The 72,089-nt window shown below is 36.8% G+C and overlaps 2 protein-coding genes across 34 annotated transcripts in view; one reads left to right on the forward strand and one right to left on the reverse strand.

The window, feature by feature from the left end:
* Positions 1-14,924: 14,924 nt before the first annotated feature.
* LOC106869891 (ribosomal protein S6 kinase alpha-5) lies at positions 14,925-59,039 on the forward strand. Its single transcript, XM_014915813.3, has 16 exons — positions 14,925-15,066; positions 27,627-27,695; positions 31,836-32,054; positions 34,196-34,311; positions 35,829-35,939; positions 37,748-37,831; positions 39,271-39,374; positions 39,649-39,793; positions 42,780-42,941; positions 43,897-44,019; positions 44,364-44,440; positions 46,270-46,414; positions 50,902-51,072; positions 56,049-56,258; positions 56,557-56,707; positions 57,896-59,039. The coding sequence occupies exons 1-16, from the start codon at positions 14,946-14,948 to the stop codon at positions 58,774-58,776; spliced, it is 2,889 nt and encodes a 962-aa protein (XP_014771299.1). The 5' UTR covers positions 14,925-14,945; the 3' UTR covers positions 58,777-59,039.
* Positions 59,040-61,269: 2,230 nt separating this feature from the next.
* Positions 61,270-72,089, reverse strand: part of LOC106869890 (echinoderm microtubule-associated protein-like 2) — a 220,070-nt gene continuing 209,250 nt past the window's right edge. For all 33 annotated transcript variants that reach the window (XM_089359993.1, XM_089360000.1, XM_089359995.1 and 30 more), the window contains 3 exons: positions 68,935-69,030; positions 68,039-68,172; positions 61,270-65,241 (listed from right to left, as the gene is read on the reverse strand). In XM_089359993.1, coding sequence (XP_089216119.1) covers positions 65,116-65,241; positions 68,039-68,172; positions 68,935-69,030 — 356 coding nt within the window. In that variant the 3' untranslated portion in view covers positions 61,270-65,115. The remainder of the gene's footprint in view (positions 65,242-68,038; positions 68,173-68,934; positions 69,031-72,089) is intronic.

Here is a 72,089-nt window from a genome sequence, read left to right on the forward strand (position 1 = left end):
GTTTATTGTCAATTAAAAGATTTCGATTAAAAAACATATATAAAATCAAATTGCCCATAAAAAGTATTTGCTGTCCACGGACCCCCTGTCTTGTCCTTGCGGACCACAGTTTGAAAACCCCTGCATTAATCCATGCATCCATTCATCTATCCATCCCTCCAAGCAGCAATCTGTTATGCATGCACTCACACTCCCATTCACCTATCTATCAATCCTTTGACACATCTATGCATCCATTCAAGCATCTATCTATCTTTGCATCCTTTCGAGCATCTATCTATCCTTGCATCCAATCATCCCACCAACCACCTATGCATCCAAACTTCAGTTCTTGCATCCATGCAGCTAGCCATCAACCAATCCATCCATGTTTCCATTCATGCAACCATGCATTTATCTATAAAAACATGCATGCATCATTCCATGCTTCCTCCATCCATCAACGTATGCACCCATCCATGCATTCAAGTATTTTTGCACCCCAGCATCCAAACGGCAAACCATGCATTCATCCATCCCCCCCAACCATTGATCTACACATCAATCGATCCATTCCTTGATACCTTCGTCTATCCATATACCAATTCAACCATCCATTCATGCATGCACCAATTCATTCATCCAGCCAACGATGCAGCTATCCATCCATCAAAGCATCCATTCATCTATACAACCCTCCATCCATGCACCGACCTATGCATCCATGCAACCACCCATCCATACATGCATCAATCCACCTATGATTCATTCATATTTCCATAAATTTACCCATCCGTCCAAGCAACCATCCACCCAGGCAACCATCGATCCAGTCGAAGATCCATTCAACCATGCATGCATCCATTCATTCATACCACTATTCATCCACTCTTCCATACATCCATCAATTCATCTATACAAGCATCTATCCAGACATCCATTTAACCATCCTTTCATCCATGTGACCATACATACCATACATCCATGCATCTTTCAATCCCTGCATTCATCGATGCATACAACAGTGCATCCGTGCATCTCAGCATGAATACATCCAAGCATCCATGCATACATCCGTTAATGCATACATGCATAAATTAACCCCCAAAATACATCCATCTGTCTATGCATCAATACATTCATGCATTTATAAAGGGGTGACCCCCCCCCCCCTTTGGTCATGAATGACCATGGGATTACACCGAGAAAGTTACCCTCTGAGGCACATGTTCAGGCAAGGTTGTTTTATGGAAGACCAGCAATTGTCCATGCATACCAGCCTTCCCTCTCCGCACCACCGATGTTATCCAAGGGAAAGGCAAAGGGGCCAATACAGCTTGGCACCTGTGACGTCGCAACTCATTTCTACAGCAGAGTAAACTGGAGTAATATGAAATAAAGTGTTTTGCTCAAGAACACAACACAGCCTGGTCCGGGAATCAAACTCACAACCTCATGACCGTAAGCTAATGCTTTAACCACTAAGCCATGCGTCTTCACCATGCATCTATATATATCCAATTATCCATCAATGCAAACAATTCTTCATATATACATCTGTTCATTTATCAATGGATCTGTTCATTTTAGGAATCCATCCATACATCTCTTCCTCTAACCATTTCAGCATGCTTCCATCTTTACATGCATTCATTTCTATTTACAACCATTGCTTCATGAATCCATTCATGCAGTCATGCATTTAACAATCCAAATACGCATCATTCTATCCAATGTGAAGGTGCGTGGCTTAGTGGTTAGGGGTATTCAGTCCACGATCATAAGGTTGTGAGTTCGATTCCTGGTAGCACATTGTGTCCTTGAGCAAGACACTTTATTTCATGTTGCTCCAGTACACTCAGCTGATTTAAATGAATAGCACCTGTATTTCAAGGGTCACCTGTATTTCAAAGGTCGCCTGTATTTCAAGTATCGTCACATTCTGGGTCATGCTGAGTCTCCCTCGGAATTACTTTAAGGGTACACATGCCTGTGGAGTGCTCAGCCACTTGCATGTTAATTCCACGAACAGGCTGTTCAGCTGATCGGATCAACTGGAACACTCGCCGCCATAACCGACAGAGTGCCAGTTATTCCATTCAAGCATGCAACCATCCACACATTCATGTATGAACCATCCACCCATTGAACCATCCATGAATCCATCCATTTATGAATTCATTCATACAACCATGCTTTTTATCCCTCCAACCATGCTTCCATCAATACATGCTAACTGCTATCCATCGAACGAAGGATATATCCACCCATGCATTCATACATCCCTCAATCCCAAAATTCATCTAGCCATCCATCCATGTATCCTTATAGTCATCTATGCATCCCACCCCCATTCAAACTTCCCTCCATCCATCTCTGAAATCATCCATGCATCCAGCAATTCATCCTTCCTTCTACCCATGCATACAAGAAAATACCCTTTAATCCATCCATCCATCCACACTTCTATGAATTTATGAATGCATCCATCAATTAATCCCAACCATCTAACCATGCATCCATCCATATATTGATCTCTCCAACCATTCATTCGATCATCTGTGTAAGCCTGGATCCATCCATTCAAACATTTAATCAGCCATCAATTCATCCACCAAACAATATATCTATGCAGTCAATTCCGCCAAGGTCGACTTTGCCTTTCATCCTTTCGGGGTTGATAAATTAAGTACCAGTTGCATACTGGGGTCGATCTAATCAACTGGCCCCCCCTCCCCCAAAATTTCAGGCCTTGTACCTAAAGTAGAAAAGAATGTATCTGTGCAACCATCTAACAATCCACACATGCATCAATCATTCAATCCATCCATTCATCCATCCATTCAATTGATTATCCATGCCTACATCCATGCATCAATCCAGGCATCCATGTATTCATTCAACCCTGCATCCATCTAACCATCCATTCCTCTATCTAACAATGTGTACATTCATTTGTATGCCTTTCCATGCATCTATCCATCCATCAATCTACACATCCTTCGAAAAATCCATCCATGCACTTATCCACACAATTAACCATCCATCAATCCATTCATCCATAAATCTATCCGTGCATTCATCCATGAAACCATCTATCTACGAATGCATCCAGACATCCAACCATACTCATCCATTCGTTCATACATACATCTAAATCATCCCTGCAACAACCATCATTCCATCCATAGATGCCTTCATACATCAATCTATTGAAATATCGGCCGATCCATGTCTGTATCAATTCATCCAATTGTTCATTCATCCATCCATCCATCCATCCATCTATCCACGCATCCCTTCAACCAAGAAACACTTCATCCAAGAAGTAGTCAGCCACTCATCCAAACAAACAATCATTCAAACCTGCATCCATCCAATAGCACATCAATTCTTCCATGTTTCCATTCATCCACCCAGCTATGCATCCATCCATCCATAAATCCATCCATCCATCCATCCATCAATTCATCTATCCATGTAACTGTCCATCGATGTAATCATCCAGGCATGCATCCATGCATCTCTCAACCTCATCTTGAAGGATGCAGAGGGGCTGGCACAGGACCGCTAGTGATGGAGAACACTGGTGGATCCAGTTGGCTCTACGCATGATGATGCCTCTGGCACCACTAACCTGGGGTGAACCCAGACCCATCAGGCAAGAGCATGAAGCAAGCAAGCAAGCAACAAACATCCATACATCCACCAAATGCAACCAGCCATGCATCCAACTATGCAACCATCCCTCTATGCATTTATTCATGTATCAGTTCATATATATATGTGCATTCATACATCCGTGTGTCTCTCAGCCTGTAGATCCAACGATCCATACATCAACTATCATTTCATATATACCTGCTTCACACACACACACACACACACACACCCACCCACCCACACACACACACACACACACACACACACACACACAAATACATACATACAACTGACTATCTATCCATCCAACCATCCATGCATCAAACTCGCATTCATCTATGCATCGAGTCACCCGTCTAACAAGCCATCTATAATCCAACTACCCAATTATCTATTCAACCATGCATCCAATAATCTATGCATGCATGCATCCGTCAATTCATGCAATCATCCATATGTCTATCTATAAATCCATATATTCATCTATTCTTCAGCCATCAATCCATCCATTAAAATATCCAGCATACATGCATTCATACATGCATCCATACATGCATGCATGCATGTGTCCATCCATCTATCGGCCAATCCAGCTGTCCTTTCATCCAACCATTCATCCATTCAGTCATCCATGGTTCCAACATTTCATGCATTAAAACATTCATATATCCATGTTTCACAGTCTTTCCAACCATCGATACATCCATCAATTTATCCTTGTATTGATACATCCATCCATCAATCCAACCATCTATAAATCAAAATGCACTTACTTTTCATCCATCAAAATATTCAGCGTCCATCCATCCATCCATCTCTTTAATGACACTTCCCTGCACCCATACATCTTTTGTCCATACATCTATCCCTCTATGCTGGCAGCCTTCAATGTACGAGTCCCTACATCCATTCATACATCTACCTGTCTATCCATCCATCCATACATACATGCATACATATATCCGTCCATGCATCCATCCACGCAGCCATACTTCCATCTGTGCCTCATTTTATCTGTCCATTTATCTAATTATTCTTGAATGTAGTTTCCCATCCCTGTATTAATCTATGTATCCAACAATCATTGTATCCATTGAACCGTACGCTATTACACACATGCATCCATCTATCCAGACATGCAACCGTCCAGTCATCCATCCATTTATCCATACATGCATATATTTATCTATACAAGCACCTAGTCATGAATATAATTATGCATTCATCCATCTGTCCATCCATCCATTCATCCAAGTGTTCAACTTTCCATGTACAATCCGTCCACCATCCATCCATCTACCCTGCCATCCATCCATTTCTCTATCCCCCCCATCCTTCCATCTGTCCATCCAAACATCAATCCAGCCAACCATCTTTTGTTCATTCAACTACCCATCCTTCCATCCATCCAACCACCCACCAATCCAACCATCAATCCATCTATCCAGTAGGTCCATCCAATGATGTGAGTCTCCAACTGCCCATCCTTCCATCCCGCCATCAGACTGTCCTGCCTCCATCTGTCTGTCCTTCCATCCCTCTCTCCATCTGTCCTGCCATTCCACCATCCATCCATTTATTCATTCATCAATCCTTCTATCCAACTGCCCAGCTATCCATCCATCCATACTTCAAGCCAGCCATTCATTCATCCATCTGTCCATCCGTCTGTCAGTTCTTCCATCCATCCGACCTTCCATATGTCCATTCTTTCACGCAGCCATCCATCCATTTCTCTATCTGATCGTCCATCCATCTAGACGATATAAATATAAGTGCTTTTATATATCATGCATCCATATGAGAGTTCACCTCAAGGCGAAAACCGCAATACTCAGCGTTCTAACAAAACATCCACATTAAATTGGATATAAAGATTACCATTTGGTATTAATACTGCTTCCATCAATAGCAATTATTTTTTTAATAAGCCTGCAAGCTATTTGCAACATTAGTTCATGAAAAGTCACTCGAGTTCTATGTCATTGGCAGTGAGGTTTTGTTTATTTGCAGCAAATGGACAGCTATCTCTGAAAAGTTGCAGTACATCGAAATCACGCAATCTGACAGTGCTGGCACCAATAAAAGACTATTCTCATTTCTCAACAATATAAATATGAGTTCTTTTATGCACCATGCGTCCATATGAGAAGACCTCTCACGGACAATAACCACAGTAACAAAACATCCACATTAAGTTGGATATAAAGATTGCATTTTGGTATTAATACTGGTTTTGTTGCTAATAATTGTTATATATCATTATCCTCATCATCATTTCACATCCACTTTTCCATGCTTGCATGGATTGGACAGAATTTGCTGAGGGAGATTTTTCTACAGTCAGATGCTTTCCTGTTGTCAACCCTTATCTACTTCCAAGTGAGGTAATATTTCCCCATGATAAGCAGACATACTTTGGAAGACTGTTATGAAGGGCAATATTTATGTAATGGTGACATCGGCTTGCAACAATCTTGCTATGTCAAGGCAAGGAGACAGTAAAACAAAGACACACACAAAATACATAAACATGTGTGTGTGTCTGTGTGTGTGTGTGTGTGTGTCTGTGTGTGCGCATATATATATATATTTATACTCACATGATGGGCTTTTTTCAGATTCTGTCTATTAAATCCACTCACAAGACTTTGGTTGGCCCAAGGCTATATCAGAAGACACTTGATTAAGGTATCACACAGTGGGACAAAACTCAAAACCATGCGGTTGGGAAGCAAACTTCTAACCACACAACGATATCTATACTTACATGTGAAACCGTTAATCCAGACATTTTTTTTCTCTCTCCATTTTCTTTCCTCATTCCTTTCTGTCGAACATTGTAGACTCAAAACATCAAAGATTTGTCCATCTTTCCTGAGTGTCAAACTAGTACACTTTGTTTGTTGTTCTCTCACTTATCTCTGTCTTACTTTTGGTACATTCAAACCATATAATATATATATATATATATATATATATATATATATTATTTTGTTTAAAAGAGTTCCAACACTGTCTGTTTTTTATGTTTTATTTATATTCCTGCAGAACCAATGTGGGGTATAGAATATGGAATATACAATATATAATATAATATACAATATATAATATAAAATAAAATAAAATAAAAATGGATGGCACCATGAAAGAAAGTATTGAATGTAGATGAAATATTGAGTGTTCAATATAAAGGATCAAATATATAAATATAAATATATAAAGGCGACTCGAGTTTCAGGGCTATTTCCCTTCGTCATAAAACTATATATATATATATATGGAAAAAAGACAAAGTAGAAAATGCTAAAATACTTTTATAAAGAACATTACAGAACCGGTTTCGATCCTTGAGATCTTTTCAACAGTAAATATGAATAATAGATTTTTGAAAAATTATTGAAAAATTAAATTTTGGTAAATTTCAAAGAAAAGTCTTTTTAAAGACATATTTGTATATTATTCAAGTAACAGCGGCATTTTTCTTGTTTCTGCCTGTCTCTGTTTCACTTGTTAACTCTTGTGGGATCGAAGAAGGAGTGCTATGATAGTAGCAGTGTTAATTGGTTGGGTGTCCTGACATTGACCTGTTGATGGACGTAGTGAAAGCTAGTCACCACATCAAAGTGGCTGTTGATTGTTACTACTAGTTTAACCCCAGGTAAATTCTCCACCAGCTGGTTATCAGTGCAACATTCTGCACCCTTTATATATGATATATTGTTAGCAGGGGAAGTGAATTCCTATTACCCTCAAGCAGCTAACAGGACCGCAAGAATGACTCAGTTTCGACCTATTTGGCTCATCTTCAGTCGTGAGCACCTGTGCACCAGGGTGATAGCCAGAATCTGTTACTGCTAACAATACATTGTAAACAAAATGACCAGTGGTCACTGATTTGCAACAAGCAAAGTAGCTAGTTATAAAATCTCAAGAAGAGATCAGAGTAGTAACATATACTAAACAGTAAAGCCAGTTACCACATCAAAGTGGCTGTTGAAAATGTTAACTATTTTAACCCCAGGCAGATTCTCCGCCAGCTAGTTATCGGTACAACACTTTGCACCCTTTATATACAATATATTGTTAGCAGGGAGAGCGAACCCCTACTACCCTCTAGCAGCTAACATGATCGTGAGAGTGACTCAGTTTCAAGTTATTTGGCTCATCTTCAATCGTGAGCACCTGTGTACCAGAGCGATAACCAGAATCTGCTACCACTAACAATATATTGTAAAATAATATATGCATTAGTATATATAAATACACACATACACATGCATATATGTTCATATACTTATATACATATATATATATTTGCATGTACACACATCCATTCATATTCATAAAACGCACACACACATACACATGCATGCACACATACATGTATACACACATATGCACACACTTGTATGCATATCTGTACAGTCATGTACACACATGTATGCACAGATATAGTTAGATATAACCATGTACACACAAATATACACATGTAAGGACTATACAATGTGAGGTGCAAGAATGGCTCTTTAGTACCCAATCTCACGGCCATTACAATAAGGAAGAATTGAATGGTTCAGATAAGTGCCAGAGGGAAAAAGAGACATAACTGTGTAAGAAAGATTAGGCGCAGGAGTGGCTGTGTGGTAAGTAGCTTGCTTACCAACCACATGGTCTCGGGTTCAGTCCCACTGCGTGGCATCTTGGGCAAGTGTCTTCTACTATAGCCTCGGGCCGACCTAAGCCTTGTGAGTGGATTTGGTAGACGGAAACTGAAAGAAGCCTGTCGTATATATGTATATATATATGTATGTGTGTATGTGTTTGTATGTCTGTGTTTGTCCCCCCAACATCGCTTGACAACCGATGCTGGTGTGTTTATGTCCCCGTAACTTAGCGGTTCGGCAAAAGAGACCGATAGAATAAGTACTAGGCTTCCAAAGAATAAGTCCTGGGGTCGATTTGCTTGACTAAAGGCAGTGCTCCAGCATGGCCACAGTCAAAAGACTGAAACAAGTAAAAGAGTAAAAGAGAACATTTATTGATATGTTAAAATGTGTGTCTGTGTGTGTGTCATGTATACAGAATAATAGACAGGCTGTCATGAGAACAAAATGTATGTGTGTGTAAGCATGGGTGTATGCACGTGTTAAGAACATTTAAGGATGGCGATAAGGAGACAGTAAAAGAGTCCATAGCCATTGAAGTGAGAAGTTCAAAGGCACAAGATCAATAATACCAGTTCGTAGTCAATAGTACAGGGTAGTTGAAATACTGTATCAAGAAGTTACAGTCATGATGCTGAGATGGTTACAGGTACATGTTGTATGTGAAGTTGTGGCTGTGATGCTGCTGCCTAGGTCACTTGATACAGGAGTTCATGCAGGTTGTATATTCACTGTTGATCTGTGGTGAGATAATTCACAAACAGTGAAATATTGGAACCTGGATGAATTGCTTGCTGAGCTGTGTACATAGAGAGATGATATTGATGATGTTAAGAAGGACATGATGGTGGCAACAAAGATGGAGGTTGCCATAATGCTGTTGGACGAAGTTGGTGAGTCTCAACGTAGTTGCTGTAGTGGTGGTGTTGTCATCTGGCATTGTCGCTGGAACTGGCTGTGTCTTTGTTGTCAGTGGCTAGACCTTTAAAGGTCTGGAACCAAAGACTTCAAAACTAGGAAAAGTGGAGTTTTTTATAAGGAGCTGTAGGCTCAAGCAGGGTGATAAGCAGACAGTCCCATGTGATCCTATTTAGGGCCTCCGACTGGTTATACGTGGCAGTTGGCGCAATTGAGTAAGAGACAAATTGAGTCAATACCAACCAATCGGAGTTGTGGACACAACGGGATCCAAATAGCAGCCAAAGGCTAGCTGTTCCTTGCTACATTCGAATGCACCTATATATGATAAAGGGAGAGGAATTACAACTGAGTCTACACTACACACACATATATAAAAATGTGTGTGTGCATACTTATGCATGTGTAAATGCATTTATTATGCTCATATGCATGTTTGCGTGTGTGTGTGTGTGTGTAATAAAACAAACAAAGGAAAAAGCAATTCATTCAAAGGGATGTAAAACATCCAATTCACTAGTGCAGCAGATGAATACCACAGAAAAAAGGGGTATAAGTACAAAATACAAATATTAAATGAAACAGAGAAATACAATTGACAAACTAACAATTTATTTACATTATAATATAATATGATGTACTATAAAAAATATAATATAATATAAGATAACCTAACAATTTTTTTTTTTAATCATATAAAGCCAATGATTTATTTCGACTTATATAAATTATATATATTGACATATATATCTACACATGTTTATTTATGTGTGTGTCTGTGCATCTATATCCTTTTTTACCGCTTTATTCATTATTCAACTGCTAAACAGGAAAACTATCACAAAAATATGAATTATTCACATGATCTTATAGTTGTTTTTATAGTTTATTCAAGAACAATCTTGAGAATTATATTTATATAAATGTAATCCACATAATTTGAGACCAGTTTGATAAATACGAATACACAAAACCTTCATCCCTTGAGTCTCTTGGTAATTTTTGCTGATTATTTATAAAAATATGTATGCATGTAATCAACCCTTGAATTTTATTTCAGCAGAAGAGCTAAGGCCACTCTCCGTGGAGTGGGCTTAACACTTCTGCAAGTGTCATGTGCCAGTTCCGTACAAAAAGCACTCATGCGGTGCCACATTAAAAGCACCCAACACACTGTAATGTGGTTGGAATTAGGAAGGGCATCCAGCCATAGAAACCAAACCAAATCAGACTGGAATCTGGTACAGCTCTCCTGCTTGCCAGCTCTGGTCAAACCATCCGACTGCCAGTTATCTCAAAAAGGAAGATGCAAACCCTCATCCTGGGTTGCTTAAGCATGACTTGCCTTATGATGGCCGAGGACCTGAGGAGAAGCTTGGGGTGAGGTTGGGAAGATGGAATGTGGGCAGTTTGTGTGGAAGGGGAACTGAGGTGTGCGAGGAATTGAGGAAGAGGAGGGTGGATGTCTGCAGGAGGCTAGGTGTAGGGGTCACGGTGCAAGATAAGGTATTTTTTGATGTTATTATTGTTGTTATTATTATTATCATTATTATTATTATTATTCAGGTTACTGCCTGGAATCGAACTTGGAATCTTGGGGTTAGTAGTCTGCGCTCTTAACCACTACGCCATATGCCCATGCATATGGCATAGTGGTTAAGAGCGCGAGCTACTAACCCCAAGATTCCAAGTTCGATATTAGGTAGTGACCTGAATAATAATAATAATAATAATAATAATAATAGTAATAATAATAATAATAATATTAATAATAATAATAGTAATAATAATAATAATAATAATAGTAATAATAATAATAATAATAATAATAATAATAACAACAATAATAATAATAATAATAATAATAATAATAATAATAACAACAATAATAACATCGAAAAATGCCTTAGGAATAAGAACCCAGGTTCGAAATTTCCCCAAGACACCTGATGAAGGTTGGAGGGTATATCAGCCGAAACGTTGTGTTAACAGCAAACAAGATGAGGACAAATAGCCATCAAATGTAAATAACGTAAATAATGTACATAATTCCTCATCTCTTAAATATAGAACTGAACAACAAAGTATAAATGAACAGGGAGACAAACTGGGTGTAAGGGGAATCAATTCTAGCATGTAAGAGAGGTTTCTGTGCTAGTAATAGGCATGTGATGTGAATGGAGAATGCAGCTGCATAAGCAAATGTCAAACACTCAAAGTGAATGCTACATGTGGGAGAGGGAGACCAAGGAAGACACGTGATGATGTGATATGACAGTACTGAGGAAGACCTGACTTCCTGTTGAAGCTTAGTGCAGGCACCCCTCCCTTTACCTATTCTGTACTCTCTAGGTACACATCCCTACACCTGTTGTTCTTTCCATACCCTCTCATCCCACAACTATCTACTTTTACTGCTATGTCTTTTCTCCACCCTCTCTTCTCCTCTACTTAATGTGCTTTGACACCAAGAATTGAAAAAAAAATACTTGATTTGTGCATATAGGCACAGGAGTGGCTGTGTGGTAAGTAGCTTGCTTACCAACCACATGGTCCCGGGTTCAGTCCCACTGCGTGGCATCTTGGGTAAGTGTCTTCTACTATAGCCTCGGGCCTACCAAAGCCTTGTGAGTGGATTTGGTAGACGGAAACTGAAAGAAGCCCGTCGTATATATGTATATATATATATATATATATATGTATGTGTTTGTGTGTCTGTGTTTGTCCCCCACAACATCGCTTGACAACTGATGCTGGTGTGTTTATGTCCCCGTAACTAAGCGGTTCGGCAAAAGAGACCGATAGAATAAGTACTAGGCTTCTAAAGAATAAGTCCTGGGGTCAATTTGCTCGACTAAAGGTGGTGCTCCAGCATGGCCACAGTCAAAAGACTGAAACAAGTAAAAGAGTAAAGAGTATAGAATATTTCCCTTCTCCACACCTCCACCACCTATATACTGCCAGCCTTTCTTCCAACCAAATCATGTGATGCTTCATTGGGGAGGGGTTGCATACTGACTACTTTTACCCACCTTCGCTGATGCTTCTGTCTCCATGCTTTCTTGGACATGTTACCTTGAGGATATGTCCTTCCCCATCATCATCTTATTTATCTTTGCCCTACACCACTCTACACATCTGTAGATAATGCGGGGTAGTGCTGCATCTCTTCCCACTCAACACCCTCATCTTACTTCCTCACTGCCCTTATCACTCTAACCCTCACGAATATCCTGTCGCTATCTTTCCCTTTTACCTCTCCCTCCTTCATGCAGTTCTTAATCCACCCATATATACCATTAAGCAACATTTCACATCCCCCTACTTAATCTTCTCCACAACCGAATCACTTCAACTGGTGATTGCTTCAGCTCCACAGATAATTGCTGTCTCTTTGTGCTTCTTCATTGTCAATGATATTTCTGACTTTCCATCCATGACTTTTCAGATAACTATTCAGTCTTTTGCTGCTTTTTAACTGTGTGCTTCTGCTCACATTGTCACTCTTCTATTGCCGCAGGGCTTTCAGGAGATGGAATGAAAACTGACAAATGAGGTCACCATAATGAGTCATATGTACATCAGTAGATTATTGTGATGAATGCTTGTACAATATGAGTACCACTCTCTGAGTCTCCTTGATTAGTACTGAGTAACAAGCCAAAGTGAGATGACCAGTAATCACATGAAACTGCAGGTTTTACATAAGAGTGTACTCTCCTAGAAAGATGCTGTGACAACATCTAAGGATACCTTCATTCTTGGTGGTTTTTATTAACAAACTAAATGATCCATAGCTGGGACCTTGACAAGTGTCAAAGAAAACTTGGAAACAATAGTGGTTAAGAGGTGATTCCATACTCTTCAAAACTCTGGAACTCGTTAACCAGGGCCCGGTCATTGGATTCAGTCTAAAGTCATACACAGTACATTACTTACATACATACAATTATATAGGCACAGATGCTACTTTTCACTACTTTCCTATTGACTCCTCAACATATTATCAAATCAGGGAAACAGGATAATAGTGTGTGTGTGTGTGTGTGTGTAGGGACAAGAGACTGAAAAATCCTTTCTGACAAACAGCAAATGGTAGGGTAGTTCAAAACCACCACTGCTATAAGTTTCAAGAAGGTGTCCTCATTCTCCATCCTCCAAGCAAAATTAAAGCTGAACAACAGGAGATACATTAAAGTGTTAACCTTGTTTTCCAGTACATTACCTATTTTGTCATATACCCCAGAGGAAGAGAAATGCTTTGACCATGCAGTTAAAAGGACTTGAACTTCAAGATAGAGTCAGTTGGTAGTTGGTCTTTTATATTGATGAGGGTAACAGTTATTCTGAAAAGCAGGACAACCATTTATTGATAAACAATTTTCTTTATTTTTTTGTAATTCCTTAGCTGTATTACAGAATGAGAGAGGAAAAAACGTAAGTGAAATGTATAAATTTCGAGTTAAAAACAAGTGGTCGGAGGTTAATGGGAAAGGAATAAAGTGGAAATGCATTTTGAAATGCATGCATGCACAAATGATTACGACTAACTATCTCAATCGGAGATGTTAGACAAACTACTTTGTTGTATTTAGTTACGATCCTTCATGTTCTCAGTTCAAATCTTATCGAGACCAGCTTTGCCTTTTGCTCTTCTTTAAAAGGAAAAAAATAATAATAAAGTACCAGGCAAGAACTATGGTCGATTTAATATTCTTATATAACATCCTTAATGTTAATGGAATTGTGATAGAGGACGGGTGCCTAATGAAACTAGAAATGGTGATTTTTAATGTAACCATTCATTTATTATTGTTGATGATTGTTCAGAGACAACAGTTATTAAAACAACCTTGAATTATATCATCAACAGCAGTAGTATCTTCGTCATCATCATAAGCAGCGCCAACAGTATCAACAACAACGTCACCGATGACTAAATCAGTCAAAACAGTCGCAACAATAATAATTATTATTATAGACAACAGTAATATAATGTTGCGACCTTCATGCTGTTCCAAGAGCATTTGCATTATAGCAGAAACGGCTCCAGCTGAGATATTAAAATCACATCGTTAAGTTGGTTTAGGTCGACGTAAGACCGAACGTCTACTTCTCTGTTAATTGCAAAGATTGGAATATTAGCAACTGATAATTAATGACGGTAACGACAATGATATTAATGATGATAGATCCGTAATTAGGAAACGATTTTATTGCAAAAGAGAGTAGATTCCAGTCAAGGTTGTAATAATAGCAGTTCACTTAATAATAATGCAATAACTGTTGCGGTTTAGCCCCAAGTCTGGTGCAAACTGAGGGTAGACTTTGATTATTTCTAGCAGATTGAACGATTACGAACAGGTTCCCTCGTAACTGCGGCTGTTGTTGCTGTTATTATTACTGCGATTATTATTGTTGTTATTATTGTAGCAGCTATAAATCGCAGTTATTATTATTGTTGTTGCTTATTATTATTATTATTATTATTATTATTATTATTATTATTATTATTAACATCATCATCATCATCGTCATCATAGTTTTGGTTGTTGTTATTGCTATTACAGTTATTACTGCTCCAGTTGTTGGGTTTGTTTCCCCTTGACTCTTGTTATTTCCACTTGTTCCTCCCACCACCGTACTAACGTCTCTCTCACCAACACTAAACCGCCATCATCACTTCTCTCTCTCTCCGTGCTTTAGCTCGCTTCCTTCATGGAGATTGCCAGCTCTTGCACATCTGTGGACAGTGTCGACAATGAGAGTCAGTATGGAGATGCTGCAACAACCGGGCATCAACAATGCAAAGGGACCGTTACGCACGAGTTGCGCAATGGTGAGTAATAAAATGTTTAATTAATAACGCTATGTGCTTGCACCAAGTCTTCTAACGTGTGTTTATTATTGGCTCTGAAGTTGTGTAGCGATAAATAGGAGGAAGAAATACTCGATTGTATGAAATATGAAGTCACTGAGAGAAAGATGTTTATTCTCGATCTCGTTACAGACGTATACAGGCTTATACAAAGATAGGGAACCAGAAGACAACTGTTATGCGTGTTAGTATGTCTGGGATCACCATTCATTTGTTTTTTTCTATTATAATTCCATTTACGTCTAGGATGTTTTATAAGATTATTTAATCGACTTGTACTTTATTTTATCAACCTTGGCGGGATTTGAACCCAGAACATAAAGGGCCGTAACTAAGTACTGCGAGACATTTTATTCACCGACCCTTCAGTTTGTCAACCGCTGTCTTCTACACATACGCACACACACATACTATATGTGATTATATATATAGATAGATAGACAGACGGACAGTGATAGGTAGATTGATAGATAGATAGATAGATAGATAGATAGATAGACAGATGTATATATGAGAGAGACAGAGAGAGACGGAAAGAAACAGAACGAATGCGGACGGAGCAACCCTTTATATGAGATTAGATTGATTGAGTTAGTGTGTGGTGATGACTGAGCAGAAAAGTAAATTAGTAGAGGAGCTTTTATCCCAGGAGAACTTTGCTGATTATTTGCAGTCATTAAATAACGCATTATTTTCCCATTTTTGTGTCATATCTTTAGTTTCATTGAATAATCAGTGTCGGAATGTTCTGAGACATTTCCGTGTCACACACACACGCATACACGCATACACATACACTGTTGATTAGGAACAATTGTGTCAATCTAGTCGTCATCTGTTGATTTTTTTAATTCCCATTGATCGTCTCTGCTGTAGAATAGTTTTGGTATTTTGATTAAATGCAGCATTACACAATACTTAAAAATATCTACATAGAGTTTTATAAAGATACATTTGAATGATTAAGAAATATGTTTTTCATGACAAAATAACAAATTTAAGAGATTCATTTTCGATTTAAAGTTCAAAAGTCGAAACAATTTTTTTACTATTACATTGTTATTAATTTCGTCTTAAAAAAAGAAATGTTTGACCGCTAATGAAAATTATTTTGAGTCATTCGGGATTGTAGGTTGCTTTGGTGTGAAAAAACTTGAGGACAATTCCATTGACAACCCTAACCTGAAAACCCAGATTATGTTAACTTACTATCACAACAAACAAGTTTATTTTTTCTCTCGCCGATGACGGAGATAGCTTGTGATTTTCCTCGTATCAGAATATAGTTTAAAAAAAAAGTAAAAACAATACGTACACACATGCTCTATGGTTTTCATTTAAGGCAACTCAAGTTTTTTGAAATTTTAAAAATATTTTTCTTGAGTTTACAACACAAGTAAGAAATAATGCACATTGATATCTCGTTGGTACTAATTGGCTCTCTTGTTAATAAATGATGTACCAACTAATTTTGAAACCGTCTTTCGTCCACTATTGCTTCCAACCATATCGTTTCCGTCTCTTTCTCTTTCGTGACTTCGAAATATGAAAATACGTTTCTATTGAAAAGACTAGTATTGGACAGCTTCATGAACATATACAGGGCTGTGTGTGCGCGCCCATATACACACGCATACATATATATGTGTGCGTTTAACTCCTGGTCAGTCCTAATTGACAGCAGATCTGTGATTGAAGGTGTTCAAGATGACTGTTCTGGTATTTTTATAGACATTGTGTATCGGAGACTGCATTATTCACTGTCGTCCAGTGTGATTTGAAGATGCTTTGGATGCAGTTTCTTGAAAGACGGGAGATACATATATTTTTCTTTTGTTTCAGTCATTAGATTGCGGCGATGCTGGGGCACCGCCTAGAAGAATTCTCAGTCGAACGAATCGACCCCAGTACTTATTTTTTTTTAAACCTGGTATTTTTTTTATCGGAATTCTTTTGCCGAACCGCTACTTTAAGCGGACGTAGACACACCAACACCTGTTGTCAAGCGGTGGTGGAGGAAAAACCCCAAAGGCGCGCACACACGCACATATACACAGCCGGCTTCTTTCAGTTTCCGTCTATCAAATCCACTCTTGAGGCTTTGTTTGGCTCAAGGCCATAGAGAAAGACACTTGCTCAAGGTGCTTTGCAGTGGGACTGTACTCAAAACCTTGTGGGTGAGAAGCATGCTTTTTTATTTCACTATTTTTGCCATAAAGGCATTACATAGAGGGGTCACTACAACACATGTGGGGACATATAACAATAAAAAATTTATAAAAATAAAATGATATTATGAATGACACATGAAAATGAACATGAAAAACAAATTAAAATTATGATAGCATGCGTGATAGTTGAAAATGAAAATAGGAAGAGTGTGCTACTCACCCCCACACTGAGCAACACCAGTCGCTGCCTCTGAGTCCTAATTTCCTTTTAGTCTCTGTTCCAGTTCCACTATCACTCCATGACTGCACTCTCTTGTAACCTTTTTCACCGGGGGAGGGGGTCTTCTAAATTCTGAGGTGTCTGCTCTTATTTTTCTTTTTTTCCTGTGGGGAAATGGGGTGGGTGGGTTTGGTGTCTGTATGGGGATGGTGGGTCTTGGGTTGGATAGAGTTGGACTTGGGTACCACATCACACTCAGTGTTCTTTCTTTTTTTTTCTCTTCTTCTACTCTCTGTTACTCTCCATTCTTCCTCCTTATCTCTGTCTGTCTTTTCTTCCTCTCTTTTCTCTTCCGTCTCCACAACTGTTTCCTCTGCTATTGTCCTTGGTAGAAGGCAGTATGCTCTAATGTAGCCCTTTTGGCCACATTTAAAACAATGTGGTACTCTACCCACGCTCTCGGCACAATTTCCCCCAACATCACCGTCTCTGCCAAACTCTCCAGTTGTTCCTCCTCTGCCTGTAAAATTAGTTCTAGTGTCTTCCTTTTCCACCCTACTTCCGTGTCTGTGACTTGAAGGACAGCCACCTTCTCGCTTCCAGCAAGGACAGCTGCTGCCACCCAAGTCACTTCTATATCAGGTGGGATTGCTTCTACCCTTACTTTGGAAGTTTTTCTTTTAAGGTATGTGGGCAGAAGCACTACTTCCTCTGTTTTCATTGCCACACTTGCCAGTATCCTCACCTCCTCTACTCTAAATTGGACGACCGTTGTCCCATATTTCCTTCCTTTAGTTATGTATCATATTTCCTTTGACTGCTCCCTTAGCGCCTTTTCCATTTCAGCTTCCACCTGCTCGGCCTTTTTTCCTTTTAACAAGAACACCTTATAGGTGATCGTTTTTCTCTCCACCCGCTCCATAATTCCTTGGGGGGGGGGGCGACAACCTCACGTCACCACCCACCTTCTGTACCATTTTCTCATACTCCTTCAGACCAGCCAAGTCCATCTCCCTTCGCTTCATCTCTGTGGCCTCAGCAAAACTCCTTGTCTTTTCCAACACTCTGTCCATCTTTATGACTGCCCTTACCAGCTCTTCCTCTGCTGAAGACAACTCAGACCCACTAAGGTCTGAATACATTTTCTAAACAACATGAAAAGACCGCCTGACTCTCAACAAATTCACACAACAACTACCGGACACTGCATGTATGGAAGCATGCTTCTTACCATACAGCCACACCCATGCCTATATATATAGTGTTTTGAGAGAGAAGTTAGGCTTAAGAAGAATTAGTTGCTGTGTGCAGGAGAGAAGACTGCGCTGGTTTTGTCATGTGATGTGGATGGATGCCAGCAATAAAGAAGTGCTAATCTCTCAAAGTAGATCGAACACGTAGAAGTGGGAGATTCAGAAAGACATAGGGTGAAATACTGAAGAACGACCTCAGGATGCTGAACCTTTCAAGCGAGATGACAAAGGACCAAGATGTCTGGTGCCTTGCTGTACTCGGGAAGACTCGTACTCTACAGCAGAAGTATTAAGACCAGTCCCTCTGGTGGTGTAAAGCACTCATGGTGGTGTCACGTAAAAGTGCCCATTTGGAGCCATGTAAAAGCATCTATGTGGAGCCATGTAAAAGCACCCAGCACACTCTGTGAAGTGGTTGGCGTTAGGAAGGGCATCTAGTCATAGAAACCATGTCAAATCAGACAGGTGTCTGCTGCAGCTCCCCAGCTTGCCAGCTCTGGTGAAACCATCCAACTCATGCCAGCATGGCCAATGGATGTTCAATGATCATGATGATATATTTGTGTGTGTATATATGTATGCACATACAGGCATTATATATATGTATGTACATATATATATATATATATATATATATATATATATATATATATATATATATATATATATATATATATATATATATATATATATATATATATATATATATATAGGAAGTGAAAAAGTCTTTAACGTTTCGAGCCTGCGCTCTTCCACAGAAAGGAACACAGAAAGAAACAAGGAGAGAAAAAAAGAATGTGTAGTGGCTAGCAATCTATCATGGCGACATGAGGTTGTTGCCCCCCCCCCCCCCCAAAGGAAACAACTCTACAAACACACCCACAGACAGAATTTCTCACATATGTAGTAGATACATGTGTCCGTGTGTATGTGGATATGCGTTTATGTATGTACTCATACATATGTTTGTGTGTGTGTATGTGCATGTATGTATACATGTTTGTGTTAGTGTGCATGCATGTAGACGTGAACACAGGAGGTTTATGTTTATGTATTGTGAAAATATGGTTGCATGAATTTTTTATCTTTTTTCCTTTTTATTTTTCTCCCTGTTAGAGTAATTTCCCTTTTATTCAATGGTTTTTCATAGTTTCATTGTTGCAATCTTCTTGGCATAGCATCAATGAACTGCCTGGAGTTCTGCTATTAATTTGACACTGTGGAGTAACCATTAGTTGAGAGCAGTAGTCTAGACAGGTGAGGATAAGTGTCCTCCATAGGACCAGCATAATTTTCTGGCTCCTTGTTCTGAAAGTTCTCAGAATCCACCTGGCCATTTGCCTACACAATACCACCACCTTGGTGACATGTACAAGAAACAAGGCATCATTGCTTGTATCAATCCTCAAGTCATGCACTGTGTTAGACTCAGAGATTGCCACTTCTTTTGGAGTGATAAAACTTAATCAATATAAATCAGAAAGCTAATAAAATACACCAAATAGGAAACTCTAGTTAGAATGTCTCAACAAAAATGAAGATATATCTGCATGCAGAATGTGTATTTCTGACTTCATTTGTGCACCTGTGAGGAAAAAGAATTGAGAATGACAGTGAGCAAGATAATTGTGTTTTAATTCCATTGCAGACAGGCATGGAATCCAATAGAATGTAAGATGATATCTGAAGAGAAGCCAAATTTTAGACTATAAGAAGCAATAAAACTGGCACAAAAGGTAAAGAAAAGGCTTCTAGATTATTCTACAGCTTTTGTGTGAATAAATGGAATGGCTATCAGCTTGGTCTGCATAAAACCAGGTCATCAAATTATGACACAATGTTATTGAGTGGAAATTAACATAGAACACCTGATTGGTTAGGGATTTAGCAAATGCAGATAGCTTAGTCTAAAAAGTAAACTACTGGCAAGTCAACATTTTGTTTTCACATGAGAAGTTTCGAGTTCATTTTCAGAGGAAATGACCTGCTACATTGTGTGTGTATGTGTGGATAACGTCATGAAGAAATTAACCAATAATGTCTTTGGCCAGATGGTAGATGGACTGGATGCCATCCAAATACACTTGAATGTATATGCAATTTAGTACTGCACTTCAGTATATTTACTCAATATATATACTTCAATATATTGGGTCATCCCATAAATAATTCATTTTTTTTATACTTCTTTTATTTTTCAAAATTAAGATAAGCAAAGTTCTTTTTTAATCTAAAATATACTCTCCTTCATTTTCTACAATGCTCTTCCATCTATCTGGTAGACTTGCAAGATCCCTCTTCCACAATTCACTTGTCCGTGATAAAAAATACTACTCCAATATTGTTCTGATCTAATCTACAGAATTTGTATTTTTTCTGTTCAAGTGATTTTGAAAATTGTAGAATAAATGATAATCAGATGGTGCAATGTCTGGTGAATATGGTGGGTGGGGCATCATTTCCCATTCAATCTGCTCCAGTTTTTGGAATGTCATCCTCACTGTATGTAGCCGAGCATTATCCTGATGGAAGAACACCTTTTGTCTTGAAATCAAAAATGGTAGTTTTTCTTCTAGCGCTAACTTCAGCTGCTCAAGCTGCTCGCAGTAGATTTTTGTTATCATTTGGTTTGGGTTTAAAAGTTCAAAGTGGACTGAACCTTTCATATCCCTCCTTCTTTAGCCTGGAGTACTGGTGTTTCTCCTTTCCATTTCTTGTCACCAGTCATTATTTGGTTCAAAAAAGGTTTATTCGTGAGTCATGACAGCAAAGAGTAGCACACATTCACTCTCTATGCGCAATTAGACTTGGAAAGTTTATGAGGAACCCATTGACCTAATTTGCTGACTTTTCTGTTGGCACACAGGTGTTGATGAATGGTTGAATGACCAAATACAAGCTTCTCTGCTAGTTCCTCAACAGTTACCATGGGATTTTGTTCCATCAGGGTTTGCAAGATGTCCTTGTCAAACTGTACAGATCTTCCAGGATGAGGCTTGTCTTCTAGGCTGTAGTTTCCAGCTCAGAATTTCTGGAACCACCATTGACACTGGTTTATACTTTTTGTCCAATCCCTATATACTGCATTAATATTCCTCACACTTTCTGTTGCGTTGTTGCTTTTATTGAACTCATAAAGCAAAATATGCCGAATATGCTCCTTTGTCACTTCCATTATAGCTTTGAGAAAATAACTGTTAAAATCGAACTGCACTCTTCAAAACTTGCATTTTTAAATTTTAAACTTGAATTTTGAAACTTGCATTTCACAACACAAGGTAAAATTTCTACCTGCTTTTATAGTAAGTTGATGCAGGCAGTTTATCCCATCTGCCTTCAATTTTTAGTTCATGCATTATTTATGGGATAACCCAATATATACTCACACATCTACACAATTCAGCTCCTACCATTACACATGCATTGTGCACTGTACTTTCATGTATATAGGATCTTGTATCACATCTACCTACCTATGCACTTCTTTTCATGCACACCTTAAAAACTACACGACTGATCTCATATATGATGGGGTGCTGAAAAGTTCCTGGCTTTAAGGATATCATTAAAGGCCAGGCTGGAGGCCCAACCTTCTGAGTTCTTTCACGGGGCTTAGAAAAACTGAAGGACCACTGCAAAAAGTGTGTGAATCTGAGAGAGGAATATGTTGAATAAAATCATGACTGATTTCCTGTATTTCCTTTCACCCAAACCCAGAAATTTTTCAGCATCTTGTCACATGTGGTTTCTCTGCAGAATCTGTCAGCATTAGTATCACAGCATCTTAGACTTATATCATGAGTTTGCTCATTGTTATATAACCAGCACTCTGATGGGTAAGTAATGTAGCAGTCTTTGCCTCAATTTGAACTTGAGAGTTGATTTTGTTTTCCTTTTTTTTTTTTTTTTTTTTTTTTTTGACAATTAGGAAAATTTTGTCAACAGGTGCAGACATGGCTGTATGGTAAGAAGTTTACTTCCCAACCATATGCTTTCCCCACTGCATGGGACCTTAGTTAAGTATTTTCCACTATAGCCTCAGGCCATCCAAAGCCTTGTGAGTGGATTTTGGTTGATGGAAACTGAAAGAATCCCATCATATAAGTGTGTATCTTTGTGTTTGTCTCCTCCCCCCACCATTGCTTAACAACTGTTGTTGGTGTATTTATGTCCCTGTAACTTAGCGGTTCAGCAAAAGAAACTGATATAATAAGTACTGGGGTTGATTTCTTTGACTAAAATGCTTCAAGGTAGTGCTCCAGTTTGGCCATAGTCTAACAAGTGAAACAAGTAAAAGAATGAAAGAATGACATCATGAAGAGATTTACTAGTAATGCTCTTTGGCCAGACAATAGATGTACTGATTGCTATCAGCAAAAAAGCTCACTGTTCCTAATAACAAACACAATAAATTGATGATGTCATCAAAAGACAATCCAATCATGGTTGTTGAGGGAGATCAATCAAAATCTATATAGAGTCTCCTAAAAAAATAGGCAAACACAATGAGTGGCTGACCAGCAGGAATTTGAATGCATTCAGCAGCCTTTTGGTTACAACTTGTTGCACTTCACAACTACACCTGGAAAAGTTGAACGATAATGAACTCTGCTAGTATGAAAAGAACTTTCTTTCTCTTACCTGGGTCTCTTCTAGACTATTCTGCTTGAGCTTTGTCTTGTAAAAAAATAATATATAAAGAATTGAAATTTTGACTTTGTTTTTGTATTTCCGTTTCATATCTTTCACTTGTTTCAGTCATTTGACTATGGCCATGTTGGGGCACCACCTTGAAGGGTTTTAGTCAACCAAATCAACTCCATAACTATTTTTTTAAGCCTATTACTTTTTCTATCGATCCCTTTTGCTTAACCACTAAGTTATGTTGACATAAACACATCAACACCAGTTGTCAAGACACAAAGACACACACACCCATACAATGGGCTTCTTTCAGTTTCCATCTACTAAATCCACTCTTGAGACTTTAGTTGGCTCGAGGCTATAGTAGAAGACTCTTGCCCAAGGTACCACACAGTGGGATTGAACCTGGAACCATATGGTTGGGAAGCAACCTTCTTACCACACAGCCGTATATATACAATTGTTTCATATATGTGTGTGTGTGTGTTTGTTGTGTGTGCATAGCTTGTTTGAAGCGTTGTACAGACTTTGTATATTATGGTGAATTTTTGAAGACTTTGTTAGAGGGAGAAAAAAAAGGGGGAAAAAAAAAGGACAAGAAGGAGAAAAAAAGAAAGAAACATGAAACTGCATATATTGTTATATATTTCTCTACATTTACCTATATTCATGTAAACGTACACACTCTCATGCCAAAGGGGAATATTTTGAATATGTTAATTTGTTGATCATGACAGATCATGTTGCTTTGATGAGACAATGCTTATAAATTTTCTTAAACTACTGTAATTTGTTTTCCAATAAAAGTAAATAAAAAAAAAGGAGTTAATTTTACTACACCCTGTATATATATATATATATATATATATATATATATATATATATATATCATAAGGTTTTTAAACTTTTAAATTTTCATATTCAAAAGAGACAGAGACTTCAAATTCGATATATCGATTTATTCACCACTCTATGTTAACATTTCTGTGCCAAACTTATCCAGTGACTGGTCCATTGGATTTAGACGTTTGGCACTTCTTCAGGAGTGGTTACCTTTCGAACAAAACACGAAAAAACACATACATAACTATTATTAGGTCTTTAGGACATCGTTAGCTTTCGTCTTTGTTATTATAGGGGAGATAACTCCTTAATTTTCTATTTTTATTGCTCTCCTGTGGATTTCCACTAGATTAATTAATTATTTTGTTTATTTCTCTTTACTATACTATATTACCCGTATACATATGCATACATACACTTTACCCGTATACCTATCCATATATACATACACACACATACAAATGTATACACATATACGTACACACACACACATACACATACATATATATATATATATATACATATATATACACATATATACATACACATATATACATACATACATACACACATACATACAAATACCACACACATACATATATACATACACATGCACACACACATACATATATATACATATATATATACATACATCATCATCATCATCATCATCATCATCGTTTAACGTCCGCCTTCCATGCTAGCATGGGTTGGACGATTTGACTGAGGACTGGTGAAACCGGATGGCAACACCAGGCTCCAGTCTGATTTGGCAGAGTTTCTACAGCTGGATGCCCTTCCTAACGCCAACCACTCAGAGAGTACATATACACATATATATATATACACATACATATATACACACATACATACAAATACAACACACATACATATATACATACACATGCACACACACATATACACATACACATATATATACATATATACATACACATACACACATATATACATATATATATATATATATATATACATACATACATATATATACACACACACACACACACACTCTTTTATGCACTCATCCATATATGCATAATTGCACATACATAAACATACATGAGACATCATGCTGTACTTCATCACATCTTGAGATCATTTATACCAACGAAATGTACCTCTTATGATATGCGTACATTTCAGAGCATTATTCTTTACTTTATTAATCAATTTATCCTTAGAGAAGAGTATGTGGTACAGTTCCACCGTACAGAGCGAACAATACTTTCTTCCTCTCTCATATGGCATTGATCTAGCTATTATAGACCATTCTAATGAATACTGTTTATTACTTTCCTTAAGACCCCAGATGTATTTGCTAAGACTAGTGCTAGCCATTTTCTTCCTATCTCTAAAGCATGAGAAATGGTTAGAAATTCTACGGCATACCTGTCCTGAAGTGCACCCCAAGTATGTCATGGTATCTGTTTGAGTCTTTACTTTGCATTGATATATTATATTTTTGACTTTCGCATTAGGTCCTTCAAATTTTATTCTCCTAGGGTTTACCTCTTTTACTGTGATTATGCTCTTACTCCTATTATTAATAAATGAACCTCCATTATTATTATTATTATTATTATTATTACTACTACTAACATTATCACCATTATTATTATTATTATTATTACCATCATTGTTATCATTCTCACTATTATTATTATTATTATGATTATTATTATTATTATTATTATTATTATTATTATTATTATTATTATTATTACTGCCATTTATATTATTATTCAAATTCTCATTCCTACCTGTTTCCCTAGACTCAAGTATTTTAATGTTATGTGCTGCTATTATCTGTGCTATGTTCCTAGTATTTGAAAATCCAAATCTGATTATATGTGTGTTGATAATCTTACCATAGTGTGAGCTCCTTGGGAAGTGTCTACCTATCACTTCTCTAAACTTAGCTATCAGATTACTCCTGATATTTCTCCCAAATGGGATTATGAGCCAGATTTTATTATCCTTATTATTATCCTCATGGTTATTAATATTGTTTTTAAAGAATTTTAAGTTACCTATGTTGTTTTTATGAGGGTACTTTGGTTTATTTAGTTTATTTACTTTGTGTTTATTCTTATTATTATTATTATTATTATTATTATTATTATTATTATTGTTGTTGTTGTTGTTGTTGTCAGTTGTTTCAATTCCTTTGCTACCATTTTCAATATAGGAGACCCTTTCTTTATATCCTGCCTTATTTAGTGCTGCATTATAGAAATTAGCTTCATTATTAAATACCCTATTATATATGTATATATATATATATATATATATATATATATATATATATATATATATATATATAAATAATATGTGACAATTATTCGGTAGCCATGATAAAACTCCGAGTTTCGGATGTCAGGGCGAAAACCCATGCCGCCATCTCTTCAGTTATCTGGCTGTCGAAAAAAGAGATGGCGGTGTTGGTTTCCGCCCCAACATCCAAAACTCAGAGTTTTATCATGGCTACCGAATAATTGTCACATATTATTTACAGATAAATTCCTCTATTTACATAATATCGAGGTTCCTTTCTTTCTTTTGTTGTCTTACCTTTTCTATCAATATATTATCTGCGAAACGCCTAGTTCAGAATAGAGGCAGCTGATGAAAGAATAATTCCACAAGTGGCTATTTGTTTCCTATGTGTTCATGCCGTTGTCTGTAGTTCATTTTTCTAACGTCCTGTACCCGAATATGCATCTATATACACATGTAGATGTAAGTGTGTACATATATGTGTATATACATGCTTATATATCCTTTGTATTATATATATATATGAACACACACACACACACACACGCACACATTTATTATTCTTAAACGAGAATATTGTTGACAGTGACTTTGAAGTTTTGGCTAGCTAAGCCGTCATCGGACAATGGCTTAGCTAACTGCAACAACATTCTTGTTTAAGGATAATTAATTTGTATGCTACAAAAGTATAGAGTAATCCATCAGATTAATGTAAAACTGTTCTTATAACTCTATGTAAAGACAAACATTAAGATACACACGCACACACACACACACACACACACACACACACACACACATAGAAAGTAAATGTGATAGGAGATTAGTTGTGATCATTTTACTTTACCCCAGAAAGCTTTACTGAAAGACAGATTTGACTTTCTGACACGCATAATGTCATCTATGTCTAGATGTGTGATACAAGCATATCTGCAACCCAAATTGTAAAGTTGGATTCATAAGTATTCAAATCCAGATTATTTAAAATCAATCAGCAGCAGCAGCAGTATTTCCATAATCACCAGCATCATTATTACTTTCACAAAAAAAAAAAACATTGTCTTAATGTATTTTTACTTTTTTCAATTTCAGTGAATATGGCTGGAAAAGGAAAGGTGACCATGAAAGACTTCGAATTATTGAAAGTTCTTGGTACCGGAGGTAAGGTTTTGGCATGGATTTCTTTCTCTCCATTTGGTATATTTATTTTATTTAGTTCCAGAAATGTAATTTCTCTGATGCTGGAGTTTTGAATTACTTAGCGTGCATAAGAAAAGGGGAAAAAAGACGTAAAAATAATTTTTACAGGCTAAGAATCCCTTATCCCAAATTCCTGGGATTGAACGTTGCAAATTTCAGAGTATTTTTATATTTGTCCTATAAAATAGGATGGCTTGGGGATGGGACCCAAGTATAACCATAATATCAATTTAGATTTTATAACCTGAATATAGTTTTATATCCATGTTCAATAGTTTTTATATATAATACCACCAGAAATGTAAGTTTCCACCTATGATAGCATGTTTTGATTTAAAGGTTACAGTGCACGTATGCAATTTATATTTCAAAGCAAACTTCTTAACCACCCAGTATGCCTTCTAATGGTGTGTACATACTTAGTATGATATACAAATGGTGATACATATATATGTGTGTGTGTATGTGTATACTATTAAGTCTACTTCTTGACTGAATTCTTGTTTTAGCACCCCATATTATAGCCCCTTATAACAGTTTTACTTTTTGGAATTTTCTGAAAATTTTTGCAAATTTGTGTTCTACACATACAATTATGAAAAAAAAATTTTTAATATCTAACCCCTTCCTCCCTTACCCCATAAATTCTAAAATTTCTGCTCTTTTTTTCTGAATTTTTTTTAAAAATCACTTTAAAATACAGACAGTCTGAATTCTTTGCATAAATCCCAGCAATGGACCACCCTTGGATGCATTATTATTCCATTGAATGTGTTTATGGGGAGAAAAATAATGAAAAGCATCATGTCAGAAGGACAAAGAAATGAGGATGGTGGTCGTGAGATGTGCTAAAAACAACAAAATCGCCCTTAACCCATTACCTACCAGTGATCTCATATGAGATCACTTAAAAATTACAAATTTCGTAATTATCTGTCAATATTTACACATATCTAAACTTTTTGCTATATCTACTAGGTATATTTCTCTGATATTCAAATGAGGTTTGCTAATTTTTCACCCTATATCTTGCTTATTTCTATTTAAAATGTTATTTTGAAATGTTACTTTGATCATTCCAGCATGTTTCTAAGGCTGTTTTATGCTAGAATTCAAAGTTTCATTAAAAAAATTCCAGTTAATAGAATTATGGGAGGTAATGGGTTAAATTACACACACAGAACCTTTTTTTTTTTTTTTTTTGCATAATCATATGAATCCTCATGTGTAGAACACAAATTTGTAAAAATTTTCTGAAAATTCCAAAAAATAAAGAAGTTATGGACTGTTAGTTATATGAGGTGCTTAAACCAGAATTCTACCTACTTTGATAGCCTCTTATTTCTCTATCACCCCTCTCATTCATCTTTCTCTTACTTGCTCCTCTGTTCACTCACACTTCTTATCATATTACTGTCATCCATGTCTTTATTACCTTTGCCTTTATCACCTACTCCTCTAGTGCTCATGTCCCTATAGCTCATCTCTTAATTACTCTTTTTCTTACTCTCACTGTACTATGCTACAGTATGACTATAGATAATAGTGTATCTCTTATGTTCATCATGTATTACTTTCAGTGTAACTAGGGATGCTACTGGATTTATATGACCCACTCTGCAACTCTCTGTCTCTCTCTTTCCCATACATATTACCCTAACTCTGTTGCTCATCTCAAGACAAGCATAAGGAACCTTATCAGATGTACCCCATCCAATCTGCTTATATTTCCCCCCTGACCGTTTGGTATTGACATTCATCAGCCACTTAATATTTAGCTATGTCTTACCCGTGTCTTACTCTCTCATCTCTTTTCTCTCTAGTTCCAATGCCAACAAAATATGCACCCAATATGCATTAACCCTTTTGTTACTGTATTTATTTTGAGATGCTCTGTGTTTCTTTCAATTACTTTAAATATAACAAAGAATTTAGTAAAATATCTTAGTTATCATTCAGCTGGTGTTAGGAACATAAATTGTGACTAAGGTTCGGTGGAAGATTTTAATTCAAAACTTATGAAAACAAGACATTTGTACTCAAAACCAGAGCCAGTTTCAGCCGGGTTGGTAACGAAAGGGTTAAGTGGTTGGTGTTAGGAGTGTTCAGCTGTAGAAACCAGATCAGCAGTGAAACTTATGAACAAGATGTAGCCCTTGAACTCATTTAGGAGAGAGAGAGAGCAATGATCTTGCCTACATCTGCCAACATAGAAAGTGGATGTAAAATGATGATGATGGCAGTGATGGCGGTGTTGTTGTTGTTATTGTTGCCGCCACCATCATCGTTGATGTTGTTGGACATACAGCATTTTACTATTCATTTTGATCTTGTCTCATTGTCCTTAAAGCAGAACATACTGAGATCACAGCTTCTTCGCATTAAGACATTAGTAAACCACACTAAACACTTACAGTATTCAGAACAGTTACTCATTATTATTTTCAAAATAAATCATGCTGGCATCAACAAATTTTCTGGGATTATATACTGGTTTTTGAGTTCACTAGATTGTATCTGTCTGCTACAGAATTGCTTAAGCTAAGTCACAAGAAATTATCATTGTTATTTATTTATCTTAAATTGTTTACTTTTCAATATTTGACTACTTAGGTCGGACCTGTATAGAAATCAGTTATCTTTGGCAATTTCTTATAAGTTAATCAGTCATGCACCTGCATCTACTTAAAGTTTACTATTTGTTAGCGATATTCGCTGCACTTTACTGTGACATTTTGGTTTAGTGTTAGTGACATGTTATCTTGATGTTATTTGTTTGTATCCTGATATTTGATGCAAAGGTATATGTTACCTCCTCCTCCTCCTCATCATCATCATCATCATCACCACCACCGTCCTCCTCCTCCTCCTCATCATCATCATCACGACCACCACCATTATCACCATCATCTTCACTATCATCATCATCATCATTTAGCATCCATTTTTTATGCTGGCATGGGTTAGTTTGACAGGAACTAGTAAGCTGGAGGGCTGCACCAGGCTCCAGTCTATTTTGGCTTGGTTTATACAGCTGGATGCCCTTCCTAATGCCAGCCATCCCACAGAGTGTACCAAGTGCCTTTTACATGTCATCAGCATGTGTGCCTTTTACGTGTCACCGGCACAAATACCTTTTATGTGTCACTGGCATGGGTATCTTCTACATGTCACAGGTGACGGAAAACCTAATGCAAGTGGGTGGTAGAAGGTAGAGAAAGTAAAGATAACTAAGGAAGATTAAGATAAGATACAACTTGATGAGTAAGATGACATGGGTGAGATAAAAAGACACTGAACTGTAGACTCAGAATTGCTAGTAGCATCATGGTAAAATTAGATGATAATGTTGACTAAGTACATCATCATCATCATCATCATCATCGTTTAACGTCCGTTTTCCATGCTAGCATGGGTTGGACGATTTGACTGAGGACTGGTGAAACCGGATGGCAACACCAGGCTCCAGTCTGATTTGGCAGAGTTTCTACAGCTGGATGCCCTTCCTAACGCCAACCACTCAGAGAGTGTAGTGGGTGCTTTTACGTGTCACCCGCACGAAAACGGCCACGCTCGAAATGGTGTCTTTTATGTGCCACCCGCACAAGCCAGTCCAGGGACGCTGGCAACGATCTCACTCGAAAATCCTACAGGAGCCAGTCAGGCGGTACTGGCAACGGCCACGCTCAAAATGGTGCATCTCATGTGCCACCCGCACAAGAACCAGTCCAGGGGCACTGGCAACGATCTTACTTGGCTTGCCGGGTCTTCTCACGCATAGCACATTTCCAAAGGTCTCGGTCAGTAGTCATCGCCTCGGTGAGGCCCAATGTACGAAGGTCTTGCCTCACCACCTCAGCCCAGGTCTTCCTGGGCCTACCTCTTCCACGGGTTCCCTCAACTGTTAGGGTGTGGCACTTTTTCACGCAGCTATCCTCCTCCATTCTCACCACATGTCCATACCAGCGCAATCGTCTCTCTTGCACGCCACAACTGATGCTTCTAATGTTCAGCTTTTCTCTCAAGATACTTACACTCTGACGGGTATGTTATTTGTATATTCAGTTTTAAGGTTTCTATGTTTTTTTCTCTTTTGTTTAGCTTATGGTAAAGTGTTTCTTGTTCGTAAAGTGAATGGCTTTGACTGTGGTAAACTTTATGCTATGAAAGTTCTCAAAAAAGCCAGTATAGTTCAAAAAAACAAGACAACAGAACACACTAAAACAGAGCGTCAAGTCCTTGAAGCTATACGCCAGTCTCCATTTTTAGTTACACTTCATTATGCTTTCCAAACTGATGCAAAACTTCACTTAATTCTTGGTAAGCAAACATTTTATATTCATTGACGATGATAAAAAGAAAGAAATAATTGTATTTTCATCAGTATTTAATATTTTCCACTTTCATCAGTAAAAATGTAAGTGTTTCAGTTTCTAAAGTGAATCTTTAAAATTCTAGTTCATCATTTTTAAGAATTAAAGTAAAAGTAAATATTAACGTTACATTTATGTATTTGTTTTGCATGATTCTTGATGTGAAAATGTGTATTTGAAACAGATATTCGCAAAAGATGACCATCCCCAAGTACGTGGTAGGTAGTCCATCAGTGTTCAATGATGACAAAGTCTGTGTTCTCAGTGATGAAAGCGCATGTGACTCTACAGTCCAAAGCTAGAAGTACTCAGGTTCCCACAGATGTCACAGCAATAGTCTGTTGACTGAATTGAGGCAGATGCTGCCCTGTGACGTCTTTCTCTTGCAGCATCGAGATGCTGCTGCCGGTCCTCTTTGTAGTCAGCTGCTGCTTGTGAGGTGAGCGACCTCCATGCTGATCTGTTTGTGGCAGAGGCTTTGAGTTTGTGTGGTCTAATGCCACTCCATTTGTGGTTACTTTTCAGAGTGTCTTTGTACCTCAATTTAGGTCTTCCTCATTTGTGCAAGCTCTGCATAAGCTTGCCATACAACAGCTGTCTGGGTATACAGTTGTCAGTCATTTTTTTTCTATACCCCCAAGTATAACAATAAATATCAAATACCTTTGGAAAACATAATAATGTTATTAATGTTGCTGAAAAATTTATTTATAAAATTTGACTCCTATTTTGATTGAATGGTCAGTTTCATAATACAACACAGGTGCCAAAGGTGACCGAAACCAATTTCTTTCAAACTTTGCATGCTGAATGGCCTTCTTATGAAACCTTTAAATATGAAATATTTTTTACCTGACTCTAATATTTGCTGAGTTATTACCATTTGAAATTTTTTAAAAAGTGACATTTTTCAGTTACTCAACAACTTTGAAAAGCCATATCTCAGCTGCTATTTGAGCTAGAAAGCTCACCATTGACTATAGCAGAGCTATAACGTAGTTACAATTAAAGTTGACATTATTATTGAAATAATAAAAATACTTATTTTGATTATCAACACTTTGTTTTCTCCTTCAAACTCAAATTGTCTTGCTTAGTAAGCAATTTTTGATAACTTGCCACTACTTTTCACTATAGTTATATTTATTAAAAATACTTTCCATTGAGATCCCAGTATGAATTTTTTTTTTTATGTGAGTTGTGACTAAGTAGGGCAATATTTGGACAAAATTTTAAAAAATCGATAACTACGTCTTTTAATCTATGAAAGGTCAGTGGTCAGATTTTAGGTCAACTTCTTTATTTTTATTGTGAGGGAAAAATACACTAAACAAAAGTTGTAAATCTATTTAAATGCTTTAAAATGGAAAAAAACAAATTGAGCTTTCTAGCTCAGTAGCTGAGATATGACTTCTCAAATTATTGAGTAACTGATAAAATGTCACTTTTTTGAAAATTTCAAATGGTCATAACTCAGCAAATATTAGAGTCAGGTAAAAATATTTCATATCTGAAGGTTTCATATAATGGCCATTTAGCATGCATAGTTTGAAAGAAATTGGTTTCGGTTAGCTTCAATTTTTTCAAAAATTTCTTTGATTTTGCACAGAAATACCCAATAAACACATGCTCTTATAATTCCTTCAGATCTTTAACTCTTTAACATTCGCATTATTTTGTCAAATGTAATGCTTATTTATTCACATTGTTTTGAACTAATCATGCATTAGCTGAAAGCTTTGAGATTTCGATGAGGTAACTTAGCTTTTAGAATGGTATTGCAGAGTTGGTGTGAGAGGCAAGATGTGACCAGTTGGGCATAAAACTGGTAGAATATTTTGACTGGACATGACCAGTTTAAATGCTAATGGGTTAAATAAACAGAACTTAACAACTTCTGTGTGTGTGTGTGTGTGTTGTCTTAATACTTTATTCTTTTTCATAATTTTAATATTAGCAGTGTGGTCAAATATACAAATGTTATACCTTTAAACATCTGACTGAAAATTCATTCTATTAGAGTTAGATATTGGATGTGTCTGTCCTACTTATGTTGTTTATGTGTTTGTTTTGGAACTTGTATTTCAGATTATGTGAATGGGGGTGAAATGTTCACACATTTGTTCAATCGAGAACATTTTTCTGAATCTGAAGTCCAAATCTACATTGGAGAAATTGTTTTAGCATTGGAGACTTTACACAAGGTAAAAACCATCATTTGTTGTTTATCGAGACAAAGAAAAATTCTTGTAGGTGTTTATTTTAAATGAATTTACATTTGAAATGTTTTAAATTACAATCTAATTATTGTTCATTATACTATTGAGTTTTTATTGGTTTTGCTAATTTGCCAATGGAATTGCTTATCTTAGAAAGGATATCTCGTCTGGTAAAGTTGCTCCTGATACCAAGTGAAATATTCAAATTTGCACATACAATGAAAAAAAAATTACTAAGTATAAAAATAGAAAGAAAATATAAAAAAATGGATAAAGGTTCAATAATAGATTTTGTTGTATAATTTAAACATAAACCACTGAAATAATTTTCATTTTTAATCTTTAGTGACTAATTAAGGCAGTGAGCTGGCAGAATCATTAGAACGCTGGGCAAAATGCTTAGCGGCATTTTGTCTGTCTTTACATTCATCATCATCATCATTTAGCATCCGCTTTCTATGATGGCATGAGTTGGACAGCTTGACACGGAACTGACTAGCAGAGAGCTGTCCAGACTTCAACTGTCTGTTGTGGCATGACTTCTACAGCTAGATGCCCTTCCTAACATCAAACACTTAATAAAGTGTGCTGGGTGCTTATTACATGCCACCAGCACAAATGCATCTAAGCAGCACCAGCATGGGTGCATTAACACGAAACCAGCACAGGTGCTTTTTAAGTGGCACTGGCACCTGAAAGAACATACCTGTATGTGTGGAAGACAGCAATTTTACTTAGTTTGACACAGCGTATCAAGTACAGCAAATCATTACATCTGTCAACTTTGCCTTTCGTCCTTTTGGGGGTTGAGAAAGTAAGTACCAGTTGAATACCGGGGTCGATGACATTGCTTGTCTTGTACCAAAATTTGAAACCAATATTTAGCGACTAATTGAAGCAGCAAGCTGGCAGAATTGTTAGCATGCCAGACAAAATGCTTAGAAGTATTTCATCCTTCTATACGTTCTGAGTTCAAATTCCACTATGGTTGACCTTGCTTGTCATCCTTTTGGGCTTGATAAGATAAGTACCAGTTGATCACTGGGGTCAATATAATTGACTAGCCTCTCCCCCAAATTTGCTGACATTGTGCCAAAATCTGAAACCAATGGTGACTAATTTAAATAGTGATATGGAAATTATTTAATAAAATTAAATTTTGTTACTTCACTCTGCGTTGCTCCATACAATCCTTGCATCTTTTTTGTCTTGCTTTCTGCTATCACTTCCTTTTTGTATTTCATTTATTGGGACCTTAATTAAACATTTAGTCTCGTCATCCCTCCTCTTCAGTGTATCATTCTGGATTTCACTTTCTGTTACATTTTGTTTCCATCATTTAATCTGTAGCTATTTAAATTAAACTATTGTGAAATTAATCTTCATCTTAAACAAATTATATCTCCTGATATTTACTGTTAGTAAAAGAAAACAGTCAGTAGAAGTTTGTAGGAAGAAGTACTGAAAGAGACTATGAAAAACTTTTTCTTTTATGATTTTAGCTTGGTATCATTTACCGCGACATCAAGCTGGAGAACATTCTTTTGGATTCCTCAGGTCACATTGTTCTCACTGATTTTGGTTTGAGTAAAGAATTCCTTCCTGGTGACACGGTAAGAACCACGTTGTATCAATAGCGTTACTATGTGTAAAAATATTTTAGTAGTTGGTCTTGTTGATATATACAATAAATATTAGAAGATTTTTTTTTTTCTTGGACTAAAATAACTTTGTACTTTTAGAATATTGATTTCTTTTACGAAGCACAAGGCTAGAGTCTATATGTTGGTGTGATAAAGTTTGTTGAACCAACCCTGCCATGTTATTTGATTTATTTTCTCAAACTTCTGTTAGAATGAAACGAGTTTGATCCTTTTGAGAACTGCAGTCACAAGGTGTAAGGATGAAACTGAATAAAGTTTTTCATGCTGTTTTATGCTGTTAAACTACAGTTGCTGCCATCTCTTTGCTTTTATAGTTAAGATGTGGAATTATAATATATTTTTAGCCGTAATTTTTTGAAATTACAAGGAATGGAGTTTTTGATGCTTGTTTTTAGAAATTTACTTTTAGTTGGAGAGAGTAAATTAAGTTTGAGAGAAATTACAAAAGACAGTGTTTCTTTTTATAAAGATGTAGCTGGAGTTTGGAGTCCTTAACAAGGATTAACTCGGATCATCCAGCTGGTAATATGTACAAAGGTTTTCTGGTGGATAATACATAAGCTTTCAGAATACATGGATGTATTTTAATTTCAGATCTATCAAAAGTTTTGTTTGCTTCAAGCTACAGAAATTAAATAGAATATTTTCTTATACTTTTATGAAATTAACCTGCATAAAATGATAGACTGCTACTGTTGTTCCAGAAATACAAAACAGCTGAAATCCATAATGATATTTACTTTTCTATGAGTATTTCAATTCAAATATTTTTAAAATTGAATTTTTCATAACAGCAACTGTATTCTTGTTTATCCAATATTGTATGACAAGTTCTAACTATTAAAAAATATCATTTAAACCTGGGATCTATTTGGGTTTTGAGACAAGTGTAGCATTTGCAAATGCTTCTCTACATTTTTAGCTCTTCATTTGAACCTGTCTGAGTCTGTCCTGGTCTTATAATACAAACCTCCTGTTTTAATGTGATCTAAATTATAATTTGCCATCAAAATAGTCTGCTGATTTATGTTCCAAACCCCAGTTTCATATTGACAGTTATTTTACTAATTCATTATATTCAAAACTAATTGAAAGAATATATATTAGCAACAAAGGTAGTATTAATGCCAAAAGGTAATATTTATCTCCACTTAAACACGGATGTTCTGTTAAAACAAACTATACCACAGTAAATACCATGAGAGAAACTCTCATATTGGCTTCCGGTACAAAATACACTTTTGTTTATATTGCTAGCAGGGAGATAAGCCAATATGAGAGTTTCTCTCGTGGTAAATACTGCTGCATAGTTTGTTCTGACAGAACATCCACGTTTGAGTGGGGATAAATATTACCTCTAATTGAAAGAAACCTATTTCAACAGAAATGGTTAAACCTTCTAATTAACTTTTTTCAATAGTTGGAAGGACTTTTAATTTGGTTTTTAATCATTCTGAATCATCGGGATGCTCTCATCCTCTCAAACAGATTGATGGAAATTGAAATAGCTGAGCCAAAGTTTGTTTTCAGTAGTGTAAACCATGTGAAAAGTTGCCAGTTTCCAGCTAATATAGCATCTTAGTTGTTTTTCAAATTTGAGTTGGTAAACCACATGAGAATTGGTTCACTCCCTAACTCAAATCACACAGCATAGCATCAAAGTTAACTATACTATTCCTTTCAGCTAACTTAAACTTGCTAAAGAAATATTTATGCTCCAATAATTAAACTTTAATCTAATTGTTGTTTCATTATAGACTCATCGTGCCTATTCATATTGTGGCACCATGGAATATATGGCACCTGAAGTTGTAAGAGGAAGTTCAGCTGGACATGATTTTGTAAGTTCATATGTAACTGTATTGTTAGCATTTTTTACTTGGATTTAGTGATTAGCAAATTTTTATGTCATAATGTCAAATTTTGTGTCATATTGCTACATCCAGGTACCACTCTTCCATGTCCCCTCTTTTTTCTCCATCTCTTTACCACCATGTACTTTGTTGTCAGTAGTGGAGGTGCAATGGCCCAGTGGTTAGGACAGCGGACTCGCGGTCATAGGATCGTGGTTTCGATTCCCAGACCGGGCGTTGTGAGTGTTTATTGAGCGAAAACACCTAAAGCTCCACGAGGCTCCGGCAGGGGATGGTGGTGAACCCTGCTGTACTCTTCCACCACAACTTTCTCTCACTCTTACTTCCTGTTTCTGTTGTGCTTGTAATTCAAAGGGTCAGCCTTGTCACACTGTGTCACACTGAATATCCCCGAGAACTACGTTAAGAGTACACGTGTCTGTGGAGTGCTCAGCCACTTGCACGTTAATTTCACGAGCAGGCTGTTCTGTTGATCGGATCAACTGGAACCCTCGACGTCGTAAGCGATGGGGTGCCAACAACAACTTTGTTGTCAGTACCTTTTGACCTTTTTTTAATCATTGAGTTGTAGCCATGTAAGGTCACTGACTTTAAGGGCTTTTAGTTGATCATATCAACCTCACCACTACTTAAGTAACTGTTAACATAAATGAATGCAACTTGACATCCATTTACGTCAATAAACACACACACACACACACACACACACACACACACAAACATACACACATGATGAGTTTTCACTCATCTCATACAAATCACTTTTTTTTTTGTTACTACTACCTACTAATATGTTTGCCCTCATCATGTTAACATTTAAAGTCTTTTGATATGAATTCACCCTTTCATGTTTAGAACCTTTTTCCCTATAGTTCCTTAACAGATCTGCAGCAAGAATCAGAATGATGGCATTGAAAAGTTTTCATGGTCGTCTATTCCTGAATACTTGTGTATTCACCTATTTAACCATTGGTGACTTTGATGATTGAATTTCTAAAAAAAATTCTTTTCAATGCAAACCAAGGTACACTGTTGTACATTTACTTAATGATTCATTTATCACTATTTTGGTAAATACATTTAAGGTTTTGCTTCAGTGATGAAGTTAAAATAAAAATAAAACTTGTCTGGAGATGTCTCCCATACTTGTCAGAGAAAATAATGTAATATTAATCATTGGCTAATATAGTTTTTTCACTGCATATTTATTTCTATTTAGCTTTTCAATGCTTCTGGTATTAAATAAGCTAACTTTAACTTACTTCAGTTAAACTAGCTTTGGTTCATTTTACACTTCATTGCTCATTTTCAGATAGCGTTTTGAGAAAAATGTAGCTTGGTGTTCAAATATAATAAGACTAATATGAAATGTTTCTTATTAAATTTGTTATGTTTCTCTCTATTAGTCTGTTGACTGGTGGGCACTTGGAGTCCTTACATATGAACTGTTAACTGGGGCATCACCTTTTACTGTTGATGGAGAACGGAACTCATCAAAAGAAATCTCAAAGTAAGATTTATTCATTAGTTATTCTTTTCACTTTAAAAACAAATAATGGTTTGATTTTCTTCACTGTATAAACTTGAATTGATTTGCTCTAAATTAAGATTTTTAATCCCGCATATTGGAATAAGTTCTACCATTTAATTCTTAGGTGATTATGTAAAATGCATAAAACAAAATGGTTGATTTCATTTTGAAATTTTACACAGTTTGTTTAAAATTTCATCTCCTTCATTGATTTCTTTCTCTCTCTCTCTCTCTCTCTCTCTCTCGTTTATAGGCGAATTCTTGAAAAACATCCACCGATTCCTCAACATTTTTCTCCTGCAACAAAATCTTACATTATTTCTTTACTACACAAAGATCCTACTAAACGACTTGGTTACAATGGAGCTGAAGAAATAAAACAGCATCCATTTTTTAATGTGAGTAGTTGAAATACCATATTATTATGCATTTTCTATTTCAAATATTTGTGTCACTTTATCTTAGCAGCTGCAATGGTTTAAAATTGATGAGCAAGTTCCATGTCAGTGCTTTGCTCTGCTTCTTTGCCTTTATTCAAATGTGTGACATAGTTTTTTTTCTAATATGACTAATCACCAACCATTCATTTTTTTTTTTATTATTAGTCAGAGGTGAAGTTGATGTAGTTATTGTTTTGTATGAACATCTGTAACCTGATCATCTCCCAAATCCTTTTATGTCTAGAATAACAACTCTCTGGAAATTCTTCATATATAGATGTTCTGTTATTATAAAATATAATGTATCCTGTTCTTACAAACATGATATGCTTTATATCATGTTTGTATAGAACATGTATAAATGAGGGATTTCTGGAGAGTTGTCATTCTGGTGGGGATGAAGGATTGGGGAGGGAGTTCAGTTCAGTATCTGGGAAGTATGACAAACAATAAATGAGATGAGAGGAGGGGAACAGAACATGTCATTAGGGACTTGGTGGAGAAGGCAGGCATCTTAGGTACTTTGAGAGGAGCATAATACTTTTGTTGTAGTTAGGAATAATGAGGGAAGGAGAAACAGATGTGTTAGCTGGGGCTGAGTGGGTAAGGTAGACATCTAGCTATGCACGAATGAGGCAGAAAGAAGAAGTAATGCAGATATGAGTCAGATGTCAGTACATGAATCTGTTTGTAAACTAGGTGGCTTTTTTAGATGCAGTCTAGGATGTTTGCATGTATAAGCAGCGACAATGTTCTATAGATGTGAAGTTTCATATATATGAGCAGTTCTCCAAAGTACATTTTATTTGAGCCTTGAAGAGGATCAGAGCTGAAATATTTTTTGATTCAGAAGAGGGGTCTTAGTATTTGGGATGTAGTGTGAGAAAGTTATAGATGTAAGTTTACCATCCACCATTAGATGTTGTGATGTCCAGTTTTGTAATGACTTTATGTGCTCACATCTAGAGGAGTATTGTGGTACAAGACTGTTTCCTTGAATTTGTGTTATTAAAGAAGACTATTGTGTCATATTCCAGGATAGCAATGATACAGTGGGCAGGACAGAGGGAACAAGATTGGGCTGCAGGAGTGAGGAGGGAGAGATAAACATAGTGCATGAAAAAAAAGGAAATGTGAGGAAGAGAAGGAGAGATGTAGTTTAGTTTATTGGGGTAGGGTGTATGAAAAGTTTTAATGGTGTATATGGGTGAAACAAACAGCACTTCCAGAACTGAGTTTCACTGAAGTGGGTCTTCTCAAGAACTTTACATTATCAGACATGTTGGTCAATTATCATCTCTGTGAGGCTCAACATTCTTAGAATAGTCCTCACTACTTCACCGCATGTCTTCTTGTGTCTCCCTCTTCCACAGTTGCCATCTACTTTAAGTGATTAACACTTCTTTATACAATTCTCTTCATTCATATGCATCACATGTCCAAACCAGCATGGTTTTCTGATTCCTCTTATGCCTAACTTTTCTCTTAATACATTTACACATTGTCGTACTTGTACGCTGACACTGCTAGCCTTATTTCCTTCCAGCCTTTGCATGCCCTATGCAGTCACAACCCACATTCTACTATCACATAGCATAGTTGTTTGTACACAAGCATTGTACAATCTGCCTTTCACTTTGAGAGAGGCAATAGCTCTCTGAATTTTGCCCAGTCAGTTATTATTCTAGCAACTATGCTTTCAGAGCATCTTCCTCCACTACCAATTTGGTCACCTTGTTAACAGAAAGTATCTATTACATCTAGGGACCCTCCTGGGCATTTGAGTTAATCTATTTCTTGCATGTTCCTACTGTTTATTCTTGCATATCTGCCACACAAATACTACCTCTGTTAACCCTCCCGTGATTCCACTGTATCTCATATGTGTCCACAGCTTGTACTGAGTACACCTTGATGAATTTCTACCTGTACCTTTTTTACATATCAAGCAGAGCCATTTCCCTGCCTGAAGGGATTAGTAATTTGTTTTCCTGCTTACTAGGTCTTTGGACTTTACTAAGTTAACTCTAAGGCCCTTGAATACAGGCTTTGTTTCCAAACCTGAAATTTCTTCTAATTCTACTATAGATTTCACTTTATGAGCATAGAGGAGCTCCCATGTGCAACACATGGGAGAACTATAATAAGAGGGCATTGGGAACTGAACTTTGCTGGATTCCTACCTGCACACTAAATTCATTGCTCTACTCTTTGCTGACTTTTACTTTACTGACTGCACCCCTGCATATAGACAGCTCTCACTAGCCATTCATCTACTCATAGCTTCCCCAGCAAGCACCAGATGAGAGAGCAAGAAATGGTACTTACTACAACCAGTTGAGACTATGTTTGTTCTGACATGCACAGATAGTCTAGGTTGTGTTTTATGTTGTAGAGGGACAGAATGTCATGATTATCAGTTATTGAGCCTTATGCAACTACAGTCAACTTTTGATAGTGGGTCTAATTTTTTTGAAGAGGATTTTTTCTTTAACCTTTAAGTTCTCCATATATTAGTCTATGGCTTTGATGATGACACTGGTGCCCTAGTTACAGCACTTACCCAGGTGTCTTTTTTTTTTATCACTGATGTTGTGCATGAGTGGAGGTGTTTGTTGATTTGTGTTGATGGAAGATGGTGCTGTGATACATTTGCCATTTTCAGTGCACTCTATCTGACAGATTATATAAGCTTGTGAACAAATGTATATAAGTTGTATTTGTATTCTGCATTGATTGTGATTTTGAAGAGTTATTCTGCTAATAAAAACACAAACACTGGTTGTAGTTCACTTCTCTGTGTTTAATTTGTTTGAAGACTTTCCTTACACCTCTCTAATCATTTCAATGAGTTCTCTCCAGGACTGTTTTTAACAGATAAACTGGTTAAGGAAAAAATAGAAGTTCCGTTTGTAATCAGTTAGCTGTGATCTTCTCATTGTAGAATTTGGATTGGGATAAACTTGCAAAAAAAGAAATAATAGCACCAATGTTGCCACAGATAAAACATGAACTTGATGTTAGTAATTTCTCTGAAGAATTCACCAAAATGGAAGCTGCTGACTCACCAGCTGTAGTTCCATTAAATGGCGAGAAAATGTTCAAAGTAAGCAAGGATTTGTTTCTCAATATTTCTGTGATATTTTATAGTTAATTTCAGCTCTGATTGGTAACGCTAAAATTATGTGAAATGAAAGGAAAGTATAATTCTAAAATGTCTGGGAGTGAAAAGAAAAATTTTGAACTCAGTCCTCATGTTACAATGAAATCATGCATTGGAATTTCATTTGATTAAAATATTTTTCTTTTATTTCAAGGCATCTTTTTGACTACAACTGATAGAATCATTAGCATACCGGGCAAAATGCTTAGCGGCATTTCATGTCATTTTGTTCTGAGTTCAAATTCTGCTGGGGTTGACTGCTTTTCATCCTTTTGGGGTTGATAAAATGAGTACCAGTTGAACAATGGGGTTGATGCAATCGTCTAGCCCCCTCCCCTCAAATTTCAGGCCTTGTGCCAATCAAAGGATTTGGTCACCGCACCAGTGGAGCACTATCAACATTGTCGAGCGTGTTCATTGACAGAGCAGCTGTCTGGCTTCCGTGCTAGTGGCCCGTAAATAGCACCATTAGAGCGTAATCGTTACCAGCGTTCCCTTCTAGCACTTGTGCTGGTGGCACATTAGAAAATCATTCGAGTGAGGTCGTTGCCAGTGCCGCTGGACTGGCTCCCATGCAGGTGGCATGTAAAAAACACCTTTTGAGCGTGGCCGTTGCCAGTACTGTGTGACTGGCCCTCGTGCCAGTGGCACGTAAAAGCACCAACTACACTCTCGGAGTGGTTGGCATTAGGAAGGGCATCCAGCTGTAGAAATTCTGCCAGATCAGATTAGAGCCTGGTGCAGCCTTCTGGCTTGCCAGTCCTCAATCAAATCGTCCAACCCATGCTAGCATGGAAAGCGGACATTAAACGATAATGATGATGAAGATGATTTTTGAAAAGCTTTGTTTTGTCTGATATTTTCTAGACTTTTATTCTCTTCTATGATAACATTACAGGGCTACTCCTATGTTGCACCTTCTGTTATATTCACTGACAACACAGTTAGTGATGATCTCCTCCAACATAACAGTATCAATCAACCTCGAGCTAAGAGTATCAGTGCTGCCAGCCAGTTCAAGGTAAAATAAATTTTCATTGCACATTTTCTGTCTGTCTGTCTCTGTCTCTCTGTCTTTTCTCTGGGTCAGTTGGTCACTAACTTGGCTTTTGTTCTGGTTTCAGATTTTTTTTCTTCTTTTGTTCTTGATGTGGTTTTGATGATTGTGCCGAGGATTTACCTATTTATGATATTTTTGTACATGTATGTGTGTATGTATATGTTATCTGACTTATTAAAGAATTGTTGCTTGACTTAACTATACTAACATTCTAAGTTCGTATACGATTTTGCTTGACTTAGAGTATCAGATTACGTTATTACAGTGCTGGTCTTGCATCATAAATTTTCATTTTCTTCTCACAGAACTCTCCATTTTTCCAACACTATGATTTAGACCTACAGAATGGTATTTTAGGTGAAGGCAGTTATTCAGTGTGTGGGTAAGTAGGACTCCAAATAAGCTTTCTCTCTCTCTCTCCTGACATTACATTTTTCTCATTTATCCCCACTGAAACATGGTTGTTCTGTTAGAACAAACTATACTGTGGTAGATACCACGAGAGAAACTCTCATTTGGCTGTTGGTTCAAAATACACTCATGTGTATTGAGAGTTTCTCACATGGTATCTACCACAGTATAGTTTGTTCTAACAGAACACCCATGTTTCAGTGGGGATAAATATTACTTCTTGGAATCGATACTGCCTTTGTTGCTTATATGTATTTTCTCATTTGTTTGCCCCTCATCACTCTTCTGTTTTATCTCATTTGTGTGTGTGTCATAGAAGGAAAGGGAATTTTCATTGATTCTGTAGATGAAGCAGGATCTGTAGAATATTGAAAATAGACCACTGAAATGGTTTCACCCTCAGCCTTTTCAGTGTTAACATAAAGCATGACTGTGTGTTCCCAGAGAAAAATGAGAAGTAGCAATGAAACATCTAAAGTTGAACTCTTATCATATGAGCTGATAGTGTAATGTTTTCTCTATTTGAATACCTTATTGTTTCTATTATCAATAACAGAAACTTGTATTGTTTTTCTTGATTCAGTCATTGGGCTATAGTTTGTAGTTGTGTAAGTTGCATGGCAACCTCGCTAGTGTAGGTGGCATGAAAGGCACCCAATCTGTGCTATAAAGTGTTGGCATTAGGAAGGACATTATTCAATCATAGAAACTATGCCCAAAAAAGACATTGGAACATGATACAGTCCTTGGACGCATCAGATCTTATCAAATTGTCCAACCCATGCCAGCAAAGAACACGGACGTTAAATGATGATTATTCACTACATCGTTGAGAAGCAAAGCTTCTTTACAAAGTTACGCCTGTGTCTCTAATGAGAACAATTGTTTTTAAGTTCTGTTTTTGTTGATCAAAATGACTTGATTGGCCTTATATGTCAACTTGATTGGCCTTATATGTCAACCTTATATGTAAGGGAAGTAACTCCACTCTGATCGCTTGGCTAGTTAATTAGAGTCGTATACTTCGTTCGTGTTTAGATCTGTTGTTGCAGGTTAACATAGGTTAAGCAATGATATTACTAACGTAATATATGTTATTTATTGGATGGGTTGAATCAACTGTATCTAGGTGCTCTGGTTACATCACAAAGCGTTCTGTTTGCTTAGATTAATTATTTTTTATGAGTGAATCGATATTCATTTAATGATTCCAAAAGGCAACAATGACTTCCATGCCTGACATTTTAACTTACATCACAGAGAACCAGAACAAATACTGCACGATATTTTGCTTGACACTCTGTCGTGTGTGCATACTGATATTACCCATCCAGCAGAGCATGCTAACTTCATTTCCTTCAAGCCTTCACGAGTCCTCTGTAGACAAGCCCCAGCTACCTTATTTTAAATCTATAATAAATATCCTTTCTGTTTCTCTATCTTATCCTTTCTGTTTCTCTATCTCGTTTCTCTCGTTCATATTTTCTTTGCACTCTGAGGATACATCCTCTCTCTCTACCTGTTTTATGTTCAAACTGACCAGATCCAGTCTGTCACACCTACCTAACAATGCCAGTGTAAAAATATACAATCACATCATTGAAATCTCAAAGCTCAAGATAATGCATGATTAATTCAAAGCAATGTGAATAATGTGAAAGTTACAAGGTTCAAAGATGAAAGGCAAAGTTATCTTCTGGCTGATTTGAACTGTGAATGATTGGAAACAACATTAAACACCTCACCAATGATAAGGAAATTTGATGGTAACATTAATGTTTTTCTTTTAATCTCTCCAAGACGGTGTGAACATAAAGTTACAAAAACTAAATATGCTGTGAAAATCATTTCCCGGCGAGTGGACCATACATCAGAAGTAAAAATGCTTCAACTGTGTCAGAACCATCCTAACATAGTGAAACTCATTGATGTCTTTCATGATGAAGTAAGCATGTTTTCTCTTATATATTTCTTCTTACAATTCACCATTTGTTGTGTGTTTCTGTGCTTTAAGATTATTACTGATTCCTTATTAGTAACGTCTATGCAGTCAGTGCATATGCTATCTCCATTAAGAGATGTTAATTTTCCAAAATTACTTACATGTGTTATGTATCGCTGTTGTTGATGTCATCATGACCATTGTTTTAATGTGTGTGTGTGAATATATAACTATACATACATGCAGGCACATTTATATGTGGATAGTTTATACAGAGATTACTTGGATGTTTGTGAAGTTGACCTGAATAGCACTCTTACACTTGGTGTATGGATAGTTAATTCTTAAATGTTGTAATAACTATTTTGGCCTATTTCTAGTTCAGGTCTGCTTCATCATGGCTAATCTGTGAATATGATTTAGCAGTCTTAAGATTTTTCACTTGGTTATAGAGTTTGTGAAGTGTTGGTATATCAGTTGTATTTGGAGAGGTGGTGCAAATAGGTTTTCATCAAGGATTGGTTTTCAGTCCCCTCCTATTTAGTAGGGTTCTCTGAACCATAACAGAGGAGTTTATGTTTGTCTGCTATGAGGGCTTCTTAATGCTAATGACCTAGTTCTTAAATTAGAGTCTTTGGAAGACTTAGAGAAAAAATCCCAAATTTGGAAGTAAAACCTAGAGTCAAGGGACATGTCAGGGAAACACTAAAACTGAGAGGAAAGAAAAAAATCTTCAACAAGTAATAAAAGAAAATAGTTGTTGCTTAGTTGGAATGTTACTGCTGTACTTTGGTGTGGGTGCTACATGTATAACAGACGGAAGAAAAATCCTACAGTTTGGGCTAAAAACAAAACCTTGTTGTATTCTCTGGTGGCATCGACATTGCTCAACATTGCTCGAAGGAATGATACTCTCAAAAAAGTGCCAAAATCTTTTTGTCCAGTTGAGAGCTGAAGGAAATCTTCCATGTGTATGTGTGTGTGTATAATAGAGAGAGAGAGAGAGACTGATAAATATATATATATATCATCATCATCATCATCATCATTTAACGTCCGCCTTCCCTGCTAGCATGGGTTGGACGATTTGACTGAGGACTGGTGCAACCGGATGGCTACACCAGGCTCCAATCTAATTTGGCAGAGTTTCTACAGCTGGATGCCCTTCCTAACGCCAACCACTCAGAGAGTGTAGTGGGTGCTTTTACGTGTCACCCGCACGAAAACGGTCACGCTCGAAATGGTGTCTTTTATGTGCCACCCGCACAAGAGCCAGTCCAGGGGCACTGGCAACGATCTCGCTCGAAAACCCTACAAGCCCAGTCAGGCGGTACTGGCAACGGTCACGCTCAGGATGGTACATCTTATGTGCCACCCGCACAAGAGCCAGTACAGGGGCACTGGCAACGATCTCACTTGGCTTGCTGGGTCTTCTCACGCACAGCACATTTCCAAAGGTCTTGGTCAGTAGTCATCGCCTCGGTGAGGCCCAATGTTCGAAGGTCTTGCCTCACCACCTCAGCCCAGGTCTTCCTGGGCCTACCTCTTCCATGGGTTCCCTCAACTGTTAGGGAGTGGCACTTTTTCACGCAGCTATCCTCATTCATTCTCACCACATGTCCAAACCAGCGCAATCGTCTCTCTTGCACACTACTACTGACGCTTCTTATGTTCAGCTTTTCTCTCAAGATACTTACACTCTGACGGGTATGCACATTTACATTACACATCCAGCAGAGCATACTGGCTTCATTCCTTGCGAGCTTACGCATGTCCTCAGCAGTCACAGCCCATGTTTCACTCGCACAGCTCTCACTAACCATTCTTCTATCCCAAGTTTCCTCATTGACCACCAGATAAGGGATCAGGGGACCCTGTCAAAGGCTTTCTCCATGTCAACGAAGGCCAGGTACAGAGGTTTATCCTTGGCTAGATATTTCTCCTGCAGCTGTCTCACTAGAAATATGGCATCAGTGGTGCTTTTACCTGGCACGAACCCAAACTGCATCTCATCTAAATTGATTTGCTCCCTAATTAGTTGGGTTATAACCCTCTCCGTAACTTTCATAACCTGATCTAACAGCTTGATGCCTCTGTAATTATTAGTGTCTAAAGCGTCACCTTTACCTTTGTAGCAGTTTACTATGGTGCTGCTACACCAGTCATTGGGTATGACTCCTTCGTGTATCACCTGGTTCGTAATACGGGTGACTAGGCTGTAGCCAACACTGCCAGATATTTTGAGCATCTCTGCAGTGATTCCTGATGGGCTGGGGGCTTTCCCTGTCTTCATACTCTTAATTGCTTTATCTACCCTGGTACTGTCAACTCGGATAGCTGGTCCCTCTGTTGGGTCGACATACGGCAGGCTCTCTTTCTCCCATTCATTCTCTTTATTAAGCAATCTATTGTAGTGGCATCTCCAAACCTCTTTCTTTGCAGCCTCATTTAGTGGAAACGTACCATCATCCATGCGAACACATTTCTCTCCTACAACATCACTATTCTCTCTCCTACACTGTCTTGCAACACGAAATACCTCGAGTCTTTTGTCCTCACGGCGCAGAACATTGGCAAATCTTTTCTTATCTGCTTCCCCTCTGGCTAAATAAACCTGTCGCCTAGCTTCCCTTCTGGCACATTGGTACAATTCCCTGCTACCACCGTTCTTCCAGTCCTTCCAAGCCTGTTTCTTTTGTCTAATAGCCCCGTCTACATCCTTGTTCCACCACCACGTTACTCTGGGTCGAGAGGGGACTTTACACCAGCCACAGATCTGGTCTGTGGCTCTCAACAGGTTGTCCCGCAGAAATCTCCAATTGTCTTCCACGTTGTATGATGCTATATCCCCTTCTATTTCGTCAAATGCTTCAAGTAACTTGTCTCTAAATCTCTGTCCATTTGCAGGGTCTTTAAGTTTCCATACCCTTCTCCCCCAGGCCGGTCTACTTCTGGGCACCCATATTGCCTTGATCTCGAAGTCGCTAACTACTAATCTGTGTTGGGGTGTACATTCTTCGCCAGGGAGGGTTTTGGCATTTATAAGCCTCCCTCTTTCTCTAGTTCTGGCGAGGATGTAGTCGATTTGGCTAGAGTGTCTGCCGGATTGGTAGGTGACTAGGTGACAGGCAGGTTTCCTGAAGTTGATATTGCAAACCATAAGATCGGTTGCATCACAGAACTCCAGCAGTCTGGTTCCCTCCTTGTTGGGGGAACCGAAGCCATAGCCTCCATGTATGCCATGGAAGCCTCCAGCACGACGTCCGACATGACCATTGAAGCTACCAGCCACAAAGAGAAGGTCTCTGTCTCTTGTCGACGAGGTAGTTTGCTAGAGGGTGTCATAGAATTGGTCTTTCAGCCCATCCGGGAGCCCCGGTTGCGGGGCATAGGCTGAGATGACAGTAGCTAGCCTATGATGAAGCACTAGTCTAATCTTAAGTACTCTGTCACATATTCTAACTACCTCGATTACCGTATCAACCCATTTCTCTGCTAGAAGTATTCCTACGCCCCCGACTCCGTCAGTGTTCCCTGCCCAGAAAAACTTGTACCTGTGTTCCTTGCCTGTGAGGAACCTCGCAGAACCTCCTCTCCATCTTACTTCTTGGATGCAGCACAGATCTACGCGTCGCCGTTCAAGCATCTCAACAATCTCACCAGACCTACCTTTCAGCATGCCGACGTTGAGAGTGCCAATCCTGACAGTGTGGGAGGAGTGGGCCCGTGTGACCCTGGGATGGGGGTAAGCAGTGTCGTGATATATATATATATATATATATATATATATATATAAAAGATAATAAGAGTGAAAAAACTACAGAAGGCTTGTGTTACATGGTTAAAGTATATATTTAAATTATGTCAGAAAAATGTTAGAAAAATGTTATAAAATCTTTTTGGTATATAAACATTGTATTTTGAGAAATAACCGGTTTCGTGTTGTCTTTTCAAATTTCTCTACTTCATTGACACAATGAAGTAGAGAAATTTGAAAAGACAACACGAAACCGGTTATTTCTCAAAATACAATGTTTATATACCAAAAAGATTTTATAACATTTTTCTAACATTTTTCTGACATAATTTAAATATATACTTTAACCATGTAACACAAGCCTTCTGTAGTTTTTTCACTCTTATTATCTTTTATACATCCAACCACGTGCTTTCGCATACCAACTCTCTCACACCTATATATATATATATATATATATATATATCATTCGCCATGATAGATCGCTAGCCACTAGACCTTTTTCTATCTTCTCCTCCTGTTTATTTCTGTGTTCCTTTCTGTCGAATGTAAAAGACTTTCTCACTTCCCGAGCGTTAAACTAATACATCTGTTTGTTGTTTACACACCCGTCTTCATCTTTTGTTTTTTGTTTGTAAATTCTCACTATATATATATAAAAGAGAGAGACTGATAGACATATAATTGTGTATATAAATTCTTTGCTAATCCATAGTTTCTTTTGTTTATTCAGCTTCACACCTATATTGTTATGGAATTATTGAGTGGAGGTGAACTTTTAAATCGAATTCAGAAAAAAAAGAGTTTTACAGAAACAGAAGCAAGTCGTATCATGCGAATGCTAGTTGAAGCTGTCGACTATATGCATCAGAAAGGAGTGGTGCATCGAGATTTGAAACCTGAGGTTAGATGCTTTTGCATTCATTTGTTTTTCAGTTTGCTCTCTTGTGTTTCTTAATTTAGATGAAGTCATAATTAATAAGCTGGAAGGAGAGAGTATTAAATAAGGGGACATAACTGAATCTGACTTGTGGAGAATTTCATCACAAATAATTTATATCTTTTCTTTTACTTATTTCAGTCATTAGACTGCGGTCATACTGGAGCACTACCTTGAAGAATTTCACTCGAATGAATTGACTCCAGTACTTATATTTTTTAAGCTTGGTACTTATTCTATTGGTTTCTTTTGCCAAACTGCTAAATTTATAGGGACATAAACACATCAACACTGGTTGTCAAGCAATGGTGAGACACACAGACACGCACACACATATATGTGACAAGCTTCTTTCAGTTTCTGTCTACCAGATTCAGTCAGTTCAAGGTTATAGTAGAAGACACTTGCCCAAGGTGTCACATAGTGGGACTGAACCCAGAACCATGTAGTTCAGGGGAGATCAGATGTAATCTCCTTAACATAGTGCAATAATGTGTTGCCCTGATTATTTGTTGTGGTTAACAATCCAATTGCACTTGGAACATCCAATACAGAGGTTCCAAACAACCACAATGTTAAAACGTACATAAAGAACAAAAGGTAAAAACTTGTATTTATCATCATCATCATCATCATCATCATCATCATTTGGTATGGGTCGGACAGCTTGATATGTCGGACAGCTTGATAGGAGCTGGTAAGACCAGGAGTCATGTCAGGCTTCATTTCCTAGCACCAACCACTTTACAAGGTCTACAGGTGCATTTTACACAGCCCCCATTGCTGACAAGGTTACAAAGTATCTTGCAAGACAAAAATAGGCAAAAAGTCCTCAACTGGAAGACAGATGTAGTATTGAGGGTGGCGTGTGCCAGTTGAGAGATTAAAGGTATAGAGGGACAGAGGTAGGTATCTTGCTGTAGATACATGGATACCCCAGTTGGAAAGGAAAGGAGAGTGATAGTGAAGATGAGTTGGGACGTGCCATCAAGAGACTTTGGTTGGGGTGAGAATAGGTGAAATGATACGGAGGATTGGGCTGGGTGAGTGGGCTGAATAGAGGTGACTGTAACAAATGGTGGAGAGAAACCCATGAGAAACTTGGGGCAGGGATTGCAGTATGTGAGGGCATTGAGGGTGATAACTGATAAGCAAAGTATTTATGATGGAGAACAGCACAGAGGAGAAGGTCCAGAAAGTAGGTGATTGGTGAAGACAGCATGTGGGGGAAGATAATGGGAAATGGAAGTGGTTTGGGGTGGGGAAGAGATGTAGCTGAAGAAGCTGGGGGATGTAGTATGTGCCTATTCTGCTCTCAGGTGATAAAGAAGCGAGGGTAAAATGTGGGCTGGAAGGAAGAATGATGGGGCAGAGTCTCTCATGGACAAGCATTACCAAGGTGGTTTTAGGATATCATCCACTTTGGTCTGGCAGAAGCTTTGCTCCAACCACAGATTTGCTCTGTCCCCACTCAGTATTTTATTTGTAAGAACTTTCAGTTGTCCTCTTATGTCATATGTGTCTGTCTCTTTCTCCTTCTCATCAAATACTTCATTAAGACCACCACTAAATCTCTGGCCATTTGAAGGATCCTTGAGTTTCCATAACCTCCTTTTCCATATTAGTTTGTGTCTCTGGGTCCTTCTAGCCCTAAGTCAGAAGTCACTAACTACTAACCTATGTTGAGTTGTACTGGGAATGATTTTACATTCCTGAGCATCTGGCAAGTTTCCTGAAGTTGGTATTGCAAACCAGCAAGCCATTTGCATCACAAAACTTCAGCAGCCTTGTTCCATCCTCATTTCTAGAATCAAAGCCATAACTTCCATGCATGCCATGAAATCCTTCAGAGTTTTCTAACATGACAATATACTTTTATCCTTTTGCTTGTTTCAGTCATTTGACTGCGGCCATGCTGGAGCACCACCTTTTAGTCCAAGAAATTGACCCCAGGACTTATCCTTTGTAAATCTGGTACTTATTCTGTCAATCCCTTTTGCTGAACTGCTAAGTTATGGGGATGTAAACACACCAACACTGGTTGTCAAGTGAGGTAGGGTGAACAAACACAGACACGAACACACATACACATGACGGGCTTCTTTTCAGTTTCCATCTACTAAATCCACTCACAAGGTTTTGATCGACCTGAGGCTATAGTAGAAGACACTTGCCCAAGGTGCTACACAGCGGGACTGAATCCAGAATCATATGGTTGGTAAGCAAGCTTCTTACCACACAGCCACACCTGCGCCTATATATAATCATTGTTCCTGAATTATGGCTATGATTGTACATAGGTATTTGTGTTTGTTTGTGCATCAGTAGAGACACACACTTATATATACACAATTACAACATTCCAGAGCCTTAGTTTCCAAAGTCATTCCAGATTAGTGATTTTTTTCCAAACCAGCAGTGGTCACACTAAAATAAACAGATGCTTTTCAACCTTCATAGTCTTGTCTATGACATATGCTCACAGCTTCGTGCTTAGATAGAATTTGTCCCCTTCAATATATGAGAAACAGTGAACATTATATTCACTGGTGTTGCAAATAGCCAACCAGGCTGAATAAAAACTCAGTGTACACAATTTTTTAGCTTCATTAGTTTTGACATTCATAGTAAATGTTGGGTTGAACCACAAACCATTTTAATATGAACTATTAAACTGTTGCAAACATTCCTTGGAAGTAAAGAATAAAAAGTTTAGAATGGAACAACAATGCACTATAGAACAAAAAATGGACTATATACCTGTTGTAACTTGGTTATCTATAGACCGATGACATTTCGGAATTAGAATTCCTTCTTCAGATCTTCTTAGCTGAAGATCTGAAGAAGGAATTGTAATTCCGAAATATCATCGGACTATTGATAACCAAGTTACAACAGGTATATAGTCCATTTTTTGTTCTATAGTGCATTGTTGTTCCATTCTAAACTTTTTATTCTTTACAAACAATACACATTGCTTCAAGCGAACTACAATACTCTCCTATTCTTTGGAAGTTTAATGATTTCAAGATCTTTGCCATTGAATGTTTAATATATACAACTATTTCATGCAATGAGAGTTTTTGCTTTTGCTTTTCTTATATGGCCTTTAATGACCTGGTTATAGCTTATGCTTATATAGATACTATGTTGTTTGATTGGTATTTTCCTTCCAAATCCTCAGTCCCCCCATAAAGCAAACTGAACAGACAACTAGCTTCCACATAACTTAAAATCAAACCCCAATATATATAATTCTTTATTGCCCACAAGGGGCTAAACATAGAGGGGACAAACAAGGACAGACAGAGGGATTAAGTCGATTACATCGACCCGCAGTGCGTAACTGGTACTTATTTAATCGACCCCTGAAAGGATGAAAGGCAAAGTCGACCTCGGCGGAATTTGAACTCAGAACGTAGCGGCAGATGAAATACCGCTAAGCATTTTGCCCAGTGCGCTAACGATTCTGCCAGCTCGCCGCCTATCAAACCCCAATATAGTCAACCCTACTACTTTTCCAGAATTTTAATTGAATTACCAGGCCAAGTTTTAGGCATCAATTTCAATCTTATTTACCGCATAACATACAATTATTTTGATGTGACAGTACATCTATTCCACATGTTTTTATATAAATATTTTGCTCTGTCGGTTCCATGACTAGGGTTCCAGTTGATTCGATCGATGTAACAGCCTGCTCATGAAATTAATGTGCATGTGGTGAGAACTCTACAGACACATGTGCCCTTATAACATAGTTCTCAGGGAGACTCAGCATGTCACAGAGTGTGACAAGGCTGACCCTTTGAAATACAGGTACAACTCATTTTTGCCATCTGAGTGAACTGGAGCAACATGAAATAAAGTGTCTTGCTCAAGGAAACAACACATTGCTGGGAATTGAACTCATGACCTTGCGATTGTCAGCCAAATACCCTAACCACTAACCCATGCACCTTCACTTATAATTTACACCATATTACACACAACTTGTTGACCTCAGTAACTGCATGCTGTTACTTGCAGGAATGATGTGTGATTATACATTTGTGTGATCTTGCAATTTTACATTTTGAGTCTCTTATCATCATAACGTCTGTTTTCGATGCTGGTATGGGTAGGACAGTTTGACAGGAATTGTTAAGGTCAGGGGGTGCACCAGACTCCATTGTCAGTTCTGATATGGTTTCTGCAGCTAGATGCCCTTCCTAATGCCAACCACTCCACAGAATGTACTGGATGCTTTTTATGTGGCACCAGCATCAGCATCAATTCTGCTGTGGAAGACGGGTCTTGAGTACAGCAAGGCACCAGATATCTCAGTCCTTAATCATCTCCTTTTTAAGGCTCAGTGTCTTGAGATCAGCCTTCAGTACATTGTCCCATGTCTTCCTGACTCTCTCTCTCTCTTCCACAAGTTCCATCCATCCATCCATACATCTGTATGCAACTGTCTACATCCATACACATCACATGGCCAAACCAGTGCAGTCTTCTCTCTTGCACACTGCATCTAATTCCTCTCATTCCCAACTTTTCTCTCAAAACACGGGTGCTCTGCTGCTGCACATGTACACTGGCACTGTGCATCCAGCACATAGCTTTAATGTATACATATGCTGTTTAGCGCTTGATGTATACTTATGTTGCAAGCTGCCTGTTGTAACGCGAGATCTTGGGAGCTATCATTTGTTTTAAAGGGCTTGTAATATTTATGGTGGCACCGAAAGATTATTAACTAAGAATTACCTATCCTGTTAAATTGTAAGATTATCCTCTAGTACCAACAGCTACTGATATGGCATATTACAACTTATTAACTGATTGTCTTTGCTGTCTTCGTCTATTTCTATCTTTATGCTGCTTAAATGATTGTACATAGCAAGAAACTCACAGTTGACTGAATCATCACATATATTCATTATTATTTGTTTTAGAACATTTTGTTTGAAGACGAATCTGAAGGAGCACAAGCGAAAGTGGTGGATTTTGGATTTGCTCGGTTAAAAACTGAAAATCAACCCTTGCAAACTCCATGTTTCACTCTAAATTTTGCTGCACCTGAAGTTCTTTCCCAAGCCACACCAAACAACAAATCTAGGGGTTATGATGAAGCATGTGATTTATGGAGTCTTGGTGTTATTTTGGTACGTAGCAAATCTGAAGCTTTTATGAATTTCTTTACAAACATGTTATAAGCTTTTGAAACTTCTAGCGCAGCAACCTGTTATAGCTTTTACATGTAATTATTGTTTTATTGTTAATGGTCTATTATGCTTATATCAATTGATAAGACTATTAACTGAAACAATTTACTTTGTTCCAGTCATGTTTCTGAGTTAACCTGTCATGACATTAACAAGTTTGTAAACTTCATAATGACTGTATACAGGTTTTTAAAATTTCATATATAAAGCAAATAACATAGTTGTATCTAATTTACAGTACACCATGTTATCAGGGAAAGCTCCATTCCAAACAAGAAATAAGACAGAAACCCCTGAAGGGATCATTAAAAGAATCAAAGAAGGAGAATTTGACTTTTCTGGACAAGAATGGCATGCTGTTTCTGCCAATGCCAAAAAACTAATCCGAGGTAAGGAGTTTGATGTGATATAATTTTGAGTCATTCATTGTATTTCTTCACTTCATGCCTTTATAACAACAGAATACAAATGTATGTTAGTCACTGTTTCTCCTCTTTAGGGATTTCAGGTTTTTTTGTGACTCATTTTCTCATTTCTAAGGCTTTAAATTAATATTTTAGAAATAAGAGCACTGTAGTTCACTTGAAGCATTGTAGTACTGAAGAAGGAAAATAAGCAAGCATCTAACAATGCAGAAAGTTTTACAAAAACCTTTATATTTAAGGTGCAATGGGTCATTCTCAGAAGGAAGCAATCTGGGAAATGTACAGTTACACCGATTCCGTTACCTTACTAAAACTCCTTGGCGTTAGGTTAGCAACAGTGGCAGCCACTCTCCAACTGTTTGTTGATGTGATGGGTTAGCAGTGACTCCAACTGGTGTAAGTAAATCTCCATCAACCAACAGTCGGAGAGTTGCTGACCCATCTGCTAACTGCTCCTAACCTAATACTGAGAAGTTTGAGTAAGGCAATGGAATCTGTATTGCACATTTCCCAGACTGCTTTCTTCTGAGGATGGACCTTTGTGTCTGAAATATAACGGTTTTTAAATTCAAATTATGATAAACGTAAACAAACAAATGAAGTTTGCTTTTAGAGGCGTTGAGATGTGATTTTTTAAATTCTCAAACGCAGGATAATGCTAATTATATAGCCTGAACAGGATAAACTACCCCTATTTTGCAGAAAAAAGTGTGGGCGGCCAGCCATGAGACACGAACTCACACCTCCATGATTACACGTCGCGGTGCTCTCAACTATTTAAGCTAAACTGCCCAGCCATAAGTTTCTCTGCAAATTTAAAATGTATAGAAATCTCGCTTTATGAGACGTTATTATATGTTAAATTCAAATTACGATAAACGTAAACAAACAAACGAAGTTTGCTTTTAGAAGTGTTTAGATGTCTTAGAAAGTTAAAGAAGTGATTTTTTAAATTCTCAAACGCAGGATAATGCTAATAATATAGCCTGAACAGGATAAACTACTATTTTGCAGAAAAAAAAGTGTGGGCAGCCAGCCATGAGACGGTTTTTGTCAAGCTTTCTTATTTCCCTTTTCTTTTCCTTCTAATGATTTAGAATCTCTACTGTTGGCTATTTTACTAACATTGAAACCTCTTTATAATTATCACAGGCCTTCTGACTGTAGACCCCCGAGAAAGATCAACAATGCATAATCTCCTACAGAACAAATGGATTCAAGGAAACAATGATCGAGTTTTCTCACAAACCCCACTGCATACACCAGGAATTCTTAGTTCCACGAGCAATGCTTTGCAGCAGCAATTAGTGCAAACCATGGATGCATTCCATCGTGCTGCTCGAGAAGGTTTCCGATTGCAAGACGTTGCCAATGCACCTCTTGCTCAACGGCGACAAATGAAGCGTAACTCAATGGATGCTCGAAGTAGTTCAAATGACAGCACGGCATCTTCTCCATCTTCATCTTCAGTATCGGCAGGATCAACAACAATGGCAGCTGTAGCCATATCCCCTACCATTAATCAACATCCTATAGACATTAACTTTCCTCATACCGACTCATCTTCTCGAAATACATCAAATACTTCCACGATATCTAATATATCACAAAGCAGTACTGGTTTCATACCAACTAAATCTATTAGACTACAACAGCAGCAGCCAGCTATTGTTGAAGATGAACAAACCTCTCCTCAGTTTTTAATGCAACAAAAGTTACTAGATCAACATTCCTCACCATATCAATGTTCAGACCAGTTTGGTTTCCCCTGTTTCAGTAGTGGCTCCTTAAATACACCTGGAAGTAATGATGCTACTGCTGGTCGGAGCATGTTGCACACAAGTGAAACTCCAAAATGTATCAATACTACATGCACAGTTTTTACCTATACAGATGCTAATGAAATACCGCAGAAACGCCATTTGTCTGAGAGAGAAAGCTCAGATAGTGATTGTATTGTTGGAAGTAGTTCAATTCCTGTCGACTCACCACCAAAAAAACGGCCTAGAACAGAAACTATCGTCATCGAGTAATATATTTAAATTTATTATAGAAAACTGTGGTAATTCATAAATCTTCGTTTTCTTATTAGGGGAGGATTGGCTCAAAAGAGAAAGGAAAAAAAAAAACGAGTGAGTGTGTATGTGTATATATGTAAGTTTTTCTATTGTATCATTGAAATTCTATTGTATATTTCATAAAAAAAAATTATGTAAGAACAAAAAATTTTAAACAGATATTTATTCTATTTTGAATAGTTTAATAACATTTTTAATAAAAATATACCAAATATCAAGGTATTTTGTTTGACCATATATTTTAGCTTTCTTAAATTCTAACCAAATGTTCAGATTATTTATACTATTGTAGCTATTAACATTGGTATTTAAGATGTGGTAGAATATTACATTTGGACTCCATGATGAGACTCTCTTAACTGAATGCAAAATGTTCTCTTTGAACTTTAATTACATTTTAAATTTTATTTTCGTAAACTTAATTTCACATCACAGTCTGGGTTGAAATGTTAGGTGTATTTAGACATCAGTATTGTTTAAACAGCTATTTTGAGAGTTACAGCACACAATTCCTATGATTTATTTAGGAATTGATCAACACAACTGGCCAACAGGTAATTCAGACTCTGTTCTAAGGACCCCCATCTCATAGCAGTTCTGTAAAACAGGGTTTTGTGAGTTAGCTATGTTCTAAGTTAAAGCTTTCTTATGAGCCTGGCTATAGGAACTTTGAAGTATGCTCCAACAAACCAATAAATTCATTCAGCTGATTGTCTTTATATTGAATTATATCCATGCACGAAATTTCATATTTTCAGTTCTTCAGCCATTTAAGTCAATGGAGACTTGATCAAAATATGGAAAACATGATATGTCAGATTATAATCAGCATGGGACATAGAGCACAAGTGAACTGAGAATGTTGATGAGCATTAAAAACATCAGCCAAAGTGTGTAACTGCACTGGTATGAACATGTGATGCAAATAGACAATAAGTGCTATTGTGCTTCAGAAAAAGAGTAGATGAAAGAGGATTACTGATATATTGTATGGCATGCTCCATGGTTGACATCTTTTCTCTCTTCCTACTACATAGCAATGACATACTTGCTATTATGCCCAACAATGATACTACAATTCATTCATCCCTAATCATGCATAACCCATGCACAGACAAGGTACGTCATGCCGCACCAATTCTATGAATAAAGATCTTGAAAGCATCTTCCAGTGGAGATGTACTAATCTTGTCTCTTTCAAGAGCAACAAAAGTGTGTTTTTAAATCAAGAAAATATTTTCACACCACGACTCCCTTAACCCTTTAGCATTTAATCTGGCCTTATTCTACTTGCTTTACGTCAAAACTGACCAGACTCAACCTATCAAACCTACCCTGCAATGTCATTCTCAAAATGTACAAACACACAATTGAAATCTTGAAGCTACAAAATAATGTTTGATTAATTCAAAACAATGTGGAGAAATAAGCATTACATCCAACAAAGAAATCTGAACGCTAAAGGGTTAAATATACAACTAAGCTCTCATAACTGTCCCAGATGTTGGGCATCTTTATCATCAAAGATGTCTCTAGATGAAAACATCCTTAACATAGCTAGGATTGCATCTTAACTAATAACCCTTCTCTTCAGTTGCCCAGAAGATACTTCAATCTCTTCCTGCACCCCATTCTATAATAGTCCCCTGATCCTCAGCTTTCATCATGCCATTTTCACTCAGGGATTCCTGATTCCCTTCTTCCTCCTTGCATTCAACTCCTTCAAGCCCTGTACTAACACCTCACCCAGCCTTTCCCAAATGCCAACCCCTGGAACTCCCTACCTGCAGCAATATTAACATCAATCTCACCAGTGTGGAAGGATTCGCAATGGCCATTGACACTGTTCCTTTCTCCACATTTGATGGTAATATTTGTGTCTAATGTTTCAATAAAATTGTCAATAATTAGAAAATTATAAAAATGTAAAGTTATCCCCATTTTTAATGGTTTAAGATAACAAAAAAAAAATTAAATAATGAATAAAAAGCAGACCTATCTATCCCAAAACACGGTCAAAAAGATGTTGGACGAGAATGAGTTTCATTTTATTCTAGACAATGTGGTTGTTGAATCCTCAAGTGGTAAAATATAACTCTAGAGTAATCTGGATGACTGCATCGAAGGTGTTGGCTGTTTGATCTAAAGTTATTAATACTGGATTGCTACCATTATGGAATTGTTGAATATAATATATAGTGGCAGGGTTGATTAATATGTATTTTCAGTCAAGACTAATCAGGAACAGTAGAGATATTTGTCTTCACAACTGAAGAGAATAGTTGACTTCATTAGTAAACTGCTCGATACCTAAATTGGAGTGTGAAAAGTTCCCTATATTCAAACTGGTGATAAGAGTTGAACAACTCTGTAAAACTCAGTATTGTAAAGTTGTTAAATGGTAAAATAAAAAAATAAAAAAGACAAAAATAACGAAGAAAAATAGAAAAAGGTCCAATATTTATATTTCATCAAATACAGCAACATTTAAAGTTTGCAAGAATATGGACACAATTCTTTATGAAAAAAAAAAAAAAAAAAAAGATAGGCATGTCCAGTTCTCATTTCTGAAATATTTCATGGCAAGATTTCTTTTATTTTTCAGTCGACAGGAGCTTCTATATATATTTCTTTTATAAATAAAATTTCAAATAGTGCAACAAAAGACTAAAAGACATACAGTGAACTTGACAGGCAACAAGGATAAGAGGAAAATAAGATTTTGCAAGATTGTAGGATATTAGTGCAAAGTTCACATTTTACAAAAATGTCAGAAGCAACAAACATAACAGTTTATAAGTAAAAGATTTGTAATTTTATAAATTTATAATAATTAGTTGTTTAGAAAAGATTTGATGGTAATATCTGTGTCCAATATTTCAATAAAATTGTTAATAATTAGAAAATTATAAAAATGTAAAGTTTTCCCCATTTTTAATGGTTTAAGATAATATTCAGTTGAGAGAAGAAATTAGCTACAAATGAATAGAAATCTGAAGACTTGTTTTTTTTTTTTTATTTTAAAGAGAATATTGTTTTGTATTTTGTTGAGATTCCAACTTAAATATGAAGAGACAGTCTTTGATAATATAAATCATTGATCTCCAAAAAGAAACGTTCGAAATCCGAAATAGAATTAATTTGATTTCCTTTGGAGTTTGCAAGAGTTCATTATATTTTTGTTTTGTTTTCATTTTTTAAAGAAGCCAGTAAAAATAATCAAGAAAATTGAAGATGATTTTACAAGGTTTTCATTTTAAATGCCTTTAAAAACAGAGAAAGATAATGTTGAAATCATGTATGCCTCATATTTGAACAAAATAAATTGAATAACTCCAAAGCAAATAGTTAGTTTGCAAAAGGACATCACAGTAAAATGGGAATATTTTCAGATCATTTCATTTAATTTTTTAAACAAATTACCCCAATTAATTTTGAAAACTGAAGTTAACTAAATAAGCATTCTAAGTCCCACTGATCCTTAGTTATTAAAGACACCGTTAATTTAATAATTATCAGCAATTTAGAATGAAAATAATCTTTTAACAATTTCTTCAGATTTGTGCAAATTCACCAATACCCACATTATTAATCCCATTTCAGTTTAACAGTCACACTGGCAATCCAAATTAAAAATTTCCTCAGATCCATAGTATCCTCACCCAAATTAAAACTTTAATGTTAACATGTACAATTTTCCCTCCCAAATTTGGTCCAGTTTAACTTGAACATTCAAAACTCTTCTTTCATCATTGGTCCAGTTTATTCATATATTACCACCCAAATTACAAATTTGATATTCTTAGTTTAAAAACCCAGGTTTTGACCAAGACTCACCCATTCTGCATAAACACTTAAAACTCCAAAGTCATCATAAACAATCCACTTGGTCTTTAACTCCAACATTTGTTGTATTTTCATTAAACTAATTTCTTATAATGGCATGAAACCTAAATGGAAAGTTTCAACATTCATGATTTTACTTGACCAGGCTCAGGGTCAGTTTTGACATTCACTTAAATTTATCCTAGATTTTGGCAAGTATTTCTTTTATTGCTGTCAATGTCAACATTGACATCAGCTCTGTCAAAGTATCAACTTTAACAACTGTCTGTTCAAATCATCTGATCTCAATATACTGATATCATTTTGGCAAGACCAATTTTTGTTTGAGGGATATGGCCAATCGAATTGACTTCTGCATTACCAATATTTATTTTACTAGAAAATAGGGATAAAAACCAGCTCCTGTGGTGTAATAACATTAACACTAATTATATAAAAGACTCTTTAACCTAGTGGGCCTAAACATCTTGAAATTTTAATAACATTCAGACATTCTCTTGATGCAAGAGAAAGAGCATCCTAATCAAGCATAGCATATTTTCCAAATACTTACCAAGATCAAAATTGTTAAGGCATTCAGTTAATTTAGTTTTAAAATTAAAATTTTCAAAAAGAAAATTATTAATATTATGAACATTTATACAGAAACTTCATGTAGTGGAAGTGAAACTTTAAACTTTCACTTGGAAAGTAAGAAGTTAAACATTTTTCTTGAAATCCAATTTATCATCAGTATTTTCATGTTAAAAATTACTCAAAATCCAATCTAGAATCTATTTTGGTAAGATATCTTTAAAAAATTTCCAGTTATATCAATCAAATAGTTGAATCAGTAAACTTGAAAATTTTATAAATTTTCTTATTTCTTTTATCAGAGATAAAATTCATTGTTTAATTATAATTCAAGATTCTAATAAATAAATTCTTATTTGAGCTAAGACAATCATCTATGTTGAGAATTATAAATGTTTCTGCTGATAATATTCAGTAAGCTGTATGCCCAAACGAAATACTTTCTTGAATGCAAATTCATTTAGAATATTTCTTAAAATGATCCATTTTTGAAATTTAAATGGAAGGGAAAGTGCCCAGATAGCAAACTTTAATAATATCAGAGAGGATTAAAAACAGAAGGCACAAGGTGCATTGACAACAAGGAGAGCAAAAGAAATCCAAGTAACAGGAATGGGTAGATGACATATATATATATATATATACATACATACATACATACATACATACATACATACATACACACACACACACACACGTGTGTGTTTGTGTGTATGTTTTTATGGTTGATTTAAAGTATACTTAGGCATATTTCTCAGAGATTAACAAAATAAAATCAAAAAAGACAGGCAAAAGACCTTCCCAACTACCAGGCATGAAATTGTCTGAATTAGTGTATTTCTGTCTCAAAAATCATTTGTTAATGGATTTATAAGATGAAAGTTATTTCAATAAAATGAGAATCAAAATGAAAGTTTATTACAAGACTATTTCTGAAAGACTGTGTTTAAGATGGAAAGAAAAGGAAAAAAATGTGAATGTTGATGCTAAACATGTTGCATGAATTGTCAGCTAAACCATTACAATTTAGACATCCTTGAAATGAGTGATTATCTCAATGAATTGGGGATCAACTCTAAGTATACATGCAAATAAGGTGCTGTTTATGAATCAAAATATAAGCTTATTTTTAAATGCATTGCCTAAAGTATTATATTTTTATATAATATATTATTCATGTCTGTGTAAGAGTTTACTCAAACACAAAAAATAGGAGTCAAAATATCTTCGTTGGCAACAAAGCTGCACAGAAGCTTGGAGTGAAAAGATATAATAAAACTGGATATAAACAGCAGTAGCAGGAGATTGGTTTCTAGACAAGACATAATCCATCAGACTTAAAAGTTATGCCACCAATGTAGGAAAGTCAATGCTCCACATGGGGAATATATCCTTTCCCTAATTAATATTATAACTTTGGCCCTGCTGGATGTAATTTATTAAATAGAACCAGGAACAATCTGGAAGTTGTAGTTGGAATCATCTTCAACAAAGAAATCCCAAAATTCAAAAATGAAGTCCTTAACAGAAAAAAAAAAAAAAACCTCCTGTTACTTCCTCACTCTTAGTTGTAGGAAATTATGACTCACTGGATTTCACTGTGAGGGGCTACAGAGGTGTCTTTAAAATAACTAATTTTCATAGATATTTCAGCGAATTTTGTTTAATAAAACCAGCTGAAAAAAAAATTAATAATAACACTATGGCAACTTTGAAATAAAGTGATATAGACAATGAAAAGAGAAAGCCTGCAATTAATTGAAAGATCAGCCAAGTGCTGGGGAGAAATAAATGTAACAGTTACTGAGTTTCAACTAAATATAGAGCATTTTTCATCAGTTTTGCTACATAGTTCTTGGATTGTTATGTGTTGCTTCAGATGACACTCCATTCCAAAATAGCCATGTCCTTCCCACCAACTGAGATCAGACGAGAATCATCATGTAAGAAAGCGACATTGGTCACATGACTGCTATGACCTCCGTATGTATGTGCTTTAGCCTGAAGAAGAAGAAGAAAAAAACAAAGGTAAATGAACTTTGTTAATATTACTTTTAACCCTTTCGTTACCATATTTCTATTGAAATGCTCTACTTTTGTTTGAATTAATTTTGATAATAATTAAGAATTCAATAAAATGACATCCTTAACATCTTTCTGTTGATATACAGTGTTTTTGTTAAAATCAACTTCAAAAATAATGAATTTAATAAAATAATTTTGCTATTAAGCTGATGTTTGGAACATATCTCAACACAAAATTTTGAAGGAAAGTTTTAATTTAGATCACTGTAAAACAAAGTTTATATCATAGAACAGTCTCAAATAGGTTGATATCAAAAGGGTTAAGCTGATGTTTGGAACAAATTAGCATGAATTTTCCCTGGAAGTTGTTTTAGTGGCATCATATTAACACTTTAGCATGTAAACCAGCCATATCCAGCCCAAATATTCTACCTGTTTTGTGTTCAAAACCAGTTAGATCCAGCCTCTTACACCTACCCTGTGATGTCATTCTAAAAAAATGTTATCACATCATCAAAATTTTAAAGCTGTGAGATAATGCATGATGATTTCAAAACAATGTAAATGAATAACCATTACATTTCACCAAAGTAATCTGAATGCTAAAGGGTTAAAACAAGAAATTTCTGTCATGGAACCATGGACAGTCTCAGGTGGGTTGGTATCAAAAGGGTTAATATTAGTAGATTTGTAGTGGGGAGAGAGATCATTTATGCCTTGTAGGCTATATGTTTTAAATCTTCTCAACTCAGTACCTCTACAGAATTCCAATTAAAACAATACTTTTATACAAGCAGAACTAACTCAGGGTAACCCAGAAGAAGAAAAAAAATTCAGCTAATAAATTTTGTTACAATTAAAATACAATCAAGCAATCATCATCATCATCATCGTTTAACGTCCGCTTTCCATGCTAGCATGGGTTGGACGACTTGACTGAGGACTGGTGAAACCGGATGGCAACACCAGGCTCCAATCTAAATCTGGCAGAGTTTCTACATAAAGAAAAAATTTTCTCAAATGTTGCTTTAAAATAAATTTTGATAGTTTTTATAGATTATTTTCATTAATACATGGCTGCTACAGACAATTAGAAAATGAGTTTATTGAAATGGAAATACATTTACTTTAATATCTATCTAGGCATTTTTATATCTTCAAGACATTTTCGAATGTTGTGTCTAGTCAACATTGTCTTCAGGATCATTTTACAACACTTCAAACCATTTCCACCTTATCTTCCACAAATTATGAGCTGAAGCAGTGTTAAGAAGATAAGAGACAAGTCAATCATAAGTGATTTTTCCAGAGGCCTTGGCATTATTTGTAACAGAGACAATGAAAGCTTGGAAGACTTCAATTCCCAACCTATAATTTTATTTTAATGAAGGCCAAGAAAACAGTGGATAAAACTAATTTATTTTGCTGTGATAATGCTTATGAGGGTAAATGAAAAATTTATATACTCTTGATTCAGTAATGAAAGCAAAAGCAGGGGTTGAACGATTACATCATTTTTTTGACACAGTCTCCTTGTTTTGTGATGTACTTATTCAGCAGTCCACAAGCTTGCTTATTCCATCTGAGATTAAGGTTTTCAGCTGGTCACATAGTCATTTGTGTACCACTTTCTGTGCTTCATCATCTGTAGCAAATTGACGCAATCCGAAGAGGTAATGGTCAGAAGGGGTGAGATTTGGACTGTAAGAGGAGAGTTCCAGCAACTCAAAACCCAATTTTTCAATGGTTTCAATGCTGTGTGTGGACATGCATTGTTGTGCAACAATAACACCAGATTTGACAATAGACTTGTTTGGTATGAATTGTTTGTTTAGTTTGTCAGCCAGTATTTCACTGTAACCAGCACTAATGACTGCAGACCCCTTTTCTGGGTAATGTTCCAGTGTAGGCCCTTTTGTGTCCCAAAAGAAAGAAAAAAACAGCTAGTATTACTTTTTCTGCAGAAGGATGAGTCTAGAATTTCTTTTCTGCTGGATATTCCAGGCGTTTTCACTCCATACTCTGCCTTTTGGGTTCTAACTCAAAGTGATGGATCCTGGTCTCATCTTCCATGACTATTGTCTCCAAGGAAGCTTTGCTTACATCACTGTAGCAGTTGAGTAAGGCTTGACAGATCTCTACACAATTCCATTTAGGCACTTCAGTAAGCTCTCTTGACACCCATCTTGCACAGACTTTACAGAAATGAAGCTTTTCATGGATGATTGTGTATACCAAACCATGACTAATTTGCAGTGAACAAGCTACCTTATTGATGGCCACTTGTTAGTTCACCAGAACCATCTCTCAAGCTTGTTGAATCTTCACATCAGTGGTAGAGATTGATGGGCATTCTTCTCCCTCATGCTTTGCACTCGTCCAGCCATGTCTGAATTTCTCAACCCACTCATACACACTTCTATATAGAAGAGCAACGTCCCCATATTGTATTGAAAGCTTGCTATGAATTTAAGCCCTTGATGCTCTTCAGACCAGAGAAATCAGATCACTTATCTCTGTTCTTCTTTGGTGCACACTACCAGCAGTGCAGCCATGCTTACTCTGTAATACAAGAAAGGAAACTGTAGCGATCATGGTCAAACTTTGGTTATATAACCATAAGAGTACCATCTTTAACCATGCAAGCACTGAAGATGAAAATACAGATAATTTTTGACTTCCCCTAGTATTTTCTTAATACCAGAATATTTTAGTCAAAGAATAAAAATAATAAATTTCATAAGTTTGAAAGAGAAGTACAAGTTAAACTTACTAAAGGCTGGCTACAGGGATACCTATACAGGTTGACTTTGCCAAAATCGTCAGCAGTAGCTGTTAATTGCTTTACACTATTTGATCGACAGCTTGCATTGATGTCTGTACCATCAGCACCTTCAGGCCAGATACCTACAATGAAATATTTAAGTTGTATAACGTTTACTAAGAAACTCTAACAGTAAATATGTATATACACATGTATACATGCACATATGTGCCTATTTTATATATATAATTCACACACAGACATGCACAAAGTGAATAAGAATTTTGAATGATGTTTTTTATAAAGTTAATTAATCTGTTAAAGTGGAGGTGCGTGGCTTAGTGGTTAGGGTGCCAGCACTATGATCGTAAATTGTGGTTTCGATTCCTAGACCGGGCGACGCATTGCGTGCTTGAGCAAAACACTTCATTTCACATTGCTCCAGTCCACTCAGCTGGCAAAAATGAGTAACGCTGCGATGGACTGGCGTCCCCTCCAGCTGTGGAACACATACGCCATTGAAACCAGGAAACTGAGCCCATGAGCCTGGTTAGGCTGTAAAGGGCGCATTTATTATTTATTTTTTAATTAATCTGTTAAAATGTCTTTTTTTTCTTTTTCGTTTCATGCCTTTCTTAAAAGTATTAGCAGTAACAGCAAAATAATTTCAACTGATTGTTAAAAAATAGCTCAACTAGGCCAATGATACATGAAAATAAAAATCGTCAACTAGTGTCACAATGTGAAGAGTTTTTATTTTATTTATTTTTTTTTTATCAGAATTCTTTGATTTCAATGTCAAAGTATCTTGTGAAGTGATTGTGAATCAGTTGCAAAATAAAACTGAGTAAAATATAAATTGTAAAAAATAATAATAAAAGGAAAAGACAAAGAATTTAAATTACCGGCAAGATTGAAACTTAAAGTACAAGTGCTGGTATGCCATTCAAGTTCCCGGATAGCATTTGGGCTAATTAACTGCTTGCAAGTAGATGCTGTCCCTGTAACAGAAAGGTTTTAATTAACTCCAAATTTATACTGAAACAACTGTATACTCAAGCAACAACAGACACTGCAACTGCATATGCATTTGATTGATTGGTTTATAAATTGATTGACTGATTGATAGACAGACAGACAGATTGATGGACACACACACTGATACACAAAGTATCAGTTGAAGCCTACAGAATAGTAGACACAGAGCACATGAAGGGGAACTAGACACACATAACAGTATGAAGATGCTCGAGTGTTGTCCTGGTTGTGGTTGCTAAAATAAAAAGTGCACACATGCGCATACACAGCAACTGCATACATGCATGCACCCAAATATACACATTTTGTAAATACGAGGTTTTATCAATAAGTATCCAGACTGTTGCCATAGTAATGAAGCTAAAGGATGCAGAGTGAAGCTGCTTGACAAAGATTGACCTTGAACTCTGCTGTGCATGTCTTAACATTCTTAACATTCTAGCTCACTTCCACTGTTTACAGCAGTGCTGGGAAGAAAGATGTGTAGCATGATCGTCACATTGACCATGACAGAGAAAATTGTCATGGCGATACCTGCTCAGAGGCCTACGCAAAGTTGCAGAAAGTGTACAGAGAGGCGTGTATGAGTCACACACAAGTGTACAAGCGGTTCAGACATTTCCAAGATGGCCAAAAAAAATGTCAATAGCAATAAATGTTCTGGGAAACCTGCAATCAGCAGAACTGAGAAAGACATCACAGATGTGCATGCAGCTGTGAAGGGAAATCATTGTATCACCACCCATAAGTTATCAGAAAATGGGCAGATTAGTTATGGTTCAGTTCAGTCCATTATCACTGAAAATTTGGGTATGAGACGCATGCCTGCCAAGTTTGTGCCAAAACTGCTTTCAGCTGACTAAAAAGACACTCGGATTTCAGTTGCACAAGATCTCCTTGTAGGCGTCTTCTGAGTAGGTATCGACACAAGCTTTTGGCAAAATTTGATGCAGATTTTCTGCTCAACTTTCTCTGTCATGGTCAATGCAACAATCACATGCTACACACCTTCCTTTCAAGCACTGCTATAAACAGCAGAAGTGAGCTAGAACATTAAAACTTAGTGCACATGCACAGCAGAGTTCAAGGTCAATCTGTGCCAAGGGGTTTCACTCTGTGTGCTTTAACTTCGTTACTATGGCAACAGTCTGGATACTTATTGATCAGACCATGTATACAAGTACAGAGACATATATACACGCACTAGATATGTAAGCATACAGCTATTAACAGCAACAAAGACAACCAAACATACAAACCATTAACACATTCAAGATACTGACGTTCTCAACATTAACTGCTACAGGACATATACCAAGGTAACAACTAGTTGCACTTACTGCTCTTTATTTGCATCTCTGCTAGTAACACTACTTACAGTTTTTACTGACGTTGTTCCAGAGGTAATGCAAAAACTGGCATAACTTTTTTTTTATTAACTATAAACATACAAGAGCAGAACATGCACATATTTCATCCTTCATTGTGCTATCAATTACCTCTCCTTCAAATCACTTCTTTTTAAAACCCATTCCTTCCACTTTATTTTCCATGAATCATCCCTTTCTGTGCCACCCTGAAGTACTAGTTAGGACTGCCATTTCCCTAATTTTTAACAAACTTTCTTATTTGCTATCATTCTCGCCACCCTTTTGCATCAGCTCTCAACAGGCTCTTTCTACTTTTGACCCACCCCCCTCCATTCACTATAGCCATTCCTGTATGCTTTGGACATCCATCTGTCACTGTACATCTCTCTCTCATCTCCCACTCTCCCATCCTCTACATATTTTCTGATCTATCTACAGGTTTATTATAATGCAATTCTCATCCTTTCTTCTACTGCCATTATTACTTCCTCTTTCCTGACAGACTCCTATTTCTTTCACTTCCTCCCCAAACTCATATTTACCATTGAGCACAATTTCACCTTTGTTCCCTCTGCTACATTTGCATCTACACCTAACTCTTACCATTTGTCATTTTCTTCCCACATGCTAATGAACTTATCCACCCATCCTTCCTGATTCTTTGACCACACTCTCATACTTACTTCCTTGTATCTTGATAGAATGTTCTAATATCTCATAACCACTATCACTCTCTTTACAGACACTCCCACCCACCCTAATATAATGCAGGGTAGCAAAGCAGCTCCTCTATAGCAAGACATTTGTGCCTGACTATCACAGTTCAGAGGTCATTCCCACCCCCTTTCTCTTGTGACTTTCTTTGTAACAAGTCAACATTGTAAGCTTTTTAAAATGGTTGGCATTAGAAAGGGCATCCAGCTATAAAAACCATACCAAAACAGTCAATGGAACTCATTGCAGTTCTACAACTTATTAGATCCTGTCAAACCATCCAACCTATGCCAAGACAGAAAAGGGATGTTAAAAGATGATGAGCATACATGAAACAAACTTGTACTTCATTTGAGTTCCTTGTACAAAATAAATCGCTCTATATCTGCTTTTTCCATTTGACATAACTTGGACAATACTCTTCCCTATCTGGATGCTTGTCAGGAAAAAAGAGCATTCATCCACACAAAAAAAAAACACCCAGCCTCTTGAAATACAGCATGTAAAAACACTGCTTTCTGAAACAACATCTTACAATAGATATAGAATCATACAGATATTAACAGCAACAAAACCAGACAAATACACAAACAATTAACACATCCAACAAAGTGACTTGTTCAATAATATCTGTCAATGGCTGTCACTAGTTTCATTTATTGTTGTTAGTGTAAGTTATTGCTATGGTATTTCATGAAGGTGTTTTTCTCTATTGCTGAATACCCTTCCTCTTGACAAGCACTAGGAGAGGGCAATACGAGTATAAAACCATGATTAGAGTGAAGCTGACCACAGTCTTAGTACTTCCTTTGATGCACAATGATTTGGCCGGTGCCCCTGGACTGGCTCTTGTGCGGGTGGCACATAAAAGACACCATTTCGAGCGTGGCCGTTTTCGTGTGGGTGACACGTAAAAGCACCCACTACACTCTTTGAGT

The sequence above is a fragment of the Octopus bimaculoides genome, chromosome 11 (genome assembly GCF_046866305.1).
Source record: "Octopus bimaculoides isolate indiv1 chromosome 11, ASM4686630v1, whole genome shotgun sequence".
Classification (NCBI taxonomy): Eukaryota; Metazoa; Mollusca; class Cephalopoda; order Octopoda; family Octopodidae; genus Octopus; species Octopus bimaculoides.

Bases quoted from the DNA above. Each gene is read 5' to 3' on its own strand.
- LOC106869891 (XM_014915813.3), top strand. From the start codon at position 14,946: ATGGAGATTGCCAGCTCTTGCACATCTGTGGACAGTGTCGACAATGAG. The intron at 44,020-44,363 runs GTAAAATAAATT...TTCTTCTCACAG, and splicing joins GTGCTGCCAGCCAGTTCAAG to AACTCTCCATTTTTCCAACA. The intron at 56,259-56,556 runs GTACGTAGCAAA...TCTAATTTACAG, and splicing joins GGAGTCTTGGTGTTATTTTG to TACACCATGTTATCAGGGAA.